We start from the raw sequence: 68,000 nt of genomic DNA, 5'->3' as shown, positions 1-68,000 counted from the left end.
CTTATGTTCAAAAATGGTGTTAGTCATGGACAGACTGCGACACGCACAGAAGTCCAATAACTGAAAGGTATCAGGCACCACTCACGCCCTTCCAGGTCACGCTGTCATAGCCCACGTGAGCCTTGAAATCCCCCTGCAGGACTATAGAGTGCCCAGTCCAGGGCATAGTCCAGCGTCCGTACTAGGGTCTCCAAAAACGGCAGGTACTCTGAACTGCTGTTCAGCCCATAAGCACAGACAACATTCAGGACCCGTTCTCCAGGGTGCAAACCCTCTTAAGGCTTTGGGTTCCAGAGACGATGCTATGTTTCGAGGTGAGGCTGACTATATCTAGTCAATAGTGCTCAACCTCTTCCACAAGCTATGGCTCCTTCCCCGCCAGAGAGGTGACATGCCGTGTCCCAAGAGCCAGCTTCCATAACCGAGGATCAGACTGCCAAGGGCCCTGCCTTAGTCTGCTGTCCAATCCACATTGCACCAGACCCTTCATGCTCCTCCTGTAGGTGGTGGGCCCACAGGGAGGTGAGTCCATGTCTCCAGTTTGGGCTGGGCCTTTATCAGCTTTATTCAAATTCAACAATTCAATTACAGTTTAACAATATTATAAAGCAAACAAAGCGAACATCTTATGCATGTATACCCTGATCAGGCATAACATTATGACCACCTTCGTAATCATGTGTAGGTCTCCCTTGTGCCTCCAAAACAATTGTTTTCAAAACTCAAAACCATGACACTTCACCTGTCAGTGGTTGTAATGTTGTGGCTAATCGGTATACATACATACATGGATAAATATAAAAGCCTTCTTATATAAAAATTTACACCTCACAGGAGAAATCGTCTTAGATATATCTACAACTCAAACATGTCTAAAACAAGAGTCTCAAACAAGTGTCTGTGGAGTATCTTTGAAAGTATGTCAGTAAGGAGCTACTGCACCTGCCTGTGACAGTGATGCAGTCCTTCCAGATGTGCTGAATGACTTCTATACCTGGTTTGAGGCGCAGAACGACGTGACAGCGAGGAAGAGCACATCTTCTCCCAGCGACCAGGTACTTTGTCTCACCACAGCTGATATGTGAGGAAAACTCTACGCCCACAGAAGGCTGCTGTCCACACATGTCCTCACACACACACATCTGACTAAAACATCTTCAAATTGTACAAAATTCAGGCTTGCCAATTTCTCAGCTTTTGGAATGAGTCACATGCTTTCAGCCTCCAACCCAAACAAATCTCTCAACAAATAAGTGGAAACCTCAATGATATTCCTCATGAAAAAAACTAAATAAAATGAAAAAAAAAAAAAAGAAGAAATACATGTTTAAAAAGTTCACACAGCACAAAGTCTGAACAGCAGATATTTATTGAATACTTGCACAGTCACACAGCTGCAGGTTGTCACAACCTTTGTCTTGGACTTAAAGTGGGTCCGGCTTGAAAAAAAGCCCAATCTGTTCACTAAAGTCAGAAATATTATTTGCTTTTTATCCTACTCAGCGGGATACTGGTAGTAGTGACATTAATGGACACGTGAATGTGTTCCATAACTGTATTTAATGCATGACATTTTTAATCATCCAGACTATGGCAACAGGTATACATTTCACAGTAATATACATTTCTGTTTTTACATCTAAAAATTAAAGTATCACTGCACAGGAATTTTCAGTGTTTGTTATTCTCAGGGTAATGAAGATTTTGTCGGTAGAGTTTTAGACTTAGATTTTGACTGATTCAGGCTTACTCTGCATGAAAGAGTATTGAATCATTATAGTAAAAAAAAAGGGGGGGGGGGGGGGGGCGGGGGTCATGTAGTCAGACAATTGAAGCAGTGTTCTTTGCTGTTCACCGGATAAGCTAGCAAAAAAAAAGGAAGGCTTTTGATTGGGTGGGGCAATCTAATCTTCTAACTGTATGTAATTATGGAAATAAATAAACACCTACATAAAAAGACACAGTTTCAACAAGAACTAAGTCAAATGACTTTCTGACATGCTTTAAAGCTTACCTGACTTCCTATTGGGCCATTGCTTCATCTGGAAAACTAAATTTAATTAAGCACAGCTCATCCAATAGAAATACACTCACATGATGTGTACCTCAGTGCCACCTGCTGGCCATTTCTGGTATACATTTAACATGCAAGTTCACTGGGCTGACAATCACAGCTACCACTGTATTACTATAAATATAATTGTATAAAACGTTTGAACAATACTGGTACGGTACCTATCGATTATTTTGTACGTATAGTTGGAAAGAAGGTTTCAACAGTAATTGTGGCACTCTTGATTCTTCAGGAATCAAGAGTATTGTCTGCAGGCCAATCTCAACTGCAGTAGTTTGACTTCTTCCAGTCAGTATTTTTTGTGTGGAGCGGAACATGGATTTAAAAAATATTTTATTTTATGTTTATTCACTGATAACTTATTTTTAAAGTCTGAAAAACAAATTATCACTGACACACACAGTCATGTAATCTCTTTTACAGAGGCACAGTTTCTCCTCCTCTCCTCTGGCGGCATTTAAGGGGAGGTTTGATGACAATGTAGAAGTGAAGCACCCCTGACACACATGGCTCAACCAAAAGATAGCTGCTGCTGCACTCAAATGTCAAGTAACAACAATAGACTTGACACAAACATGGAGGGCAGACCTGCTGATGTCTGCAAGGAGGTGCAGCGCTCCTTTAACGTATTGTGTTTAAGTTGTCATCTGTGATGGCCTCAGTGACGTTCTGTGAGGAGATTTCCTTGTGCTTCACTGGTGCCTCACAGCGAGAAGGTCCCGGGTCGAATCCATGGGCCGACGGGGTCCTTTCTGTGTGGCGTTTGCATGTTCTCCCTGTGTCTACGTGGGTTCTCTCCGGGTACTCCGGCTTCCTCCCACCATCCAAAGACATGCTAGTTAGGTTAACTGGTGATTCTAAATTGGCCGTAGGTGTGCATGTGAGTGTGAATGGTTGTCTGTCTCTCTGTGTTAGCCCTGCGATAGACTGGCGACCTGTCCAGGGTGTACCCCGCCTCTCGCCCGATGACAGCTGGGATAGGCTCCAGCAGACCCCCGTGACCCTTAACAGGACTAAACGGGTACAGAAGATGAATGAATGAATGAATGAACATTCAAAAAAATGAACGCAATCGATGACTAAATGTCGTAGCATAAACCACAAATTACACTTGATGAAGATAGTATTTCTGTCACTGCTATACCCAGTTAAGTGTGACAAGAACTTAACTATACAATAAATGTATAGTTTATATCTCACCATCATTTGTTTTATTTCCATTTTCTTATTTTTACCCATTTCTAATTCCACATTTTCATATTGCTTTGCCTTTGCACAGGTATGTTCTTTTTTTCTCTCTCTCTCTTTTGCATGATAATAAAAACAAGCACGCGTTTGTCTTCCCGAGAGTAGATTGTGGCCTCAGACTTGAAATGGTGTTTGATATGGGTTGATAATGCCTCAAACCTGTGAAGACAATATTTAGTTTCCTTTAAGAACTGTGCCACTCACTGTCACCAGAGGGCAGACTTGGCTGAGGTTTGGGATAAAGGAGAGAAGCCTCTGGATGTTTTTGGACTGTGCTATGAGTTCACCAAATTACAAAATTGTAACTTATACTGGAAAGAATTAAGTGTTTGTGAACATTGACTTGGGATGTAAGTGATGTTTCACTTGTCTACAGTTGCAGCAGTGATCTGTAAATGTGTGAAACTGAAATATGAAAGCAGACGGATTGAAGTGATTACATGCAAAAGTGGACAGGTGATGTCCACCTGCAGGATTAGATCAGTAGGTTTTCAGGTGAATAAGGATATCATAAAAACAAAGAAGACTGGTCAGTCACAAAATGACCTGCACCTGCTGCAGAGCTACAGCAGATATAGGAAAGTAGGTACAGGGAAGGTGGGAGAGGCCTCAAAAAGAGGTAAGCAAAACAATGAATGAATTAGGTGCTTCTGGGGCTTGTGACATAAAATAAACGTTTACTGTACTCCAGTTGCAGTTATCTGCAATACTAACTATAAAATATACATAAAGTGAACCTCATGCAAGGAACTAGAGTTACTGGACAGGGTGATATAGAGCCATATAGTCACAACAGAGTCAAAAGAGAGCAGCAACGTTAAATCAACAGTACTCACATGCTAAATTTGGGCTGCTCTGAAATGATGGGGCTTTTTCTTGTTTGGGTAAAGCGAAAGTTCTTGTCTGTTTTCACTTGTAAGATTCGTTTTCTTTTTGAATCGATAAAAAGTTCTGAGACGTGGGTAGCATTTCATAGGTGTGAAGAAAAGGTTAACTCCGCCGTGAGGAAAATGTGTACATGAAAGGGAAAGGTATGCATCATCTGCAGAATAACGTGCACGAATGGGTGGTAACGATCTAGAATTGGTTTTGAACTTTATCAAGTAATAATCTGTGGAGGATTTAACGTTGACTTGTTTGCCATCGCTGTCCTTTAACCAAATCAATGAATGGATGATCTTGCCAGGATCACATGAGGTTTCAACTTGCATCAATGATGAAGTAATATGACAGTAGCAGTGTTGATTTAGTTGATTAGTTGATTAGTCTTCAGACCAAAATACTTATTAATCTTAGTCATATTTTAGTCATTTTTATCTTTCATAGTTTTCGTCTAGTTTTAGTCAATGAAAAGTTATTGCATTAATTCATTTTGGCAGCTATTTCATACACTGATAGGTCACAACATTAAAACCACTGACACAAGAAGTAAATAACATTGCCCATCTTGTGACAATACATTGTTCTGCTGGGAAACTTTTGGACCTGGCATTCATATGGATGTTACTCAGACATGTACCACCCACCTCGACCAGACCAGGCACCCCCACCCCATAGCAATGACACTCCTTGATGGCAGCAGCCATCCCCAGCAGGATGCAACCTGACACAGGTACACACACAAAAACACTTTAGGAACAACTAAAAAAACATGAAGAACAGCACAAGGTGTTGACCTGGCCTCCAAATTCACTAGATCCCAAACTGATCAAGCATCTGTGGGATGATCCACAGAGGCCCCTCTCCTCAACCCATAGGATCCAAAGGCCCCCACTAACAACATTCTGTTGCCAGATACCACAGAAGGCCCATGTCCATTCTCTGATGAGTTACAACTGATTTGGAGGCACAAGGGAGACCTACACAATATTAGGAAGGTGGTCATAATGTTATGCCTGAATGGTGTATTTGAAGGAAAAGAAATCCAGAACCTAATCCCTTATGAGATTTACTTGCTGAAGACAAAACTAAATGCAGAAACAAACAAAACAACCAGAAGGGGCCATCAGGACCTGCAAAGCCTTCTCTGCTGGCCTAAACTTGGCCAAGACTTACATTTTAATATTTTCCCACTCATCTTATTAAATTATTCCCAATAGTTTATTCTTTTCATTTTATGGCTTGTCTGTCTCTCAGCTGTGGTGCATCTTACATTAGAGCTTTTATCCGATCATATTTCATTTGTTGCCAGAGTCAAAGAAATCTGCCTGGACCTTCACAATTAAAACTGAAGGCAGCTGAAGCTTGAAATACATTGTAATGATGCTGTCCCTTTAACCAATCATATTTCAAGTTTGTATTCTTAGGCTTTATCAGCGTTTTCACGTCCTCTGATTGGAGGGTCAGAGAGCTGCTCCGTTTAAGCTAAGCTAGTGGTTCATGTTCATTTGTTGTGAGCTGCACAAGCAAATCATCGTCCCCGTTAATGTTTTGATAGTTATTTTTGGAAGGAGGAGAGGCCATCAACTTGGTTGCAGATCTTCTTAGAAAGACATTTTCACGGCGGACTTTGAAGGAAAACCTGGATATTGTGAGGAAAGGCCGCCCAACCCTAGAGCTAGCTAGCCTGACCCAGCCAGGGAAAGGGTGTTTCCGCCACTTTCAGGTCAGCAACTGTGAAACTCTAAATTGTTTCTTAAGTTCTGGGGAGTAAAATGAATTATATTTATATCTTGAATGTATATTTTTGCCATTTTATTTGGTCGACATTGATACTTCAGTGAGAGGAGACTTTGTGAATAGTTCTAAGTGAGATTCTTGCTTTAATAATGGAATTCGCTATATGAGATATATGAGAGTTTTATTGCGTATCCGTATGATGTTGATGGTTTCTATAGCAGTGGCGTCATTAACGATCATATTAAGTCGCTTCTTGAATAAGGATGGAGGACATTGAAGGCCTTGGTAACAGACAACAACTGCAGTAAAGGTCTGGTAAAATATCACAGAGGAGGAAACACATTCCTTGGCGATGTCCATGGGTTACAAACTTCAGCCAGGCATTGCAAAGGATATGGCAGTAGCAGTGTATTTATGCACACCCATTTCTCCAAATCTCACTGCAGCAGGAAACATCTCAATATAAAACCATAATCTACCATTCTTTTGGTTGTTACACAACAGCTCTTCCTGAGAAACCCAGAAAAGAAAGTTTTTATTTCAGTGATCTTGGCTGGAAAAACCTGACAAGATCATTGGCGTGTTCCATCAGGGTTTGAGTCTTTCCTACGACTGACATCACAGCGATCAGTCACTCATGTCTTCACTCTTGAGTCCATGCAAGCACGCTCTGAAGAGGAAATAACAAATGCCTAGGTGCATCGAATGATGAGGGGGGAAATGCTCTCAGAACAAATTACTTGAATTTCCCTTCTGAAACTTTTCGTTGCTCTTTTGTGATGTCAAGCAGAAAACACAATCTATGCTAATTTTACACCTACGGGTCAACGACACTGCTGTATGAGATTATCAAGATTACACACCAACAACAGCTATCCAGAAAACATTGGTTTCCAACCCAAATGAGATTTAACGGTTAATTTGATTAATACACCCACGATGTGCAGCTAATAGTTGTTAGTTTCAGCTTTAATCAGAAATCTACCTCACTGCACAAATGATGCAATGATGAAACTAATAATATCTGTGAAGATTCTCAGTCATCCAGCTCATGGTTTGTGTAAATATAAGAAAAAAAGGCAACTGGACTTGTTTGAGTTTTCTTGAAGACATTTCATCCGAGTGGCTTCTTTAGTTCTAAATGACTGGTGGTGGAGGTTTTCATTTTGGACATCTGTGCCCACCTGACACTCACACGACCAGAGTGTAGGGTTAATAACTTGATACCCACAGAACTGGAGGATTTTGTCCTATTATTTTCTTCTCAGCGAAACTCTAATGATCCAATAATAGCCAGAAACTCAAGGTGTGAACTTTTTTTGGCAACAGATGTGAAGACCAAGCGGCTGATAATTGGTGTCTCAGTCCACCTCCCTTGCTCAAAGAGGTGTTTTTCCAGTTTTACATACATGGCCTGTCTTTTCTCCTCTGTCTTCTGTGGGTGAAATGTGGACGTCACTGTCCTGGTTTGAAGAACTGGCTCTTTAGTCTTCTGTAAAACTCACATGCCTTTGTTTTGTGCATTTAAAGTGAGTAAAATTGTGGACAAAAGAAGAGCATGCAGCATTTTACAATGTGAGAAAAATAAAAATTAAAAATTGGAAACTTGCAGAACCAAAAAAACTTGACTGTAGAAGGCAAGTTAGTAGGGGGGATGTGTTAAGGTTGGGCCATTTATTAATCACCAGAGCCATTAAATGCAACGTTATGTAGTGCATCATGTAAATCAGATGCACATAATATATTCCGCATTACCACATATCAAAATAAATGACCGTGTCCCAGTTTGCTTTTCCAGAAAATCTCAGTCTTTTATTTCGAAAGAATTAACTCCTGTATTGAACCCAACTTCAAACCTACATGACTGGTCATTATGAAACTAACTAACCACTGCACTGGCTTGTACAGTACTGGTAAATACCGTGCTCGTTTAGAAGATGCAAAAGCTCAGCCTGCTCTGTTGTAGAAACTCAAGGTCGGGTTTGTTTATAAGAAACCTCAATACAGTTGAGGTGGGTGTTAAGTTGTGCAAAGTGCAGACACATTATTTGCTTATCACACTGATGGAGTTGCAGCAGAAAACATGCACGCAAGCAGAAAACAAGTGAAGTATATTGACCTCAAAGAAGTGGGCGGCAGCAGCTCAGTCATTTGTATCGAATGTATGCAGGCCCTTCACTGCTAAAATGCTGAATTGATGCAAATATTTCTGTTGTTTCCGTCGAATGGAAAGTGTTGCAAAAATTAAAACACCACGTTTATTTAAAAAATGGTTTTAACTTTTTTCTTCACTGTGCAACATTGGACAGCATTCAAAAGGCATTCAGACTTTATGTTGAAGATTTCATTTTAAATGGGTCAGTCTACACACAATAAAACCACAATGGCAATGCGAAAAAGTGCATTCACAATGTTAATTCAATGCTTTGCAGAAGACCCTGTAATAGTTGCATACCTGGATTAAAAACATTCCATCTAATTCTTACCAGCAGGTCAACTTCCCTCAAATGGGATGTCTGTTAACTGCCAAGTCTTCATGTCTCCCCAATTCTGTGTAGGGAATTTTATGTCTGGGCTTTGTCTGGGGCCGACACTCGACCCAAATTTACCCGAGCATTGTCCTGGTTGTTTGTTTCAGATTAGCAATGTCCCGATTCCAGTTGCCTCAGACGAGTGTAGCCAATGCTGTGGCTGTCAGTAAACATTTTAATCGTCAAACAGTAGAATGTAGCATCATGCTAGAGTCTCTGATCAAGCAGAGGCCAGCTCAGAGAAGATCTGGGGCAAACATTACCGTTGGTGGTCATGTCGCTACCGCCTGCAGAAGGTCAGTGATAAGCACCTCCAAAGCATGATACTGCCGCCTCCATGTTTAACCACAGATATGGTATTAACTAGGTGATGAGCCACAGATGATGCTCACCAGACAAGCCGCTTAAGAGTTCTACGGTACATAAATCATCACGGCACATCGTACGCTTACACACACTTACAACACTGATTTCACACTGACAGCGACTGTGTCTGTGGTCCTGTATGCAGCACACACACACGGTGGGGATTTAGGTGATTCACCTGGGTAAAGCCCCCGCCGGTGCACTTAAACCGGACCCGTACTGAAACCTCAGCAACTGCCTCACCAGAAAACACTTAAACTGCACTATTTCGGCTTGACCTTCACAACCAGGTGGTTAACTAACTGAAGCATTTACTATATGGCAAAATGACACGAATCTAAAAAAAACAAAAACACAAAGACACAAGTGGAACCAGCAGATTTATTCAAGCTGACAATTCAGCACCTTTTGACAACAAAACCACAGATACATTTTAGAAGATGCACTGCTAAAACAAAAAGTATCTTCTGTTGCTTACATCAGAGGTTCTACATTCATGAACAAAGAACTTTTACACACAAAAATTAAGTTCAGGACTGTGACATTCACAATCTGTCTAATATACTGTGTGGATTTCAAGAGGAATATTTTGGCAGTTAGATTTCAAAATGTACTTTTGCTATCCTACCAACAAGCTTTTCGGAGCAGAGAAGAACGGTCAGTTTGTGTTTGGTGGCTGTCATTGCGGCCACCTATTTCAAAAACCACAGTCAAAACTGACTAGCTGGTTATTTTCCTCTCTGAGTCACAAGCAGCATCCGGGTGGATGTCAACCTGTGTGTTTTCCACTGACATTTGGGTGAGTTTAACGACTAATATACGTTATTAACCCACAACGATACATGAGAACTACATCAATACTGTCTGGCATGTCTGTGAAAAACATCAACAAGTGCATGCAAAAAGAGAACTTCAGAAATCATGCGGGGGGGGGAATGCAGTGAGATAGTGTCAGATAGTTGTTATATGTGTAAAACTGGTGTAATGGTGTCAATGGAAAATGACACACCAGCAAATATACAGTACCGTTGAGCTGACAGATAAGTGATCTGCAACTACGCATAACATTTACATCCCTAAACTGGTTTTATTCCACTAATGAACAACAGAGAGCTTGTTGAGATTTAAAATGCCCTTGCCAAAAAAAAAAAAAAAAATACAAAGATGTCACTACTATCAAATATAAAATTTAATCTGGAGATGAAAGGTGAAGCAGAGGCTGAGACTTTTACTTTAAATTAACATCATGGAGCTTTAAAGACTAATATGGTTGTTTGAATCTTCATTAGTGTAGCTATTAATTTAGAGACCTAGTCCATTAGTTTCCACTGAAACACAATTGTCACATTTTCAATAAGGGCGTAGTAGGTTTTAGTAACCAGGGAGGGGGACTAATTTCTGTGGCAGATTAGGGCAAATTTACAGCAGCTTCTGGAAATACAGAAAATGTTCAGTACTGTCCCAGTATTCATCTTAATTTGGATTTACACCAATCAGCCACAACATTAAAACCACTGACAGGAGAAGTAAATAACATTAATAATCTTGTGACAATTCAATGTTCTGCTGGCAAACTTTTGGTCCTGGCATTCATGTGGATGTTACTTAGACATGTACCACCCACCTAGACCAGACCAGGCACCCCCACCCCATAGCAATGACACTCCTTGATGGCAGCAGCCATCCCCAGCAGGATGCAGTCTGACACAGACACACACAAAAATGCTTATCAAAAAAACATGAAGAACAGCACAAGGTGTTGACCTGGCCTCCAAATTCACTAGATCCCAAACTGATCAAGTATCTGTGGGATGCACTGGAACAAGCCTGATCCACAGAGGCCCCTCCCCTCAACCCATAGGACCCAAAAGCCCCCCACTAACAACATTATGTTGCCAGACACCACAGGACACCCTCAGAAGGCCCATGTCCATTCTCTGATGAGTCACAATTGTTTTGGAGGCACAAGAGAAACCTACACATATTAGGAAGGTGGTCATAATGTTATGCCTGATTGGTGTATAGCACAACATGTCAGTTTTGCAACATGGTAGCTTACTCATCGATTGGTATTCGTTTGTACAGTGACAAAAAACTATAGCTTTGACCTACGGCACAGAAGAGTTACACATGTTATACTCTTGCATATTTTTGGACAAGAAGTTATTGTTATAAGAATCTGTTAGTTGTTGATTTGGGGACTTTTTTTAGTTAAAAATATATATAAATCACACCTGTTAGGCTTTTAAGGAGCCAAATTGCCCTGATGTGAGTAAAGGGCAAATAAAAACTAAAAAAAATACAGTAACATTGTGTGTTCTGGCTTGTGGTTTGCCACAGCAGCTGTCTTCATTTCAATCTCACGACCACCACACAGATAACAACACCTGCCCACTTGCAACTCGTGCACAGCAGTGACTCTTCGCCTGCAGACATGTTTGCTTGTGATATGTTACAGCTTACAGCGTGGGAGGATTATCAAAAAACAAAGCTTAAACAAAGGCCGACTGGTTTTGCTTGAGGTTTCTTGAAGACCACTCGCTCGAAGCGGCTTATTCAGTTCCCAGTGACTGGGGGTTTAGGTCGCCAGTTGTCTTTGGTTCAGCTCTAGTTTTAAATAGACCATGACTTGCTTAAGTGAGAATTGTCACAAGAACTCAGAAAGGTTTCTGAAACTGTACAAAATGCAGAATTTGTTGCACATACAAGAAATATATTTTTAGGATATATACATAAGTCAAACCTTTACTCAAACCATGAAAGATGAGCAGGTTTACATTTAGTCACATTTTTCTCTTTTCTGTGAGATAGCTGACAGCAGCATACTCTGTATCACTGGGATTTAACTCCACCACTGCTGCCGGAGGTCTTTTGGGGAAGTCCAGGATGCTGTAGACCAAGGGCGGTGCAGGCAGGGGTGCAGGTGCATGGCTGGAGTCCTCGATTGTTTCCTGTTGAGACGATTGAATGGGTCAAGCTGAAGAATTTTTTATGTTGCTTTATATGTGCTTTACACATTCTGTACACCATGAAAGGTGGCAATACGTTCTTACCTGCACTGTTATGTTTGAACCTTGTTGTGGTTGTTGTTTGTCTGTATAAGAAGCAAAATAGTTGAAATGAGTTAGCAAAATAAATCAGCTATGTGTGGAAAAATGAGCCAAAGATAAACTTATCAAATATTTGTTTGACAAGCCATTCACCACATCTGTTACCAATATATGTGTGATTTGTACTGTTTGTGTATATACTGCATAGTTTTCCTACTGAAGGGTAAACCTACTGAAGATAACATTTAACTCATGAGCCCGACAAAGGATGTTTCGTATTTTTTTCCCTCTGACTGCAGAGAAGTGTTTGTCCATCAGCTCCTTGTTTTGACATCAAGGTCAAAACATTACTATTAAAAAATTCGGTCCTCGCCTTCATCACTTAGTTTCCTGATCCAAGAGACAAAAAATTTCTGATAAGCACTCTGAACACTACTAGCCACAGTAGCTAGACAGTTCACGGCTATCTGGTTAGCATAGCAGAGCATTTAGCAGATTTTGTGTACAGATTAGTCAAAAGAGATTTAATAGTGAGCTTTCAGTGTATTGTATGGGACTTTAGTTACTGTCAGCCATAGTGTAGCTCTCCCTGTTCCCCTCTGCTTCCATACTTAATGCTAAGCTAACTACCTCACAACTCCAGCTCTGTTTACATGTGACATAAATATTATTATTCTTAGCTAAAATCAAAATACTCTACCAGGGCAGTCCATAGCAGCGCAAATACAGCATCTTGAATTACACATACGTTTGAGCCTGTTTTTCTCTACTTGAAATACTTGGTTTCTTTTAGGTTTCATACCACAATTAACCACTTGGACAAGCTTAAAGCAGGTAGCGTTCTTTATCTTCTTCAGCAAGTTGCATAATCAGTCAGTTTACTGAGAAACGCGTCGTCCTGGACAACGGTTGGACCAGGTAGCATGGCATGATGCAGAAGCGCACAGTCAGCAAAAGCTTGCATTTGTATACAAGTACGGGAAATGATTAAATGTGGTTTCTGAGGTCACAGGGGCTGTCGAATATTTCAAAGTGGCAGCGTTCCTACTCAAAGTAGGCCAGAGGGGGTTTGCCTCTGAAGTGAAAGCACACTCATAATAGTGAACAAATAATGCAAGCGATTTTTTTCCACCCATCACTCTGTGATAGTAGGCAACTACATTTGCATGCACAGAAGGAGGACTTCTTTTCAAAAGATGTGAATCATCGCATGTACCAAAAGGATGTGAAACTGCAATCTGGTTTGCATTTTTGAGCATCTCACCACACAATTGCAAATTTTTTCCACAGAGCGATTTTTTCTTCTCACCCGTGACTTTGTTTGCTTGAAAAAAAAAAAAAAAAAATGTAAAAAAAGGGCTACAGACTAAAGCCCAAACAGACAATTAAATTCATCTGATACTACTTTACACCCTAGAAATGAGCCTCAGATCCTACATGACAAGCGATCAGAGGTCTGGTTAAGTCAGCGTCATGAGTCATACCAGATACAGAGATGAACATTGTTTTGGACTATAAGTTTCCTTACCTTTGGTTTTGATCAGACAGTAGATCAAGACTGGAAGTATGGCAGCACACAGCATTAGAGGTGAAACCACAAGGACAGTGATGATGTGGAAGGAACTGGAATTTCCACTGGTTTGAGGTGTTGCCGGGTTAGTCGTTGGAGGAACTGTAGGAGTTAAAAGAAAATTATGAAAATATTTATTGCAGAGAAAAAAAAAATCTCACCCAAGATACTGAATTAATGGGTATCCCAGTGGAAACTGAGGTGTATGACTACTTTGTTCTTGTACAATTGCAAAGGAAATTGAAATTGAAATTACTAAAAAAAAAACAACAGTGGCATAAATGTAAAGAGAAGAAGATCTGAGTAATCAATATATCATTTAATACGCTACATTTTTCATGAAGAGTTTTTGTCAACAAATCAACACACAGTTATCAGTGATTTATTCACTTCTGATTTGAAAGCTCATTCTTGCCTACTAATGACGATGAAGTGGTCCCAAAGATATATTTCACAACACAGCCATGCTAACATGATAACATGGATGGCAAAATCTCTCTAATAGTAAAAGATTCTACCATACTTTACCATCACAACTACTGAATAACATGAACTTTTGAGAGGATAAATATCATTGATGGTGATGATCTTCACTCAACCTGCAGATTTTCCCCCAGTTTTGCCCCCAGGTTTGCACCTTATCATCTATTTAAGAATTATTAGGGGGTTGTCATGCCTCATGCTTCTGAATTCTTGTGCAAACTGTACAAATCACTTTGGTGATCTTCTGATTTTTAATCTAGCTTCATCATGAGGTCAAACATTTAATTTGTCCAATATTTTGTCTTCCCTGCAAAGCTCATTTGTGCTTTGCGTATATCTTGGAAAATGTTGGCATGCTATATATCAGCATGTTTGCGATGTTAGCACTTAGCTAACCTAAGTAGCTTGCAGACCGTTGTAGACACTTGTTAGCAAATGTTGCGCAAACAGAACGAAGGTCTTTTCATTATGGTTTTTATGTTTATAAATGGAGTTCTCTCCTTTTTTGGAGGGCTTTTATTACGTTTTGTGACTATATATTATGCTTTTATGTTTGTTGCAGCAAACCAGCGAGCCTGCACTTTTACACAGCATGTATTTTATCTAAAGATATACCCTTTTTTTTATTAAAAACAACAAATACGTGAAAGAGGCTTTTATCCATACTACCAATCTTAAATAGCCACGTCACCCAAAATAACAATATGGCTAATATGGCTAATTAACAACCAAATCTATATGACACCAAGCAATAACCTATAAGGTGAAATAAGTGACGTCTATAAATAGCCTTATGCCACTGAAAGATGTTGGGAATGATCTGTTAAGTCATTTTAGGAATTGAAAAGGAGACAAAGAACACATGCCTACTCTCTCTGTTCACACACAGGAAGTAAAGATGGTGGGCGATGAGTAAGTAACTGTGTAAACTGGAGTAAGTGAGTAAAAGGCTGAACAAATAAAATTAATTCTTCTTAGGCTTCACACTCACAGGTGAAGATTAGTGTCATTTCCTATATGTGTCGCCTATAATAATAAAATCTGACCTTACCTGTGGCGCTTCTATTCTCTCTGCGAACGATCAGCTGCATCGTATGGCTTTTTTTTATAACTCCTGATGGTGAAATAAAGGTGACCCAGTAAATTTTACTGTGGTTACTATTGAGATTTGTGATGTGGTAAAATACTGAAGAATTCTCTTTGTAAATGTCAATGCAGGCTTTGCAGCTTCTCTCATCAGCTATCTTTGTTTCGCCTGTTGTGTAAACTGAAAAGTGATTGCCGTCTGTGATGCTGCTATTAAATGTAAATAGAAGAGAGATGTTGCTGCCGAGGATTCCGGTGACCTCCGCATGGCTGGGGCCTGTATGGAGACAAAATCAAGAGAGATGCATGAGTTGGAGGAGAAAAGAAGAGAAAGTACAATACACAGAAGAAATACAAAGGGATTTATTCAAAATAGACATGATAATGACTGTCACACTTCACATACTGTATATTTGATTTAAAGTTTTAGATTTCTTAAAACCTTTACTTAATACTAGAGTAAATATTATCTTAGCCACAACTCCAAGAGAATATATACAGCTCTCTGACTTTGTATCATGAACCAACATTTTAGTGAAAGCTAGCTGGAAGGATAGCATCCGTACAAACACAGGCTAAGGCTAGATTTAAAGTTCTTTTTAACCTAGCTGTTAGTTGTAGCCGAAAATCCACATTCGTTGAACAACATCTTGGCAAATCACTGGTATCCAACATGTTTATATAAGGGAATCTAGTAGGTAAATTCAGTCACAATAGAAATGAACAGTTTAGCTAATTTTTTGATGAAGCTCACGTAACTAGCATTATCTTAGCCATGTCATCTTAACCTTTGACTTTTGGAGATATTATCCGATTTCGTTCTATAACACATGTTTGAGATGAAATAAAATGATTGTAAAATGCAATAAACATGGTAACTGTAATAATTTAGCCATGTTAGTAGTAGGTTAACTAGTAGCCTAGGCTGTAGCTGTCATTGCTCTTAAATAAACAAACACTGAAGAAACCGGTACATTAGCTTCCTTAATAATCTGCATAAAATCCTCTTTAATATTATTTTTTTCTAGTTAATTGATTGTCCAGTGAGAAATTCTCAGCTTCACTGTGTACTGAACAGTCAGAGTATGTGTCTCTTTTTACATGAGGACGTGTGTCTCTTGACCTGTGCATTATTCGTTACACTGAATTCTCCTTCATACATTTGTTCGGCCACAATAGGAGTCAGGATTTGTTTCAAGTAAAAACAAATTTGAGGACTTCCTGTAAATTATTTTCCTTTGCATGACCAGCATTGATCTTTTAAACAGCCGAATATTGTAAACTGGTTTCTGTTACCTGACTACACATACAGTGTCTCAGTGAGCTTCTTTAACGTGACTGTGCTCTTAAGTATATCTTAAGTGTGCAGTTTTATGCAGATGATGTGATGCTTTATGTACATCTGTGTATACGTGACATTTATCAAGCATAACGTTATAATATCCGTGTACAGTGAGAAAACAAAAACTAACACCACAGCCAACCTGAGAAAACATCGCCTCAGAGACACAGTTACTGAGAAATAAAGCAGTGTAACCACGTGAAGCTCTTTTACACCATTCAAGTTCAAGTAATTTAAATGAAACCAACGTGTCATTAGAGCGCTGTAAAAACAAGTTCAAACTGCTTGTTATGAAACACAACCAACAAACGTGTCAAGAAGTATTTAACCACGTCCTTCTAGTGGGTGAAAACTCACAAAACCTCACAAATAAAAAACATTGGTTATGAAGAAGACAGCTTACCGTTGAATACCATGTTGGCTGTGACGATCAGAACCAGCCTGAGGTCGAGAGGCTTTGTAACGATGTTGTCAACCATGTTAGGCCTAGCGTAACGGCCCTCGTGTCTTTGACCTTATTTTTTTTGTTTTTTTGTCAGTTGCCTTGGAGTTTTTGGTTTTGACCTTCTAGTCGAGAAGCAGTTTGTGTGCCTGACGGGAGGAAACTGCAGACAGGAACTTGCATGAGCTCCGATTTATCTACCTACAGCATCACAAGCACCTCCTGTAACGAAAGACTTCAAAGGGGTTCATGGACATGTGGTGTAGACTGTGAGGAGCTCAGCTGAGGAGGTTGTCACTCACAAAGTGTGTGCAAAGTCTGGAACAGCAAGTAGTTGGTATCAGATTCTGAGGAAAAATGTACAAAACACAGAAAACAAAGAAAGCTCTCCTTGCAACAAACAGTAAACACTTAGAGGTTTGCCTTTAATACAGTAAGTAAAACTGTTTATTTTAGCCAGTCTACTGTACTTTATTAGTCAAAGCTATACCATTGTTTTTTAAAGATTTAGTTCTGATGAATTACACAAAAACCCTGCTGCATATTTTCCGAGTATTTCAATGTAGACATGTAAATATTTTTTCTTTTGCCTTCCTCAAGAGATATGAATCTCTTCTTGCACCTTTTTTTGCAAGAGGAACAGAATTTAGTGGTGCTAAGTCTGAACAGGTTTTAAAAAAACATTAAGAGAAAAACCAGCAGCAAATTGTCTGACAGATAATTCACAAACGTCACTTTGTTTGATTGAAACTACATAATCAGTGTCATCATTTATAGTCAGCGTTGTCCTTTTTTCAATTTCTCATGAATTTTGTATCAACCGTGTGACATTTTAATTAGGAGAAAAATCCTTCAAGCAAATGTCACACCCTTCATAGTTTGTAAAGTATGAGCTGATATAGATTGACGGACTGACACGGTTTACTATGAGCGGATGGAAATAAAGCCCTGAGAGCTTTAACCAGAGGTTTGTGCGGGTTGTTGTTTTTCAGACAGTCGACTTGCTTTTTACCAGAATGGGTAGATACACATCCTCAAACCTCATTCTGAAAGCAGGTGCTGATGCAGGTGGTGCAGGTGGCCCTATGCTCAGCCATCTTCACCCTCTTTACCCAGGACTACAGCCCCACTCACTTCTCTAAGGGTGCCGGTGATACCAGTTTGACTCATATTTGACAATAAGGGGGTTCAACATCTGGTCCAGCAGTGTTTGGTCAATTAACTTGACCTGAACACCAGATAAAATGAAGGAGATCCTTGTGGAATTTAGGAAGTCGATGTCTCTCATTCTGTGAAGAAAGCCCAACGGAGGCCCTTTTTTGCAGAAAGCTCAAACAGACCAAACTACAGTTTCATCTGCAGCAGAAGCACTTCTACAGAAGCACCACTTCTACAGAAGCCACCACAGTGTCCTTTGTCACTGTACTACAGAGAACAGGAAGGACTTGGCCCAGGTGGTAAAAACAGGAGAGAGGATAGATCCAGACATTGTGAATGCTAGCTAGCAGCATCAGAAGAAGAATCAACCCACCCAGGTGGGCAACACTCTGTTTTAGGGCTGCAGCTATCGATTCTTTTTGTAATCGATTAATCTAGCACTTTATCGATCGATTAATCGATTAATCGATTAATCGGATATTTTTTTTACGTTTTTAAACAACCAAAACAAATGATGCATAACGAAAATTATGTGGCTGTAAAATGATCAAGCATTTGCCTTTTATTTCTCAAAAAAACAGAGAACTCCAACTCCAACATTTGGCTCCAAAACTAAGCCCATGTATTGCAATTTACCCATTAAAAGTGCCAGTGCCAACAATTACATAACAATACAGTTAAGCGAACTTACTGTAAAACAAAAAGCAATTTAATTTATTAATATGCACAACAAGTTTCATGCTGTAATCTATCCCTGACATCAAAGTAAATATCAGTTTTATGTAGATTTCTACACCTGCAGCATTTACCATTAGGCTACTAACAAATAATACATAATTTCTGGGGTAACCTAGCAACCTGTGTGTTTGTTTGTGAACGCGTGCTGTGCGTGAGGAAGAGTGAGAGAGATGAGGGTGCAGAGAATTTAGTAACGTCAATGATTCTGATAAACTCAGGCCGGTCGCGTTCGCCTCGCGGCCGCTCAATTTATGATAATAGGGGAGTATATGGGAGTATTTGGCCGCTATTCGCGAGAATTTAGTAACGTCAATGATTCTGATAAGCTCAGGCCGGTCGCGTTCGCCTCGCGGCCGCTCAATTTGTGATCCGCTGCGTAAATCCTTCGGCCGGCCCGGTCGTCCCGATTGCCACTCCGCCCCTGAAGCTAAACATCATATCTAGTCAAACCGCATCATGACATCGCTACATACAGTATGCGATTAAAATCAGCGAACATTAATTAATTACAGGTTTAGGTTACGTTACCTTGTTTCAGCGACGCTTGGTGAAACAGCATGTGGATGTTTTCTGTTTAGATGCTGGATCATTGAGCTTGTACTGCTGTGGTACGCCAGGTCTACTTTGCAGTATATATACTGCACTTTGTTCTCTTCCTTTTTTAGAATGTAATGATCCCAAACTTTAGACACTTTTTGCCGTTTATGGGCATCTTTACTCTCCGCCATCGCGCCAACTAAATTCAAAATGTATCGCGCTGGTGGTGTGCTTGCATAGGTGCTTCCAAAACAACGGTCCGTGTGGAACAATCAGATCCCTGCGCGTATAGTGCGCGTCATAGGAATTTAACGAGGCTTCGAGGCAGAGTTTTTGCCTCGACCAATTTTTGTAATCGAGTTAATCGAGTAACTCGACGAATCGTTTCAGCCCTACTCTGTTTGTCCACTTGCCATCAGGGAAAAGATACAGGCCCATCAGAGCACAAACTAACAGACTAGAGAACAGCTTCTTCTCCCTCACCCTCATGTGAAGTTAAATCTCTGCATTAACTTTTATATTGTTGCTATGGGCTGTGTAAACTGTTTTCTTCTTCTTTGGTCTACAGAATTTTCCACATTATAAACACTTAGCTAAAATTAATAAATGATAATTTCATACAGAATGTTTTTGACACTGCTATGCTAATGGCTACGCTAATGGCTACAGTGCATGTGGAAGAATCTACATCAGATACGATATACACACACACGCACACAGAAACACACTAACCACAGCAGAGGAAGATGGGAGCTTTGAAGTCACAATCTCTTGTCTTTAAGATAAAATAGTGTGAACTGCATGGGGGGATTTCGTAGGTTGGAAATGTAGTTTCGGTGGTTCTCGAAGTTGGTCAGTTCCTTGCGGCTCCTGCTGTCAATCTTCACACATTTTCACCACATAAACTGAGAGTAACAGACGAAGACCCTGTGGCTCATGCTGAAGGCTCGATGACTCAGCTCTAGGGGGCTCAACTTTTCAATGATGTAATGCGTCTTCTGTCAGTCAAAGCCATCTTGGATGACTGCAACCATTGGACAAATTCTCAGAGCGACTGACTATTTATATAGCTTCTCTATTAAAGTTACAAACAGTAATTTTGTTGGTCAGTAATTTTATGCTGCATCACAATAAAAGCCAGTCTCACAAGTTCAGCAGACAAACTTAAAAAACTGCTAAAAAAAGACATATTTTTTGTGAATGCTACATGCTAACATGCTAAGAAACCTCATAGAGAAACACACAGATTAAAATCCAGTTTTCCCCAGAAGAACTAGAACTTCTAGGAGACAACTTCTTCTCCTTTTGAATCAGACAGTTTGGTTCATGAATTCATTGCATCGTCAGGCTGAGTTTTATTTATCCTTCTTTTCTTTGGCCATTGACCTCACTCGTCCATTTTTTGGAACGGCCACATAGTTCTCATCGGCTAAACCGTTTGATTCATCTCTTATTCTTGCAGTTTGATGACATCATGTTATCCAAAGTCGGTTAACAATCTGGATAGACTTATTTACTGCAATATACACCTATTAGGCATAACATTATGACCACCTTCCTAATAATGTGTAGCTCTCCCTTGTGCCTCCAAAACAGTTCAGAGAATGGACATGGGCCTTCTGAGGGTGTCCTGTGGTGTCTGGCAACAGAATGTTGTTAGTGGGGGCCTTTGGGTCCTATGGGTTGAGGGGAGGGGTCTCTGTGGATCATCCCACAGATACTTGATCAGTTTGGGATCTAGTGAATTTGGAGGCCAGGTCGACACCTTGTGCTGTTTTTCATGTTTTTTTTCAGTTGTTCCTAAACCGTTTTTGTGTGTGTGTCTGTGCCAGGCTGCATCCTGCTGGGGATGGCTGCTGCCATCAAGGAGTGTCATTGCTATGGGGTGGGGGTGCCTGGTCTGGTCTAGGTGGGTGCTACATGTCTAAGTAACATCCACGTGAATGCCAGGTCCAAAAGTTTCCCAGCAGAACATTGAATTGTCACAAGATGGTCAGTGTTATATACTTAACCTGTCAGTGGTTTTAATGTTGTGGCTGGTTGGTGTAAAAATGTGTATACCTGAAAAGACAAACCAACAGATTCCTGTGAAAAAGTATTTTTTTTCTAGTCTCACTGTTGTATTTCTACGCCCTCTGGTGGACTGAATAGTACCATGAAAATTAACTGACATGAAAACACAGCCTTTTTTTTTGCCCCTCTCATTCTCAAACACAAACACACAGATGTGCATTCAGAGAGACAGACTGGTGCCGATTGCTCACTTCCAAGTTGCATTATATCCTGCTACAGCTTTTCCGTTTACTTATTGGCGCAACTCTTACATCATTGTATGTCATATTGTTGTTTTGGTTCCTATCATCAGAATGAGAATGAGAACAATTTATTAATCCTTCAAGAAAACTGCTTTGTTGCTGTTGCAAGGTGTCAGAGTCAAATACAAATAGAATAAAAAGCAATATAAAAATGTATATAAAATAAAAACAAGATGTAAGATGCATAAAAACCAAACATTGCACAAGCATTCACAATCTGACAGAAGTAAAATGTTTACAAATAAATTATAATAGAGTCTGAAGTGTTAAGAGTGTTAAGAGTGAGCAACATTCAGTGGGAAGGGCCATAAAGTTTGATGGCCACAGGCAGGAATGACCTCTCGTGGCATTCTGTGGAGCATTTCAATAGGATGAGTCTCTTACTGAAGGTAGTCCTTAGACTGGCCAGCGTGTTGTGGAGCGGGTGGGAGGAGTTGTCCAGGATGGTCTTCAACATCCTCCTTTCTGACACTGTGTTCAAATAGTCCAGCTCCAGGCCTACAACATCACTGGCTTTGCAGATCAGATTGTTAAGTCTATTAGCGTCCGCCACTCTCAACTTGCTGAGAGTGGAGCTGAGAGCTGGAGTGCACTGGCCACCACAGACTCATAAAACATTCTCAGCATTGTCCGGCAGATGCTGAAGGACCTCAGTCTCCTCAGAAAGTAAAGTGAACTCTGGCCCTTCTTGTAGAGCACCTAAGTGTTCTTTGACCAGTCCAGTTTATTGTCAGTGTGCACTCCCAGATATTGCAATGCCCAACAATGACCACATGGGCTCACTGAAGCCTTTTTTTTCCCTCATGTCCACAACCAGCTCCTTTGTCTTTGTCACATTCAGCTGCAGGAAGTTGTCCTCGCACAACGTTTCCCACCACAGTCCTGGACTCTGCCTCCTCACCATCGCTCATACATCCTACTACTGCAGAGTCATCCACAAACGTCTGAAGGTGGCAGGACTCCGTCTGGTAGTTGAAGTCCATGATGTAGATGGTGAAGAGGAAGTCAAAGAATGTGACCCTCACAGTGCACGCCGGTTTTTCCATGTGAGCATATGCACAGTTGAGCAGGAAGATGATGGCGTCCTCAACTTCAAGTCGTGGCTGGTAGGCAAACTGGAGGAGGTCCAGTTGGGTGTCAATCATGTCTCACAGCTGTACCAGAACAAGTCGCTTGAAGGTCTTCATGATATGGGAGGTCAGGGCCACCGGTCTGTAGTCATTGGGGCTGCTGGGACGTGGTGTTTTTGGCACTGGCACGAGGCAGGATGTCTTCCACAGCACAGGTACCCTCTGGAGATTTAGACTCATTAAAGACCTGAAGCCAGCTGAGTGGCCCAGGCCCTAAGCACCCTGGGGCAGGTGCCATCCGGGCCTGCCTTCACTGCATGGAGTCTCCTCTGCTGTCTCCTCAACCACCATCCCACTGTAAATGTTCCTGTTGTTGTATATACATGCTGATGTCCTTTTTATGTAAAGTGTCTTTGAGTATCTTGAAAAGCGCTTTTAAATAAAATGTATTATTATTATTATTATTATACAGTGTATATATTTTGTATTTATGCATAGTGCGTGCAGCAACACCAAGGCAAACTCCTTGTATGTACAAACATACTTGGCAATAAAGTCTGATTTTGATTCTGTTTCTGACCTGGTCAGCTGTGAAGCAGGTCGTCGTGGTTGTCTTTTGTGGGGAGTTGCTGCTATGCTTTTGGAGAGGGCAGGTAGTGGAGGTAACGGCGGCGGGAGCAGGGCCATCAATAGCGGCAGGCAGGAGAGCTGCGATGAGGGACAAGGGTATGGTGATGCCATGGTTGGTGTTGATGTGCAGCGTATAAAGGGGTTTGTGGGGGGATGAGTGGGATCTGCTGTGTCAAATCTGTTGAAAAACAGGTTTAGCTCATTGGCCCTTTCCACACCTCCCTCTGCTCCACTGTCAGCCAGTAAGGTGTTCTGCATACCTCTCCAGACCTCCCTCACACTGTTCTGCTGGAGTTTCCCCTCCAGCTTCCTCCTGTACTTCTCCTTGGCCTCTTTGATCTTTACTTTCAGGTCCCTCTGAATCGTTTCAGCTTCTCATGTTACCAGTTTGAAAAGCCCTCTTCTTGGCATTCAGTATGTCCTTAATGTTACCCATGGCTTGTTAGAGTAACAATAGACAGCCTTTGTCGGGACAATGGAGTCCACAAAGAAGTTTATATAAAATGTTATATACCAGGTTATGGTCTGACCTGCCCAGGGGCCCGTAGTAAGAGTCATGCAATTTTGTGTTACATTGCTTGAGTTGAATTATTGTGACTGCACAATTTCCGATACTTGTTAATCTAACCGTTCATTCAACTAAATTACTGTCTTTGTATTTGCAGCAAGCACACAGCAGACAAGGTTTCAGTGTCGGTGTAATATAGTCAGTGAGGAATAAATCAAGGCCTCACAGTGGCTCAGCTGAAGGCTGCAGCCATTATCAGGTTGTCAGGGGAAGCATCTTCAGTTCACACCGTGTGTGTATATCTGGCATAGCTGAGACATTTACTCATGTGGAAGCCTTCTTTTTTGTTCAAGGTTCGCCTGTTTTGTATGTGTGTTGTTGCAATTAGGGCTGACTGATGATGTGTGCTCGAGCTGTTATTATCCTCTGATCGACATCAACATAAATCTGCATAGTGTTAACTCATGAATCGTCTGATGTGGCCATTTCTTTTTCAGCTTCAGTTAAGCAGTCCCCTCATTTTCTTTTCTTCTCCTCCCATGCAGCACTTCAGACTTAAACGATGCCTCACCTCACGATTCCAGTCTGAGCCCTCTCTCTCTTGTTACCGACGCCTTCGGTATCCGTGGGTGAGATTTTGGATGTGAGTGAGACTCAATTTACAAGCCACAGAAAACGTCTACGCTAAGTCTCCGTGGATTTATGTGTTAAGATATCTTAATTTACTATAATGCAAAAACAATAGGTAACTTAATAATTTACCACGTCACTCCACAGTCTATTGATGACACAACAACAGATAATTTACAGTGCTAACTTGCACTTCTTTGCAGTTACAAGTACAAGTTAATTCATTCACATGGGTGGTTCAGCAGAGCAGACAAAACAAAGCATGATGTAATGTCCAAAATCTGACTTGGCTGCCATTTGCTGAGGAATAACAACGGAAAAAAAAGAAAAAAAGCTAAGCATCATCTCACACAGCAGAGATGGGAGGAAGGGTATAGACTGATGGGAAGAGAAGAGCAGGAAAGCCCTTATCGCCATGGTAACTGAGAAAACGACTCAGCTATTAAATGCTGCTTTAACAAAACAATTACCAAGCAGTCAAGAATGGAAACCTCCACCACAGCCACTATACACCACCTGCCGCACACTGAGCTCCCAGCACACAAACAAACAAACATACCCACCCTCACACTCACATGCACTATTTCTCTGCTCTTTTGGTTCGGCAGGTGGGCTGGCTGGCGTGCCACAAAGGCAGTCAGCTATGGTACATCCCTACATTTTCACACAACGGCTGCACAGAACCCCAACATTCACCCTTGTGAGTTGTCACTTGTATTATTCCATACACTATCGTCATGATTCCCGGGGGAGACAAACTACAGAATAAATAGTTGACTGGTGGTGTACAGGAGCAGCTCGTTGTCTTTTTGTCCAAGCTCTCACCTTTCTCTTACTGTCATTCCCAGCAGCAGGAGGCAGCTGTGTTCTAAGGACAAGCTCTAAGTCCCTCTGAACACTACCCAATCAACACCAGAGAGTCAGAGATTTCCCTCTGGAGCTGGTAGAAACCAAATCCAGAGCTTAAAGAGGGTGACTCACATTCATCACGACCCCTAATGGGGGATAATGTTGATCTGCCATCAATAACAAGCAAGCATAGCATGATGTCTATTACATTTAGGGTAGTTAAAGATGTCAGGTTCACTCAGTAATCAGGTAATCAGGCAGCACAGCTCTATCCAACAAGTGCTGTGTCATTGCAATCACGCGGAGGAAGACAAGAGAGAGAGGGCAAGAGAGATAACTGGATGGCCATTGCTGCTGTACTTGGGTCGAGCCCATGTCCTAGCAACCAGCCAAACCATCAGCAGCTCCTTAGCAACCTGGAAGACATTGGTATCATCGCAGCACTCACTGGTTGCCATTGGAGATGCAGGCATTCCTAGAAACCGAGCAGAGGTGCAAATAGTGACAATGTACCCCAACCTTCCTCGGAAACACGCGCGCGCATGCGACTTGCAGATCGGATGCTCGCGGGGTATCGTATCACACGCACTTGAAAACACACACCCGTACCCGCTCGCGCATGAACCCAGTCCTTCCTTCGGTTCACACGTGCGCACAGACCAGAGCAGTCGCTCAGTCACACACACACACACACGCACGCTCTCTGCTTGTCCCCGCGCGCGCACAGCTCGTTTCTTTGGGGAAATTCACTTTCGCTGAAACGTTTCCTTGTCCACAGACAGATAATGAATACTTGCCGGGCAGCGTGTCCACACTTGCGCGCACGCACAAACAGACAAACAGCGAGCCACGTCTTGTGTGTGGCAGCCGTCACGCTTTTCAGCGGAGGTATTCCCCAGCCTCATCACGACCAAGCAGCCTGCCAGTGATTCTGCTTCTTGATTTGTTTTCACAGCCTAGTAGATCTAGTTACGGCTAGAAAAGTTTCATTATGGCGTTTTGGTTTTTACGCAAATAAACAACTAGAAATATAATAATAATAATAATAATAATAATAATAATAATAATAATAATAATAATAATAAACACGTGACAGCCTACTGACCAAACATCGTTTTGTGAAAATAAGAAAAAGATTTTGCAGTTTTGCAAGCCACTCCTCAATCATAAAATCAACTCATCCCCGATCCTCACCCAGCCTTTCCTGGCCGGCAAGCACCCCCCCTTCCACCGACTCCCCCTTTCCCTCCCCCCTTTCTAACCAGTCACATGGAGGTTAGCGGTGACCCGTCGCTCCCTCGGTTCTGTAGCAGTCGCTCTCCGGTGCGCCTTGCAGACGGACTAGAAGCAAAACGCGCAGCATCTGCCGAGGCGCTTCACTTGTTTTAATTGCAACTGCGCTTAATTCTCTCCGTTCAGACGGTAAATCTCCCTGGTATCTCCGCTGGTGAACGAGTGTCAGTGGAAAGGGTTATTTTTAGTCGCCCGCAGCAGCGATGAGTCGCTGGGAGCCGGCTTCAAGACCGAGCGGTGCTGCGCTGTGGTAAACTGGGTGTTCAGCGAGAATGAAGTCTCGACGAGATAAACTGAAGATCCCCTCTCTGACTCTGGAGTAAGTTCTGCTTTTTTTTTTCTGTTTTTGTTTTTTTGTTTTTTTTTTCCATCGTCTGCTGTAGCTGTAAAACCGCAAGCTGCTCTGTGAAACTGGTTCCTTTTAAAGTTGTATTTAGAGTGAAATTATCGCATTTATGTGCTTGTGTAGAGTTGAATGTGCTCCAGGGTCAACACCTTTGACTTTTTTAAAAAAAATTTTTTAACAAGATGGCTGTAGTTCAACCACATCTATCTGCTGACACTATAACTGCGACAATAATATAATATAATACGACCATCTGAGCCTGAAAGTAATGTAAATAATCCCTCATGTTTTCCCCCAGGGCTGAAGTCATTCTCTCTGTCTAGTTAACAGCTTCACTTTGTGTGTTGAAGACACAAGGTGCAAAACTGGCAGCTGCCCTGTGTGCCTATTAATCTTTAAACTTGACACAGTGAAATCCAGCTTTCCAGCCTTGAACTGGAACAGTGTTTGCACAATTCGTGTCTGGTTAAACTCGTAAAACCAAACTACGGAAACAACAGGGAACTTGTGAAGATGGGGAGGTTGTATAATTATTTTCCAAGTTTTGGGCTGTTCAAATATCAGCGAGATTATATTTCTTGTATTTACTCAGCTTTGTTACAGAGCAGAGTTGGGGAGGGGGGGGTGCTGCCCACTCGATGCAGATCCATAAGGCGTAGGAGCTCCCTGCTCACATCCTCGTTCTCTGATCCATCTATCTGCCTCCTCCCTGGACCATCTCATCTGAGCGTGCGCTCTTTTCATTTCATTTTCATTTTTAGGCACTCACTCTTGCTTCTGTTCCCGCGCAGAGATACAGAGGAGGTCTCACGCTTGGCAAGTGGGGAGGGGTTCAGTGTCTTAATGATGGCTGGATGGAAGCATCCGCCGAAATAGGCACTGAAACAAATCACTACCAGTATTTCAGAAATGACAAGTGTGGGATGACACATTTATGTGCACTCTGACTCATGTGTTTCAGAGATGTGTGCCAAGCAAATATTGCTTTCTAGAAGTATTTGCCTGTGTATGCCCGTTTTGAGCATACATAATAAGGATTTTGTGTCATTCTTATTCTTATTATTAAATCTCATAGGCTGCAAATGAGAATGTATGACTAAAATATCTTTGAATAAGTTTATACTGTAATTCCGAGCACTAAATTTGCTTTTGCAGAAAAGACAGTCCAGCTACCATCTTGTTATTAAAGGGTACAGCTGCCTCTGCTCTTAATGTCAGAGTCTCCCTGAACACCTAGAAAAATCTGAAGTTCAGTGTCATCAATGATTCAGTCTGAGATCTTTAACTCAGCTTACACCCTGGACAGGAGTGTGCACATATATATATATATACATATATATATAGTGCAGATTAAATGGAAGTGTGTTACGGAAATGCTGGACGTTTACTCGCTAAAGCACCACTGAGGGCTCTGATTTAGGAGCCTAAGGAGAAAATGTTTCAAAATGAAATAAAAGGTCTTGCATGTGCTGTATAATTATGAGTCAACACTACAGAATGCGGCGTCTTTGTACACGGAGTTGTTGTTCCTGCTATGCTCCCTGCATTACTATGACAACACGTTCATTAGTGCTGTGGTAGCCAGCGCTGTGTTTAGCACTGAGAAGCTTCTGCAGCACTGAGACAATAGCAGCTTTGTGGAGTTCGTAAGGCAGAGCTTGCATCTGAGCGGGGAAATCAATAGAAAAAAAAGCTTGCACTGGGTCAGCATCGGTGAGATGTAGACTTAAAGGTTGGCTGAGCATGAGGAGTATGCATATTTTGATGCAAAAAAAAAATGTGCACTAGAAGTGTGAAATATTGGACTGCATTCGTTTAAATTAGTTTTGTGTCAGGATTTTGTGTACTGGATCACAAGAACCACCGAAGTGTATTGTTCTCGAGGATTGCAGGAACTGTCCGACACTCTTTAACATCGGTTGCGTTAGATGTACTTAATGTGGGCACTTAATGTGTGTTGACATGCAGCTGCTCACTTCCTGTTTTGTAAGAGCACGCATGAGATTACAAGCTGCCAAATCAGATGCATCCAGTGATGCATGCTGTAACAAACAATGCGAACGGACAGGCGTCAACCGGCAGGCTGGGCATCGGCCTCGAACCCTACCCACAGCTCTGACGCTGACAGATGACAGACGCTTTCGTGCCTAGTTGCTGAGTCAGCACACTAATCCATGCGACCATGTCTTGCCTTACAGTTTATCACCCACATGCCAGAGCCCCACCCTCCTGAGCCCATGCAGCCCCTGCAGCCCCTGCAGCCCTTTACAAACCCTTCATCCCTGGAGGTAAGACAGCCAGGTCACACACAGGCTCTTTCTGTGGATTCTGTGTCGCAGGCTTCAAATGCTGTTCCCAAGTCTCACATACTTTCTCCTGCATGTTTTAGAACACTGTTTAGCCATTTCAGAAAAGGAAAATGTACAATCATGATACAATTATGTCTTTGGTCAGAGCCAAAGACAGATTTATTTTCTACTAACTTCTACAGACACAAGCAAGGAAGATGTCACACTATTTGCACTGTCCTAAAGATGCATTAGAGTGACGTGAATCTTAGCATCCTCAGAAGCTTTTGTCAATTCTTGGCTTCTGAAATAAAAGGGAACATAAAACAATGTCACCGCAGTCCCTTTGGTGGCTGCTATCATGTCACACAGCACTTATTTGAACACGCAGGTTCCTGAAAAGGATTGAGCAATAAAGACAAGGTCTCTAGGACCACTGCTACTCTAATCAAGCTTTTGTTAATCATTTGAGGATGTGTTCTAAAAACTTGCAACACATTCACATCATTGAGGTGTGTGACATGACCTTAAATATCAAATCGTTATAGATTGGATTTGTGTGACATCAAAAACCATAGAACCAAAGTCCACATATTCAACAGTAACAGTACGACTAAGAGCTAGAATAGCTTTGGGGGTAAAAAGGAAATGTGCAATAAGTCAGAGTTGTTTTTTGTATATTAAGGTGCTTCTGTTTCACCAGTGAAGACCCATCATTTATTAGTTGTCTCTAAGTCTTATGTGGGTTGCTTGGCAACGGTGCTGGGTGCTGTGGAGGAAGGCAACACTGCAAACAGAGGCGGATGCATCCAGCATGTTTCTGGATGTGTTAGGAGTGCTAGGCTGTCACGCCACAAACTGTACAGGAATTAATCTCATTTGCTCATTTGAAAAATGACCAAATTTTAGTGGGAATGCACGGGATTCTTTTTCACACAAGCGTAATCTGATTCCACAATACTTTTTCACACCATTGTGTGGTGGCTCTTCACACCCTTCTTGCATTTGAACCCTCACTTATTGTCACCATCTAGAAACATGTTCATTCTCTTGCATCAGATTCTATATCTGTATGCAAGTAAGTTCCTTTTCCGACACTAACCCTTTGACTGTAACGCACTCAATGTGTAGCATCTTGGGTTGAAGCATGATTTCAACTAAAACTACTGCATTTTAGTCATTGAATTCTGACAGGAGCGTATTTTGAATATAGTTAAACCCAGCAAGATATTATAAAAACAATATGAACTGCTGACAGAATGCCAAAGTTAAGTACACAACGTGTAGATTCATTAAATCAAACCCTGAAAGATGACCTGAGTGGCACTGTTTAGAGTCACCTGTGTTGTCTAAACAACATTGGATCAAAGCGCTCTGACATGACATCTTATTTACCGCAAGCACAAAGAATTGTAAGTATGACACTAGTCCAGAGAAATACTTCTGTCGTTACACTTTGTATTTGTAGCAAGTGAGTTATTTATATGCAGTGGAATGTACCACTTCTTAAAAGTTTGTCTTGAACCTCCCTCTACCTGACTCCTTATGGTATAACCCAACAACATCTTTATGGTGCGTTCAAGTTCTGTAGGAAATTCTGGCGAGTGACGAACGAAGATGTGTTTCAGAGCTCAATGTTGTTGCTCTTACTAGATTATGCCCAAATAGTCTGCAGGTTTAAGGCACAACTAAGATGCTGTAAAGCAAGTGATTGTTAAAAAATAACGACAACAAAAAAAGTTCAATCAAAAAAGGAAGTGAACATGTAAAACTCACACAATCTGGGTACAAACCTTGTGTGAAAACTAATGTTTTATGGCCACTTTAAATGAGTTAAAACGAAATCTTCATGTTGTGCATGCACTTCATGCTAACATCAAATTATTACTTGTGACCTAATCCAATAGAAATACTACTCTTTAAAAACACTACTGTAATAGGCAGGAGAAAATGAGGAAGAAAAATATACCATTAGAGGTATTCACTGTTCATTTACTTACTATTAGTTATTAGTCCCAAACTGAGACACGTGTTACTACATGATATCCTGCAGGTATCCAATCACATCTGCTATCTACTATTTTTAAATGTTATGTTGACGACTGCAGTTTTCTTAGCGTACCCTCACAGTGGGGCATACTGTAGCAATAATTCATGGTTCAACCTCGCTGAAAGCCAGAATCGGTATGGGCTCATGAAACAAACGTACCCGATAAACATTTAAGATAAAAACTAGAGAAAAGGTTTCTTCAAATAAAGTATGTTCACCTTTTAGTAGGTTCAGTGCCCTTTTGCATTGTAGGAGTCGGTGTGGTTTGGTATTTCACTCCTACACTCTTTAGCAGTCTCGGATTGTTTTGCTCATTCTTGCCGTAATGCTGTCTGTTACTGTCTTTAGCTGCAGTTAAAGCAACTTATGGCTCTCCCACTGCTGCTGACAAACATGAGGGGTAGTGGTTAGGCACTAAATAACTATAGTGAAAGGAATATTTGCTTATTATATTCATGGAGTCATTGTGCATATTGTTCTATCGTGTTAGTTTAGCATCTATATCCATCTTTTATCCAAGTAATGCTGCTTTAGCCTATTTTTAGCAAGAATTTATCATTTGGTCATGAAAAACTGAGGAAACGCTGTATTCTGGGATAATTGTGACTTCCTGATCACTCAGTATTTTGTGTACTATTTTGTGTAATAGGTTTTCAACCTGATTGAAGCCATTAATTAAAGATTACAGCTTAACCGTTCACATGAACGCTAAATAAAATGATCTAATATGTGTGTTTACAGTCCCCAAAAGGTGCTAATATTGTCCTTTTAATGGTGTATCAAAGGTAGTCAGTCACCTTTGAATCAGAGTGATCAGACCTGCCTAGTCTGATTGAAGTGGTAACATGAGGCAGGTTAATTCTGATCTAGCCCAAGTGCCTTGCACTGTTAAGCTTTTAAGAGAGCATAAAGGGGGAGTGCTATTGAACCTTATTCTGTGACGAAAGTGTCTGTGATTATTATGGAAACATACACCGATCAGCCACAACATTAACACCACTGACAGGACATGTAAATAACATTGACCATCTTGTGACAATCCAATGTTCTGCTGGGAAACTATTGGACCAGTCATTCATGTGGATGTTACTTAGACATGTAGCACTCACCTAGGCCAGACCAGGCACCCCCACCCCATAGCAATGACACTCCTTGATGGCAGCAGCCATCCCCAGCAGGATGCAGCCTGACACAGGCACACACACAAAAACGGTTTAGGAACAACTAAAAAAAACATGAAGAACAACAAAAGGTGTTGACCTGGCCTCCAAATTCACTAGATCCCAAACTAATCAAGTAATTTTGGGATGCACTGGAACAAGCCTGATCCAGAGAGGCACCGCCCCTCATAATATTAGACAGGTGGTCATAATATTATGCCTTATAGGTGTAGGTTAAACCTGTGTGTTTTAAAAATTGTACAGCAAAACTTTAGAACAGGCATCATTTGAATGAACCTCAAATCTAAATTTACAGATTAGCAATCACAACACAAGTCCTTCATGAAGCAAAATCCCCAATTTGCGTCTTCCAGTTTTCGAATGTGAGGATTTGCCACTTTTTTATTGATATATCATTGTAAAATGAATATCTTTCACTCCATTTGTTGACATGTCACATGTGGAGAATAGTCACACCCATTAATTTGAGCAGACGTTTGAGACAGTGCGTAAAAGCGAAGGTAACAAGCAGCACTTGAACGCAACATCAGGCTCCGGTTTCCTCACACGGAGATACACGCATCCAGCGGCGACTGCTTGGCCAAACTAAAGTCTACCGCTGCTGCCGATGAGTGAACGGCATTACACACCTGACAAGCCGGCCATGGAGGCGATGAACCGGGGAAAGGGCTTCAGTTCAGACCGGAGGATGTAACGGCAGCTCCGGAGCCGTTGAGACTGCACGAGGCAGACTGAATACAAAAGGAACCGCCGAGAAGGAGAGACGATGGCGGGGAGAGCAGCAGGAGGAGCAGCGGGCGTCACATCGACCTCAGCGTCGGTTTTCTGAGTCCACTACAAACTTTGACACGGGGTTGTGTAAGAAAATCCTCCAGCATGTCGGATCCGAGTCACTGGTCTGCGGTGTCGAGCCAGAACAAGTCCCATTTTGTTCCGGGAGCGTTGCTGAAGCGTTCAAAAAGGTAGTTATCAGGAGTTTGGGATACGGAGGATGGAACTAATTTAAAAGGTTATTTAGGCGTTTGTTTTGTCAAAATTTCTTCTTAAATGATGTTAATGCTCATAACCTGTGTTCGCTTAACCTCGCACACGTCTCATTTTGTGTTATTCAGACGTAAAACAGCCCCCAGCATGAGCTAGCTCCTCTCAAAGCCGATTCCTCTTAATCCCGTGTTTGTTCAGCATGAGTTGGTGTTTATAGGACCGTTTTTATGCGGAAAATGTCAGAAATAAATGCGGTTTAGAGACTACATTTGCTGTAAAATGAACACCTTTGAAGGCAGGAGCTCGAATATCAGCCACAGGGTTTTAGTTGTCTTTGTTGAAAGTGAATGCAACGCTGCAGCAGGTCTGGAGGCACACTGTGGCTGAGTGGATGAAGCCAAGCTGCAGCTGGAACATAAAACTGGGCAATATCACAACCGGTGGAAGTTAAAGAAAGAAAGACAGAAAGGCACATTATACGAAGGCAAATATCACTGCACATCTCTGTCTACACTGGTTGGCTTTGGAGAGGAATGATGACGAACGGCTGGAGGTCACATTTAATTTCATAGCGTGTTTACTGTTGGGTAACTTGGGATAAAACCCTGCAGCTGTTAACTGTCTGGCTGTCAAGCAGGATCAAGAGCTGACTGGGGATTATTTTGATTTCCATTATTTATCTGTCAGTCATCCTTTTGATTAACGGTCGAAAAAATGACATCCACCACTATCTTAAGTGTTGTCTTGTCAACACCTAAAGATAATCAGTCTGCAATCTTTAATCTATTCAAATTATCCCATAAAATGCTAAATAATAAATATTTTAAGTCTGCAACCGGCAGTTATTTTATTAACTCGACTGTCAGTTATTATTATAGTAGTGAATAGTGAAAAATAAGAAGTCTGATGTCTTAAATCAGCGTTTGGTTCAGCATTTATGACATCAATCTTAAAAACTAAAATTTCATACACAGCTAATCGACTGACAGTTTTTTTTTAATCCCATTAATAATTGATTGATCAATCGACTGATCAATCCAAATGTGATGCCCGAGCAAAAAGTATGCGTATTTGAGTGATGTTTGACAAAGCCTGCCCCTTCAGATGATCGTTTAGCCCTCCCATCCTCCCTTTGCACACAACCAAAAACACACTAACACACACGCATTCAACACCCTTCGGCCTCAAGTCTGTTGACAAGAAACACTTTGTATTTTATCTCTCATCAGCATTGCCCTCCCTCTTCGTCCGACATGGCCACGCTGTTGTGTCACGCATTTGCTCTTAAGATCCGAGTTGTAGTTACATAAACATTTCTCAAGGCAGAGCCACTCTGAAGGTGGAAATAATCTCCCCGGTTGAGTTAATTCTCAGTGGGCAGAAGCAGAGAAATTGCCTTTCTTTACCGCAGGCATCATATGCTTCGTCTGTACTAGACCATATCATGTGTGTTTTTTTTTGTGCGAAAGATGAATTTTGTTGTCTTTGCATTGTGGTTGATGGTGTCGCCCTGTCTGAATGCATTGCTCCTCAAGCTCAGGGTGGCTCCGTATGTGCTGAGTCGACTGCGTGTCTTGTTATGGATATGCAGTAATAGATTCTCTGTTGGTGCAGCGTATGAAATAATCTGCAGTACTGCCAGTGTGAAATGGTACAAACATTGAGTGGTCCATAGTATAGCTGTATGTTATCACTGAAACTATTGGGGCCATGTTGCCTGTGGTGTAGACAGAGTTTTTGACTTGTTATATTGTAGTTGATTGACAGCATTATAATTGCATCTGTTTAGATTTTCAATGTGTTTCCAGCGCAGTATTTGTCATAGAATAATAGAAATAGACATTTAGACATCTTTACACATGGCAATTTGGTGTATCAGGCAATGGCAGACCTGTTTAGTTAAGGATCACCATGCACACCCTTGTTTATCTGCTATGTTTAAGTAAGCGAAACCCTGCAGTCTCTAACTGAATTGTCTATTGGAATCCATCTCAAAGCCCCATGTATAGCAGTGAATAATAGTTATTTTAAATTCTAACATTTTAAATGAAGCAAACCCCACTCACTTTCTCCTTTTGTTAAATTACTACACCATTCAAGTCCTAAAAGTTAGAATTAAACTGAAAAAACTTTTCGTCTCTGAAATCTTAAGTAGAAGTACTTGAAATTATAACTATTTTATAGGAATATTTATTTTGTACGTAGTTAAATATGCACAAAACAGATGTGTTTTGGTGTCGTGCTGTGTTCTACAACAGTTGGACCTCAAAGGATAACACCCTGCTACTTCACAGGTCAAGTGTCTTCTTAATCTGCTGGGTGGCACACTGTCATGAAGCCTGCTGCTTTATACATACACACACACCTAACCTGAAGCACTGCATGAGTCAAACCTTTCATTGTAGGTAAATAAATAAAGGGCTAAAGCGATTACACCCACTTTAAATTAATTCACCAGGCTATTTTCTTGATAAATTTACTCATCATTCGTCTGAACCGTTAATGGCGATAAAAGGAAAAGCCAGTTATTCATGGTGTTTTCCCTCTATGACGTTCTGTACATGCTAAACTCAAACATGTAGCAGCATAGGACTGCAGCGGCAGCAACTTGCTGGAAACGTAATACAGTAGTCCCTCGTTTATCGCGGGAGTTACGTTCTAAAAATAACCCGCGATAGGCGAAATCCGCGAAGTAGTCAGCTTTATTTTTTACAATGATTATAAATGTTTTAAGGTTGCAAAACCCCTCACTACACACTTTATACACTTTTCTCAATAACTTGCAAACATACTGCACTTCAGTCACACTGCCAGCGATCAAAGACACTGTATATGAAAATTTGGCAAGCTGAACGCATTCTGTAGGCCTACAAGAGACACCGTACGGAGGAGATTGATTGACAATGGTCTACAGTCCCTTAGCCAATCAGGACGCAGAAGACGACACGCGGGCTCTCCCTTAGCCAATCAGGACGCAGAAAACAACGCGCTGTAAAAAAAAAATAATAGAGAGCCGAAGTCCCGCCCCTTCCGATTGCCTCCATGGGACCTATCTTTCGAAAAAATATGAACGGCAGTCTATGGCGAAAGATAAATTATTTTCTGGTCCCGATCGACTTGTGCCTTGGATTATACATATATTGTTTTTCAGAATAAAAAATGATTTTACATGTCAAGAATGTCACAGTTTGTCGCAAGATAGTTAAGTAAAACACTATGGAAAATATGTAATTAAACAAACTACAAGTCCAAGTCGCTTACCTTACGTCACATGCTGGCGCGTACAGAACCGACCAAAACGCCCTTCGTGTAACTACAGCTCTTGACATGACCCGATTTATAATGATTGTCACCTCGTTTGATGCTTCTGCCTTCGTCCTGGAAGAAGACGGTAAAGCTCAACAAGGAGACAGCCATAGTTCTCAAGTGACGTACATTGTTCGAGACGAGAGATGTAGTTCACTAAGCGATCTCATACAAAACCTAATGTTGTTCAGCTTATTTACGTCAAATAATTTATCTCTTGACGTGAAAAATTATCTTTTAAATTCACACACATATGTGAAATTCATGCCACAATTCGAACGGGACCAAAAAAATAATTATGATCTCTCCATTAACTCCCGTTCATATTTTTTCGAAAGATAGGTCCCATGGACCGGAAGTAGAAGGGCGGGACTTCGGCTCTCTATAATAATAAAAAAAAAAAAACATGCAAAATTGCACTACAAAAATTCGCGAAACTGCGAGGCCGCGAAAGGTGAACCGCGTTATAGCGAGGGACTACTGTAATGAGGAAAAACGCAGTGCTGAGTTTAAAAACTGTGCAGTGATGAATGGATATCACAGACACATTGCAACCACTTTGTCAACATGGGTTACTTATGGGGCTGGGTTCAAAAAAATTGATTTTCAGATTCAAATCCATCTCGAATTGAAAGAGCCAACATTGATTCCTAAAATCCTTGGATTGAATTTTTTTTAAAAATACATGCCGTTTCTTGCAACTTCTAGTTAGAAATCTCGATGCAGTCTCGCAGGACTGGTGTCATGTGACAAATCTCGACAGAGAAAACCACGTGCAAGGTGTGCCTATTAAAGGTAAAATGCTGTGGAAATGACAAAAATCTCTGGAACCAGTGACATTAGTTTTAGGTTTGAGTGTAATTGTTCCTTAACTGAAATGTCTTTCAGTTTGGTTTGATTAGGTATCAGTTAACTGAATCACACAGTTACCCAGCCCTATATGTTAACATAGCTGACAAGCATAATTTTTTCATATCAGACCAATGGTAGGCTGTTTACATGTTACAAATACTATTAGATCACTTCAAATTCGTCATCATGAGTGACTGCACAAGACCACAAACACACATGTGGATTTGAAATATGAAATTTAAGAAACCAAGTCTTACAACACATATGCAAAGTACCAAAGAAATACTTTCATATAAATTGAAATGCTGTGAATGATGTTTGTTGAGCGTGGCACGTTATTGACCTCTGTCTTTTTTTTTTCCTGTTTGTGCTCCAGCTGTCGCAGCAGCAACAGGAAGAGCCTCGGTGTCGGGACGCCCTCGCCCACGCTGTCCCGGCCGCTCTCCCCCCTCTCGCTCCACACTGGTAAGACCCCTGTTTGCTAACATCAGCGCAGTGTCCTTCAGCAACGTATTGTCAAGTAGATAAAAGCGCAGACGGTATCTTATTTACATATTAACTCACGAGCTTTTAGGTGAAGGAGAAAATGACCGGCCTCCAGAGTTTCACATTCCTGCTTCGAAACCGTACGAACTACAGCGTGGTGTCTGTTTGGCTGTCACATTCAAGTGTCACATGTGCTGTGTAGATTCATGTCCACACCCGTGCAGACTGTTATGTTGTACTTGGCGAGATGTGAGAAATGTTAGTGGCAGGGAGTGGTCAATCCCCGCAATTCTGCTCTTTTGCATTTCCATGTTGTGGATAATGGACAAAGATGCTGCTTAAAAATTGGGCACTGCTGTGGTATGGAAACATTAAATGACATTTTTGCAGTTTGTACAGAACACATCCATTGCTACTTTTACGTGGGCTGTGTCTCTTTGTTGAGCTTTGAGTCTGTTGGAAACAGAAAAAGAAGAGGGTTTCCCCTTCCTTTATTGACAACACTGAACTTAATGAATAGAAGACTACTAAGGTGGACACACCTTTTCTGCCCACATTAATTCTTCACTACCTCAGTGTTTCTGTCTCTCCTGGGAACTTGTAACGTCACTTTTGTGGAGCAAACATGCACAGAACGAATGCATCAACCCCTACCAGAGAGAAACGATCTGATAAGGTGTTGAGATGCTTATTAGGTGCTAATATTTTCCCATTACACCACCCCTCTCAATCCGATAGCGTCTTAGCATGCATGTAAACGCAGCAAGTGTGTTGGGCATGCTGCCCAAGTATCAGCTCTTGACGTTAATGTTTGTAAGCCGCAGGGCACCTTGTTCTTGCACATGGTCCCTAATACACGACTAAGCTTCTTCAACTCGTAACTTGTAAGCTGCACCATAGCCAGCATCTGGTTGACTCTCTGGAGGTCAGCTGGAGGACACTTGATATTAAACGATAGCCATTAAATAAATTCTTGACTCACATAAATGACTGCATAATGTAAGCTCAGTCATTAGTTACGGCACATTTGGATTGATATATAATATTTACTGTGCAAACTAACACAATGGAAAACAACTAGAAAGTCTCAGCGTTGTTTCAGTGCAGAAGTGTGTGGCGTTAATTGGCCAAAAATGTGTCAGCACACACAAACAGTTCCCAGTCTGTTCCAGAGCTGGATGAACTGCGGTTAGTGAGTTATCGTTAATGCTGAAGATTAATGTGAAATCAGGAAGAAAGATGAATTTCTTTTCGTCATTCAGCAAGACAGGCGCTTGCTTTTGCTCCACGACTTCATCTCTTTGCTTTATCTATCTACATAAATGCAAACAGTGTGAATATAATTGAGGGCCAGGAGATTTTTAAATGGCTGCTGTCATCCTCTTGTTTTCTAAATTTGTGGTGCACACAGTGCGCAGCTACTTAATGTCATGAAGCAGCTGCACTCTATGAAAAGAGTTTTGCTCAAGAGCTCCTCATCGCAGCAGTATGTGGAAGCCCTCTATTATGAACTCAATCATGCCAAGGATGATCAAATCACAGAGTGCAATCCGGCTCTAATTGGCTACTCAACCACTTGCATGTAAACAAACCGCGGCCTGTCGTGTACCCAAATCCCCAGACTCGAGCAAAGTCGAGCAGGATGAGGTTTCCCCCTGAACTGAGAGTGTTGGTAGACTGGTGATGTAAGTTTGGATATTATTAGGTCTTTGGTTAATGCTGCTGGGTTTTGCAGTAATTGAGGGTTCCTCTATAGACGTGAGGTCATCCTTTTTTGGGGTTAAAAAGAAAATCCTCTTGTTAACGTGCCCTTGTGGTCTCCTCTGTTATACTTTTACGGGTTTGTTATTACAGTTGTGACTTGCACCGGTGGTAATTTTGTCATTCCTCTTTCAGCCGCGAGCAGCCCTCTAGACAGCCCTCGAAATGTGTCGACCAGCACCTGCCTCAACTTTCCATTTGCGCGGAGGTATGTCAGTCCTTCTTTGTGACTTATTGTTTCCTTTGGAGTGATGTGTTGGTTTTGTCACATCTAAAGTATCTGAAGGATGGGCATTGATTGGAATTCCTGATGAATGAACCCACATTATACATTACACATATACACCAGTTCAATTTTTATGTCTGGTTATATACCCACACTTGTCAACTGTACGATTTCCAAGTTCAACGCGAAGTAATCCTACAGGTTTTAACTGTAACATAGGAAGGTGGGATTTGACAAAGGGTGGGAGCCCTCAAAGAGTCAATTAGTTACTATTTATGGAAGAAATAAATAAATAAACAGAATAAAAAGACCCAAATAAATAAAAATTCACGATTAATATATTTGCTGGATTTGCTGGCCCTTGTGTTACTTACTAAATGCTTGCTGACACACAACACACACAGCAACTTTGTAAGTAATTCACTGGAAATAATATAATTAGATAGTGACCATATTTTCCCCTAAAATATTTATTTCAGTTTTCCCTATAAATAAAATAAATTAGAAAATGCTTTTGGCCAGTGTTACTATAAAAATTCTGACTGTTTAAATTCATTTTAATAGATTCTTCTTATGTAAAATAACAAAACCCTGAAATTCAATAAGAAGGTGAAAAGTGATTCTACAAAAGATTTACATTACCTTTATATAACTATTAAAGAAACTACAGTCGGTTATGAGTATTTTCAGAAAGTGAGCCAAAATGAACTAAATAATAATAATAATAATAATAAATGTAATGTGAGATCACACTCTGAGGGATCCCTGAGAGATTCAGTACGTGTGCAGGACCAGGAGCAGACAGACTGTAAGACAGAAGGAAGCTGAAGAGAAACAGCAGCAAGGTGACTGAGGCTGACTCAGCCTGGAGTGTTCACACCCCCCATCCCCCACCCCTTCCAGGTCTTCTTACAGCCTACTCATCCCCTGCAGGATGAGTGCAGTCAGATAGAGGGTACCCCCAAAGCCCACTCACGCATCGTTCAACCTGGTTCCCATGGCAACACGCCTGTCTTCCTCCAGGCGTGTGTGAGGCGTCAACTTAAAGACACCCAAGACCAGTCATTAAAAACTCATGAGCAGTTCAGTGAACACACAGTCCTCAAATATTTCGATTTTATGAGTTGGTGTATAATAAGTTTAACTTCTAAATGTTCATGTAATTAACACAGCGTTGCCTTACTAATTATCAGTCTTGAAATGTATGTTCTACAGCCAAAACTGTAGCATATGATCTTGTGACATGCTGATGAAATAAAGTACTTTCTCTGTACTTAATTTATTTTGAAAACTATTTTGAGCCATAAGATGAATTAGTGAATCTGATCATTAATCTTAAATGTCTGCTTTTCAAATTCAAGTTAAAAATGTGAGTTTTTATTATGATTCTTCTGTTGCATTTCATGAAAACATAATAAACAGACCTAACCATAAGATCATTATTATATTTACTGAAGTTGTTAATATGCAATTTTGCATTTTGCATTATTTTATTACTCAAAGTATTTAGTCATTACAAATGCATGTTCTGAATTTCACGTGTCTGTGGAAGCTTTCATTCAAGCTGTGTAAATATTTCATCGTTTCCTCTGCTTGCCGTCAACACGCAGACAAAATGCACTCTACAACACTGTTGTTGAGTTGTTGTTGTCGTTGTTGCTGTTGCCCAATCCAGTCTGCACACGTTAAAAGAAAACAAGATCATTTCACGGGCCACGCTTTGAAGCCAAGAGTTCTTTCTGTTATGTAAAATAAACCCTCAAATTAATTTGGTTTGCTATCTGCTCCGTGTATCTGGGCAAATGAAATCTGGCAAGGGAGGCAGCATTGTCAGTACTAATCCCTCAGCTGAATGCCAGAGGTCACTGGATCACTTGCGCAAGACTCCTAAAACTCACCAAAACTCTCTTTACTTTTCTCTTTGCCTCTGCTGCTGTCGTGATCTCAGTCACTTGGCTCGCGCTGACAGGTAGCTTCCTTTTAAATTCTTGCAACTCGTCTTTTGTTGTTTTAAAGTTTTTGTTTTTTGTCTTGTTTTTCACAAAATGGTTAGACAAGAAAGGGCTGCTGTGAACCAAGAGATGAGAAAGAGAATCCTGTCATGTATGATTTGGAAAAAAAGGACATTAATTTCATGCTCTTGTGGTTACTAGACTCCTCCGCTCTGTGTTATGTAATGAATTTCACATTTTAAATGCTAACTAATGCCTATGCTGCTGTGGCTTATGTAACATGCGTGTTCGTTTCTCCCAGAGCTGAGGGCCGGCGATGGTCCCTGGCGTCCCTCCCCTCATCAGGCTATGGAACCAATCCGCCGAGCTCCACTGTCTCCGTAAGTCACCCCAAAGCATGGCACCATCCTCCCCATCGATACATGGCGGCCAGCAAATTCTAACACCTCACTCATCCCAAATAGCACATTCGTTTATGCAATAAGGGACGGCGAATGCCAAGACCGAGATGACAAACTGCTAATTGTTTTCCTCCGTCGTCTGCTTCAATGAGTCATTTTCCCAGTCTCTGGAACTCGGTGTTAGATGTAATACACTCAGTCTGTGTGTATTGCATGTAAATGAGGAGATCAAGTAAAAAGCATGTGTGTACTGTCCCTGTTGGTTATTAGATTTAATACTTTACGTGGCATAATATATGACGGCCTTTAAAACCAAACGTCACGTTAACCGTAAAGTTTTATTTGAAAAGATAATTTTCAGATCTATACATTTTGTAGTCTGAAAATATATAGAATACAAAAAAAGTCACAGATTTTTTTTGCATGAGTTGCGTTCAGAACGACGAAGAGAAGCGACACTGAAATGAACAAGCTGCAGTGGTGATAGAGTGAGTTACGTCTGTGGTGAAAGTCTGCCATTTGGAGCTTTTACAAGGAAGTTTACTGGGCACAGGCTCAGAGGTCAGCGGGGACAATGGGGCTCTTCAGTGGCCCTCACTGCCCTCTTTGTACTGAGCCATTAAAAAGAGACTCCACAGATGCTGTCCCTCTGGCCCACTTCTGTTCATGACACATGGGCCGCAGACTCAAACAGATTGCTGTACACTGCGTCCTGGCGAGTTTGCTCAGCGCCTCCTCAGACATGGAAATTAACTTATTTGTGTAAACAATGATGCCTCCCTCTGTGGATGTTATCGGTGGTTGCACCATTAGCTGAAAAGGCTGGTGTTCAGTTTGTTTTACACTCTTTTGGCTACTGTGCTAAATCCTCCACAGGTTTTTATTTTTGGCACAGGTTTGTTAGAAAATGAGTTGATAATGGCCAAATGCTGGTGTACAGGTACAGTGAGGAATAATTTAACATGAATAAATCTTTACCTCATTATGACATATTTTTAACAAATGTGAACATCGGTTTGAAAATGGGTAGGTTCCTGATTTGATAGGCGCCATCTTGGAGATTTTATTGCTGCTCTTTATTGTCTTCGTCCATCTGCCTGGCTTCAACCTCGGCTTTGCCAAACTTGTCTGAACACGTGTTTGTGGTTTTTGGAACGGTCCCTCTTTAACAGACTGATGCTACTCAAAAGGCAGTAGCAACTTCCTCCTTGCGAACATAGACCGCTGTGGAGCTGTGATCTTGACTTTGACAAACACAAATTGACACTTTTAAATCCTCGTAGGGTCTCAGTCTATCGTCCACTTGTCAAAAATGCTCAGTCAGTTCAGGAAGCTCTTAGTGTTTTCTAGTGTCGCAGTGAAATGTTGGATGTTTTTTTCCTGGCTCTTTTGCTAGGCTTTTTCAGCTCAAACTAATTTAAAACTAGCAAGCATAATTCAAATTTCCCTACACAAGATGTGATACAATATATAAACATTTTCATTTAACGTCCTTCAGAATTTGCCTGAACGTCTGTCATTACGAGAATTTCTTGTTCATTGTCAGAGCAACTTTCCTTGGTTGATGGTTGCAGCTCGTGTTTAGCCAAGTCACCACTGAACGAATTGTGACGATTTAAAGCTGATGGGTCCGTCTTTGTGCATGTAGTCCTCCTCGTCCTCCCAGGAACGTCTCCACCAGCTTCCGTACCAGCCGACGCAAGATGAGCTGCACTTCCTCTTCAAACACTTCCGCAGCACAGACAGCATGGCCGACGAGGATGGACGGCCCTCACCGGTCATGCGACCTCGGTCCCGAAGCCTCAGGTTAGCTCATCCTGATTTCATCGAGCTACGTTCCCTCCTTCTGTAATTCTACATGTTAATTTTAGCGACAGTGCACATACAAAGTAATTATGTATCCCAAATTTTGTCATTTGAATACCAAAACATTTTCTCAAAGGTTGATCTTCAGTTTGTGTTTATTTTTGATGCTAGTTAATATCTAAGGGAAACGAAAAAAGAGCATGATATCAACTTATTGAGTGAAAAAACTTGTACTGACATGGATGAAAATCTCTTGAATCGGCATAAACTTTCTGTGTTTTTCCTTCCATATTTTCTTAATGATATCCATATCCATGGTAAAACGAATATGACACAGAATTAAATTTCACTTGTAAAAAAAACTTTAAATGTCATTTCATATGTCCCTCTGAGATGGGAGAAATGGTGTGTTTAGTATTGTTTCTTGGCCCTTTATCAAGTTAATTAAATTAATATTTTATGCAGATTAAATTCAGTAATCCTTCCGAGGGGATTAATTTCCTCGTTGTTTTGCGAAACAATATTTCAGATTAACTATGTGCAGCGGCTGCATGTTGTGCATTGCGCATGAAGTCCTTGGTATCATTGCTTATTTGTAATCCATCAGATGTCAAGATGTCTTTACACCAGTATGGCCAAGACAAATTGACAAGCAAATACGCCTCAAGTGCCTCTGATTGATTGCACATGCGTGTCGGCTGCCGGGCATGGGGAGATCTGACTGCAGAGCTGTGTGATTTTGACAACTTTTGTCTGTTGGCTCCTCTCTGTGCTGTTTGTGCGATGCCTGGGTGCTCTGTGTTCTGGCACCATGGTGTGCAGCGCGTGGGCGTGCTAGCTAACAGAGCGCCTCGGGGATCTAGCTGCTGAACTATAGTCGAGGGCGGGTTGGTTTAGGAGGGTTGGTGGGGGCTGGCCAATGCAGAGAACCACAGTAAGCTGCTGCAGTTCGTGTTGGGCGGCAGCCATCCAGTAAAACAGAGGTATCTTTCATGACAAAAAAAAAAATAAAAAAATGGCTTAGGGAGTCTGTTTGCATGTGATAGGTTTTCCCTCCATCTGTTCTCTTTGAAGCTTCATCGAGCAAGATTTTTCTGTAAAAATACACCCGTCTCATCGGCCTAAATACTGGAGTGGCGTTGCACTAAATGACTAATTGATTGATGTCGGTGATTCACACAGTTTGGCCAGAAGACACCAATGCTGTCGGTACACAAACATCAAAACCTGACGGTGAAATCCGCCTTGATTGGAGCTTTAGCAGCTTAAGAGCTGTAGAAATCGAATGCTGGCTCACAGTATTACTTTCTGCAGGATGAGATCAAAAATAGTAGAAATGTTGACCTCAAAATAAAAGCGATAACTCCGGTGGCCTCAGTGCCACAACCTTTTTCACAGCCCATCCTAGTTTAATGACTCAGAAAAGACATGGATTGAGTGCTGTATTGACATATGACGCAGCATTGGTCAGTCAATACATACTGATTTGTTGTTCTGTTTCTGCTGTAGCCCTGGGCGATCAAGCGTCTCCTTCGATAATGAGATCGTCATGATGAACCATGTTTACAGAGAACGTTTTCCAAAGGTATGTACCCAAACACATCATCACACATGATCAGTTTTTGTCACCCACGCCTATCTCCACCCAAACAAAACCAAGACAAAAACATGACAGTTACTTCAAACTTTGTCGATATGCTTTTTGTTATGACAGAGAGTGGCATAGAAACTGTGCCAGAAAAGCCACAAGTCTCAACAGGTGGCATAAAAATGTTGAATCACTGGTAATGATCATTGACCACATGTATCCACCCACAGGAACATTACCGACACTTGGCACCACACTGAGTAAAAATAATTAATACTAGTTTTTTTACAATGTGTTAACTGTGTGTTTGTGTGCTCGTCCTCCTTACAGGCCACAGCCCAGATGGAGGAGCGCTTGTTGGAGATTGTCACCCATTGCTCTCCAGACAGCTCCCTCCCGCTGGCTGACGGCGTCCTGGGTTTCATCCAGCACCAGTTGGTCGAGCTGGTCAGAGACTGTCTGGACAAGTCCCAGAAAGGCCTGGTTACTTCCCGCTACTTTGCTGAGCTGCAGGAGAAGCTGGAAAAGCTGCTTCACGAGGTGAGCAGGCAGCCAGCTGGTTTGACACCTGCTGGATTGATGTAGGAATGACGGGACCCATATATTTACTTGGTATACTTAATACAGTGGTTTTAAGCAACAGCCGATGAGCTGATTCTGAACTCTTTAACTGGCCACTCTAACTGGATGTGACGAAGATATGGGATTGATCGAGCTAGGGTGAAATGTGCAATCAGGCACGCCACGAGCCTGAGGCGCACACAATAGATCTGGTAGTGGAAATTCTCAGCAATGGTGAGAGCCACTTTTGTCAGCGGGGCTCATGTGTGTTGTGATAAAATATTAGTTTCTATAGCAACCCCTTCCCTTGTTTCTCTGCATGCTGTTAGACAGAAGGCATGGCCGACTCGCTGTACCTCCAGCTGAACTGATAAGTCTGTTCCCATAGAGCAGAAAAAATGCTGTCTAAGGCACACACAAGACTTGCTTCATGTGCCAAGGCCATTTTGGCATTTTCAGGTGAAAAATGACTTTTCATGCATTTGAAATTTCTATGATTCTTTGTCATTTCAAATATGTAGGGATACATGATATTGTTGTTATTGCCTGATAACTTTCTTAAGAAATATCCTCTGTCGTCCAATGAATCTGGTTTAAAGTGACAGATTTTGCTCTTTTGCGAACAAAAAGTGACAAAAACTAAGTTATATGAGACTATTTTTATTAATAAGTCTGCCTATAATCATTATCTACATGCTTGTTATTTGATACGAATACGAATTGTTACTACAAACAAATAACACTGTTTGCAGTAACAAGTTAAGAGAAGACATCTATGAGAGTTGTTCAGCAGAAACCAGATTCCTCCAGCTGCCTCATCGCTGACCAAGCATGTGAGAGTTATGTGTTTTCTATTGTAGGGCACATGGCTGTTGAGGAATTGGCCTTGTGAATGCTGCTAACAAGACTGTCTTTCTTCTTCCATGTGGTGATGTTCACATAGCACTTTTGGTGTTGCATGGCCAGAGGGTAAAGCAGCGATCCACATAAACTCGCACCCAGATAACAAGATAACTGAACATGCCTGTGACTTGGACGTAAGCGCGTACCAGTATGTGCAGCCCTGATACTCCAGTCACCCAGAAGAAAGACAGTAGATGACTCATTAGGCCCCACCCACACACCCAGTGATTATTCCCATCATTCCTCTTGGTTTAAACTGATGTCATCTCTCATGCAATTCTGTCAGGCTGCGTCTGTTTTCATATTTCTCCGAATGTTGTGTTCATCTGCTCAGAAAACACTGTTCTATGTATTTAAACTTCCTGTTTCAGTACAGTGCGTTTGCCCGAGTCTGTTTCAGGGGTGGAGGAAGTGGCACTAGGGGTGACAAACTGTGCCTGACCCTTTTATTACTTCATTTTCACTGACGCAACACAGCTAACCGGAACATTTTGACACGGTTCTTTAGTTTTAAATGAAAAATAAAAATGATGACCTTAGATAGAGAAATGATTCATACCTTCCCGTAATTTGTCCCATGTCTCGAAACATGGCAACATTAAAATCATTTTCTCCTTTTTGCTTAAAAATTACAAAATGAATTAGAACCTGCATTTTTATTTATTTTTATTTAAATATTCTTCCACAAGAGACTGACACACCGGTTGTAATAGCACCTTATTTGTACAATAATAATTAACTTTGTTCAGCATCCCCAATCCTCTGTTGCTTTTTTCCTGATATTAATGTATGAGTTTTGCTGAGTCTGTGTAAAGGTGCTGTTTTAAAAAAAACTTGACACATTTTTGTTCCCTGCTCCCCCACTGTTTTCCAGGCCTATGAGCGCTCTGAAAGCGAGGAGGTGACCATCATCATCCAGATGGTGCGGAAGATCCTCATCATAATCTCTCGGCCGGCTCGCCTCCTTGAATGTCTGGTAAGCCGTGGAGGAGAAAATCTCTTCCTGATTGAGGAGATGAGATTACTTTGACTGAAATTGAGTAGAAGTCAGGTTACTTTAAAGGTCTCTTCAGTTAAGGTCTGAAATGAGATACTGACCTTTATTATTTCTCAGAAAGTGGATGTGTGTTACTGGAACATGAAACTGGTGATCTTCAAACAAACACTAAATGGCTCTACTTCAGTAAATAAAATGACATTAAGTTCTGTCTAGCGTCAGACACTTCACATTAATTACAATTGCTTGCTGTTTACAGGAGTTTGACCCGGAAGAGTTTTACCATTTGCTTGAAGCAGCAGAGGGTCATGCAAAAGTTGGCCAAGGAATCAAGACGGACATCCCACGGTACATCATCAGCCAGCTGGGTCTGACGCGTGACCCGTTTCAAGGTAAAGATTATCCAGTAAAGCCTTACACTCCATTCACATACACACCTCCAGGGCTGAAACATGTATAGAGGTACCAGTACTGCACTACGGCTACTTGAGGTTAGCTTGTCTATCTTTATATGTAGTCATATTGATACCGTAGACTGTATAAATATAGACACGTCTCGCCACTTCTTTGCATTGGCCGAACTGAAGCTGTTTTACCTGAGGATACAGGTAGCCCCATTTTGCGACTTTGGAGCCAGAGTCTGTGCAGTATGGTCCGAGAGTGGATCCACGTGGAGCCGCGGTATCGATGACCCGACCGCACTTCTGCCAGGCTTGCTGACGTTTTCGTTTAATTAATACTGCGCTCTGCTCGACCTCCACCACTTACAAAGAAATGTTGGATTAAAAAAAAATAAATTACACCTCGGAGTGGTTGGCATAGCAACTGGTAGTTGCCATTATGTTACATCCAGTTTCTTTAGCGTCAAAAAAAGAACCTAAAACGAAACTTATCCAAAAAATTGACACTTGTTCGTATATTAACATTATATTAATTACCTAAAATGACAGAAACCATCCTTGGAAAAAAAAAAAAAAAAAAAGAAAGCGTTAGTGTTTTAGTTTGGCCCAAGTCCCACCCACTAACATGGAAGGGGTGGAGCTTATGACCTATACTGCAGCCGGTCACCAGGGGGCACTCTTGCTATGGCTTCACTTTTTGAGGAGCCGTTCCGCCGTCCATCTTTATACAGTCTATGATTGATACACAGAGTCCCGGTTTCTTGCAGCTCGGATGTAATGTTCCTAATTCTACCAATCTGTGTAGAATCATCAACATAAATGCAACACACATGTACAACTTGAATATGTTGAGCAGTGTTTGTTAGTGTTGCCTTGACAATAAGACCACAGACTTCTGTTCTTCAGCATCTGTAATATTTTTGTCAACTCTGGCTGCAGATTTCGTAAACAGGATGGCTCAAGAGCAGTATCTAACAGAAAGTTCATGCTCCCATATGAGGATTTGATTGCATATCTGCATTAATTTACATTTTAGCTGTAACTCCTTCACACTTTCAGCAAACAAGATGCCAGATTGTAGAAACCAATGTGTTGTTAATAAATATATTTGCTAATTATTGGGATAATTGGCTTAATTACAATGAAACATTTATTTTTCATGTGAGCATGATAACAATGATACATGGTAGAAACTTAGATCACATGTATACACCATGTGGAATAGATGATCTGATGAGGTTTTGGTGTGCCTCATTACATAAATCTACATATTGATTATGTTGGCATTAATAATTACTGTTATGTTGTCAGGGTGGAACTATCCAAGTGCCTCTTGTTGTTTGTTTATACCTCACTTCGGATATAAAAAGGCATACAACTTTTTGCAGAGTTTATAACCAGATAGAGATGTCTTTTTTTAAGTAGCACTTTGTGCATATGCTGCTTAATGTTGTTGGTGTTTTGTGGTGATACATCAGAGAATATACGGCATTAAAAACACATCTGTATTAGTTCAGATGGTTCAGTCCTGTACACTTTTTGAATTTTCTCAAAGTTTATGTGCCCCATAACTAGACTATAGACATCAGTCGTGTACAATTAAACATTTACCTCATATAATAAGACACAAATTAAACATCAACTCTGTCTCTTTATTTCTAGACATGGTACAGCTTGAACAATACGAAGCTAGTCCTTCGGTGTCAGTGGAACCAGATGCTCAAGTGGAGGTAAACTTTCACTGCTGTCATCGCAGACTACCTCTGACTGCACACAGGCTTAAGATAACAGTTTTTAAGAGTAGTTGAGGATTGTGTTAAATATGTCTTCAGAGGATCCAGATTGATGTTTTTGTGTGGTTACCAGAAACATACTGACATTTTTTGTATGAAAGGGAACCATACATATATTAAATCTGTGTTATTTTTGTGAAGAGGTGTTTAAGCTGAAAGTAAATCTCTAAATTGCTCTGAAAGCTGTGACAGCAAATGAAGCGTTAAATTTGTTAGCAGCTTAACAAACGGTGAATTCAAGTCAGTTTGTTTATGTAACTCTAAATCACAGATATATGTAAAGGCAGTTGGCAGGAATATAAAACATACTGCCAACATTAATCATTTTGGTTCTACTGTGTTTCATTTTTAACTTGTCCATAAACGGCTACAAGCATCACATTTTGCTTCATGTGTGTAGAATAAAGCCCCACAGACGCTGACTCCAACTCGAAGGAAACCTCTTGAAAGCGATTTTGAGACCATCAAACTCATCAGTAACGGAGCTTACGGGTAAGAAAAAAGTCTTAAGTGTTCATGTGTTTTCTTTTTATTGCCAGTAGTTCTTGTTTTTATTAAAGTGTTGCAAAAAGTCGATTAGTTAAAAAGATGACCCAAAGCACCTTTTGGTTCCTTGCTGGGGAAATGGCTTTCAAATTAGTGAACAGTGTGTTTCAGGATGTCTTGTCAGTCAGAACTGAAAACAGAACAGTTCACACAGCACTTTAGTTACCCGCATTATGATCACAGACTGGATATCGCTTAAATGGAGCATTTAATAAACATCTGCTGCAGTTTACACAGAAGAAAGAAACGACGTGACTTTCCGCATCGCCCATATCATTGTGAAGTTATCGGAATGAGCACACAGATCACTTCCCTTAAAATCAAACATATACTCTTAATACCCTTTTCTCAACATAAATAGCATGCTCTGCTTAATACTCTCTAGCTAGGTAACAAAACAGAAAAAAATGGACTACTGTACCTAGTAAAGTTGACGCAGAGGCTATGGTAACAACACACCTCCCCAGAAATGTAACTACGCGCTGCGGATCAATAAAGATGGAACACATGGGGGAAAGATTAACTGAAGAGGGTCTGGAGATACAAATGTTTGTATGACTCGTCTTTGGCAAAATTGTAAAAATCACAAATTTCACAGACAGTTAAGCGAAAGCTTCAGTTGCCATTGTTGAAACTGAAACAGGAAGTTGAAACAAAAATGAACCCGACCTGCAAACAAGACACAGGGGCGACTAGCATTTGGGTGGTGTTTTTACAGATCAAGCCAGACTGACGAGCGTATAAAAATGTCTCGCACCGGCGTAGGCTACGTGCGTAGGTTATGGTGTCTATGTCCCGCAGAGGTATAAACTCTGTTTAACAAGTACCCAATGAAAAATTAGACAAAGATCTCTTGAGGACTTTTTACTATTAAGTGTAAAGTTAATCTGATGTGGGTCGTGTGGTTTTTGACAGCGCCGTGTATCTGGTACGCCACAAGGAGACCCGTCAACGGTTTGCAATGAAAAAGATAAATCGCCAGAACCTGGTGCTGAGGAACCAGATCCAGCAGGCATTTGTGGAGCGGGACATTCTAACCTTTGCTGAGAACCCCTTTGTTGTTTCCATGTTCTGCTCTTTTGAAACACGACGTCACCTCTGCATGGTCATGGAGTATGTAGAAGGTAGGCTATGACTAATAAGGCTTTATATTTCTACCAGCTAAAACTGATGAGTCACGTCAAATTTTCACTGACCAGTAATACATACCTAGTTTGTGTTGCTTGGACAGTTAGTCTGCTAAGAATAATGTTGAACAAAAATCATTGCAGCGTCCGTGGATTTAAAGTTCTCTACTCTGTTCAGGTGGAGATTGTGCCAACTTGCTCAAGAACATGGGCCCGCTGCCTGTGGAGATGACAAGGATGTACTTTGCTGAAACAGTCCTGGCTCTGGAGTACCTTCACAACTATGGCATCGTGCATCGGGATCTCAAACCTGACAAGTGAGAACATAAACCAACTCCCACTTCACTCCTGTGTAACATTTCTGATGTGACCTGCACCGTCTGTACTGTTTGAAATTTCTGGCATCTCCTTTGGAAATGTAAGTCTGATTCAGTGCTCTAAAGTACTAAAAAGACATGCCCTGCTCTTTAATAGGGCACTTCCAGATTTCTACTTCAGTCCTCCTCCTTTTATTTATCTGTCTGGTCAGAATTTGGTGAAAGAATATACAATGCAAAAGCATAATGCACTGACTATAGTGTTTTCTCTTTGTGTCTTTCCTCTCAATAGTTTGTTGATTACATCCATGGGCCACATCAAGCTGACAGACTTTGGTCTGTCTAAGATTGGCCTAATGAACATGACCACCAACCTTTACGAGGGTCACATGGAGAAAGACACAAGAGAATTTATTGACAAACAGGTGAGACAATTTCAGGTGTTGCTAGAAGAAAATCATCTGTCTACATACAGCTAAACTCGAGCAGAAGTGACGATGGAAGACGGTTGTTCTCTTTGTCCAAACTGATCTGTTGTGGATTTACTTGTGTAGGTGTGTGGCACTCCAGAGTACATTGCCCCAGAGGTGATTCTCAGACAGGGCTACGGGAAGCCGGTGGACTGGTGGGCGATGGGGATCATCCTCTATGAATTCCTGGTCGGCTGTGTTCCGTTTTTTGGAGACACTCCTGAAGAGCTTTTCGGACAAGTTGTCAGCGGTGAGTGCTGTCAGAAGATGATGACAGTGATAAGCCACAATATTATGACCACTGTCAGGAGAAGTAAATAACATTGACCATCTTGTGACAATACAATGAGAAACTTTTGGACCTGGCATTCATGTGGATGTTACTTAGACATGTAGCACCCACCTAGACCAGACCAGGCACCCCCACCCCATAGCAATGACACTCCTTGATGGCAGCAGCCATCCCCAGCAGGATGCAGCCTGACACAGACACACACACAAAAACGCTTTAGGAACAACTCAAAAAAACATGAAGAACAGCACAAGGTGTTGACCTGGCCTCCAAATTCACTAGATCCCAAACTGACACCCTCAGAAGGCCCATGTCCATTCTCTGATGAGTTACAACTGTTTTAGCAGCAAAAAAGAGACCTATACGATAGTAGGAATATGGTCATAATGTTATGCCTGATCGCTGTATAAAGAATGGCATTTTTCTGAGATAAAAATATTACATTAGTCAAGAATGAGATATTACTGCCACCTTACTCAAAGTTGTGATGTACATTCGTATTAAAATGTTTCTATGTAAAGAAGTAACCCACATATAACTTTTAAATAGATTAGTAGTTTCCTTTTCTTAGACAAGTGTACTGTTGGAATAGAGTAGTGAAAGAAGAGAATGTGCCTCCACAGCTGCTGCCATAGCTACAAATAGCAGTATAAGTAGTTGTGCTCTCAGAAAAGGTTGTAAATGTTGTCCTTGCTCATTTGTGACACACTACATGGATTCACGTCTAATTTGGAAAAAAGTGAAAACATAATTAAATGTAAAAAGACATTAATGTAATAATTGACCATTTTAAATTCAGTATATTAATCCAAGCACCATCAACACTCTGACCTAAAAAATTTTTATGATTGTAATCTTGATGTTGATTTTATATTTAATTTGCTGCTTGTATTTGTCATCCTCTGATTGGCCTGTATTTATGTTATTATCAGATGAAATCATTTGGCCCGATGGAGATGACGCCTTACCTGCTGATGCCCAGGACCTGATCACCCGCCTGCTGAGGCAGAGCCCTTTAGACCGACTGGGGACAGGTACCGCTGATTAATAACTGAGTTTGATACGGATCGATGCAGAAACATTACTTTGTTCCCTCTAAGTAAAGTAATACAAATTGATTTTTACATCAAGAAGGAAATCGAATCTCTTTAACAAGATTATGCAAAAGCTGAAGTGAAAAATGACATCCTGTAAGTCAAATTAACATTTAGAAGTAAAGAAATATGGGGAAATATAGTGGAGATAAAAGTAGGAATATAGTTTATTTTTGACTGTGAAAACTGTGTGGTTGTAGGTGGAGCCTCAGAGGTGAAGCAGCACTCCTTCTTCCTGGGTTTGGACTGGAACGGACTCCTCCGACAGAAGGCTGAGTTCATCCCTCAGCTGGAGGCAGAGGATGACACCAGCTACTTTGACAGTAAGTTCCAGCTGTGTGTAACACCTTGACTTCAGGCTCCACAGATGAATTAGAGCAAAATATAAAGGAGTGGGAGAAGTCAAGAGTGGCAGTTGCAGACAAAACCTCTGTATTCTACGTCTTATCTGGATCTTCTGTTTGAGATTACTATTGAACTGTCTTTTCTTTTTTTTTTTCTTTTTTTGTCAGCCCGTTCTGAACGTTACCATCATTTGGCATCTGATGAAGATGAGGAAACGAATGATGAAGAGTCTTCCCTGGAAATCAGACAGTTTGCATCCTGGTCACATCGCTTTAGCAAGGTAAAGACTGCTCTGTTGGAAGACGACACATCTGGATGGTTTAAGTGGTCAGCACTTTGGACATTGGTTGCCAGGCAGTGTTACTGTGCTACACATTATTATTTACCTTATTAATAAGGCTGCTGATTTCTAAGACACCTCTGTATTCAACACACATTAAGCACCTTGTGGAATGAGGAAGTAACATGGTTGGATGACCTTTTGTGAGGCTGCCGGAACAATTCTTAAACAAATCTTTATTTTCACCTTTTGTCCTCGAAGGTTTACAGCAGCACAGAACATCTGGCAACGCCGTCCAATCTGAGCTTCTCTTCAGACCGCAGCCACAGTGAGGAGAAGGAGGACCGCGGGGACGTGGGGGGACTCAGTGTCTCCCAGTGCATAGCAGATGGCAGTGTGGACAACAAGCATTCTAGACGCATGGCCAGGTAATGTAAAATTTATCACACCGTATGTTGTCAGCTCCTCTTTTTTTGCAATGTAAAATGCTACTTAAAGACTTCGAAGTTTGAAGTTCACAATGCCTTGGAGCTCTTCTGGCTGTATTGGACCTGTTGGACTCTTGCACCAGCTGATTTACATGTCCTACTGGTCTCTGACTGTTTGTAGCCTTCGACCTCGCGCCTCCTCCAGCTCCTCCCAGTCTGAGCGGAGCACCAGTCCTCTGGTGATGAGCAGCACTCACAGTCTGGAGACGATGCCCCGCTTCGCCCTGTCCACTGACGATGAAGGTAAATCACGAGATGTACAGATGTCTCCACCAAAGGCACTAACAGTGAGCATGTTAACACGTCATTTACCTTTTAAACTGTGCCGTTCGCAGCTGAGGTGGTGGTGTCAAACCTTCGGAGGATAAGGATTCGCAGCAACAGTACGGGGGGCAAACACTCATCGCCCAAAGAGCCAGCGGGGCCTCGCCGCTTTGGTAACCAGCTAGAGACGCCAGACAGACAGAGGCTTCCATCTGGAGGAAAGGTCCCCAAGTCGGCGTCTGTCTCAGCTCTGTCACTTATCATCACTACAGGTACAGAAGGTCACTTTAGACGGCAGAAGATAATTCAAAAACTTTTGAGATGCCACCTTTTAAACTGAACCAAAATACAGAATAGGAACCTGCCATCACTTCAATTTTAATACAATACAATTCTGAATTTGTTTGTCTGTAACTGCATGAATACTGAATTTCAATTTAAAAATTTACTAAAACGGTCCTGCTTTTGTTTCAGATGACTCTCCCAGCGGCCTCCAGCCTAGTCCTATCTCCCCGCGTTCGCTTTCTTCCAACCCCTCCTCTCGTGACTCATCCCCTAACCGGGACCTGTCATTCAGCCCCAGCAGCCTGAGGCCACCGATCATTATCCACACCTCAGGGAAGAAATACGGCTTCACCCTTCAGGCCATCCGGGTTTACATGGGTGACAGCGACGTGTACACCGTGCATCACATGGTGTCGGTGGGTGTAACAATAAGCCTTAAGAATTACACGCAAACACAACTGAGAGTGTTTCAAATATCGTGTGTGCTTTATTTTGATGATCCCAAAGAAGAGGAGGACAATATAAAAAGGTGGTTATGTAATGCTCAACTAATCTCCTCTCTTCACTGTTGTAACAGAGTGTGGAGGAGGGCAGCCCAGCTCACCAGGCTGGTCTCTGCACCGGAGACCTCATCACCCACGTGAATGGAGAGTCCGTTCAGGGCCTGGTCCACCCAGAGATGATAGAGCTGCTACTGAAGGTACAAAAGACTGATCTGAAAGCTTCTCAGTTAATTTGTGGTTAAGTGGCTTGTTATTTTATTTTTTATCTTGACACGAAACATTTATTTATTTATTTTTTTAATTCTCATAAAATGTGCAGAGCGGCAACAAGGTGGCTCTTCAGACCATAGCGCTTGAGAACACCTCAATCAAAGTCGGCCCAGCTCGAAAGACCAAACACAAAGGCAAGATGGCTCGTCGCAGCAAGAAGAGCAAGAAGAGGGACAATTATGACAGGTGAAGACCCGAGTTTTGGCTTTGACTTTCTTGCAGTCGCTGCAGCTCTGCAGTGTTACTCATCCTTTGTTTACTTAGTGAGTCTGGTAGCTGGTGCATGTTGTCAGTCCTCTGTCTCCCTCTAGTGTTCAACTGGGACTTGTTCATGTGTAAGGTTATAATTTTAAATGTTTATGTTGAAGTGTCAAAAAATATTACAAAATTCTATCATCATCTTGTTTTGGCCCTCTCCCAGGCGACGGAGCATTTTGAAGAAATTGTCCAAGCAGAGCACAGTGATGCACAGCAGTCGCAGCTTCTCCTCAGGTCTCCATCACTCAGTTTCCTCCAGTGAGAGTCTTCCAGGCTCCCCGACACACAGCCTCTCTCCTGGCCCTTCCACCCCCTGCCGAAGCCCTGCACCTGACCATCAGGGCTGTGGTAAGTTATCACCTCACGGTTATAAATGTTCTTAAGTGATTCTGATGGGTGAAATACAGTAGAACTGTCGGTAAAGATTTTGCCGTTGCAATATGAGTGTTACTCACATGTCATACAATCAATTGTCTGGCTAAATATTTTTCCAGCTGTTAACCTTTAAAATGCTGCACATTTTTTTTTATCTTTGCTTCCCAGAAAATAACTCCCCACAGAGCACATCTCCCTGCTCCAGCTCTCCCAGTTCTCCTGCCGCCCACATCCGGCCCAGCTCGCTCCACGGCCTGGGGTCCAAACTCAGCACACAGCGGTACACCAAGGCAGGCCGCCGGAAGTCGACCAGTAACATCCCCCCCTCGCCCCTGGCCTGCAACTCCTCTTCATCCTCCAACCAGCCACTTTCCCCACAGCGCTCGCCCTCCCCGCTGCCTGGCTTCACCAAAACCCTTCACACTTACCACGGCAAGACCTTATCACCCCCCACGATTGTTAGACATGTTGTCCGACCCCGCAGTGCCGAGCCGCCTCGATCTCCTTTACTGAAGAGGGTTCAGTCAGCTGAGAAGCTTTCTGGAGTCTATCATGCTGACAAGAAGTCGTACACCCCCCGCAGGCACACGCTGGAAGTGCCATTTTACGGTGAGGCTGACCTGCTGGGTGACTCTGAGGTAGAGGGCGCCTGTGGGGCATCTTATATTGGGATAGACCATGGCAGACTGGGGAGCTATTTGAGCAGTCAAAGGATTGAACGGTCAGAACAGCTGGTTGTGATGCGGAAACTCAACCTATCAGAGCGCCGTGACTCCTTTAAGAAGCAGGAGGCAGTGCAGGAGGTGAGCTTTGACGAGCCAGAGGAGAAAACCAGCACCACTGTGACAGGGACCACCACCACAGCTCCAGGAGCCCAAACACAACCTCTAGCACAGCAGCACAGAACGGCCTGGGTGCTCACTCGGCCCCAGAGCAGCCAGGAGGTGGAGCTGGAAGTCCCAGCGGTGAGGAGGTTCACACTGGTGCCCCAAATCGCTGTGCAGGGCTCAACGGAGAGCGAAGAGCAGGACGAGTGGGAGCCATGTTCAGATGGAGAAGATACTTATGAGAATCCTGAGTTGGAGGACAGCGCGACTCAGCAGCAACACACAAGACGTCATCTCGCCGACAGCAGCTGCAGTCAAGCCGCAGAAACCACTTACACTGGTCCTAAAGTTGCACCAGCATCAGAGAAAACTGAGTGCAAAGAGGAAACCCTGCAAAAAGGGCACCTGAGAAAGTAACGGGTCAACGCTGCACCCGTTTCATGTTCCTAACTTTTCTTTCAAGTCAGTCTGACCCAGACAAACTGCAGCTTGTAAAGTCATTTACAAACGTGTCTGGTGCAAAGAGTGGGAGAGGATTTTACTTGAATTTTGTATTGTGAATATTTGCCTTCAGGCATCACAGACTCTTTGACCTTATTTATTACATTTGTAAAGTACGATGAGTCTGTAACTGGGATAGAGGGAAGTTCTCACTGGTTGAACAGCCAAGGCTCAACATTTTTGTATCCATGAAATGTGGTTTTATGTCTTTTGAATGGATTTTTTTTCTAAAAACGTCTATTTTTTAAATAAACTGTTGTGGTACTGAGTAGTAGAGATGACGCTGGGCATAACAGGACCAAAACGAGGGAGAAGTCATTTTAGAATCAGAAGTAACGTCCCCCCCACCCCACCACCTTCTTTTAAGATTTGAATAGTGCAGTTTCTCTAGAACCGCTGCTGCTGCCAAGAACGACCATTGGTTCACACTGAGCAACATGACTGATTTATTTTCTGACTGTTTGTTAGCCAGGGTCTGTGGTTTTGTCAATTTCTAACTGCATTACAGTTTTATTAATGCATTGCTCCAGAGCTTTAAGAGCTCCACATCCTCAAAGGGGGGGGGTTATTGTAGATGTCACCAAAACCTAAATAAATCTGTCAGAACTCAGAATAGTCATATTGAGAGGAAAAAGAAAACATGGACCGTGTTCCTTGCAGTGTGAATTCATGGTCATAGCACTGCTTTTCATTCACGTGGCAACGAGTCAGTACAGGGTAATTTTGCAAGACACAACCCAGCTGTGACTTCAAATACAATCTCTTATGGAGACACAATAGAGCTGCCTCGGAGGGTTTAATGTGCCATGATGTCAGTGCAGTGTCCTCTAAGCCATATCTTTGAAGACAGAAATGTTGTCATTTCAGCTCATGATGACAGTGACTTTTTATCTGTAGTATTGTGAGCTTAACAACACCAGTATGAAGCTCTGGATGTTGCGTACTCCGTTTTTTGTCTCCTGCTTACTACTTTCTGAGATCTGATCTGAACACTGATACCGTTTGGCTTTGCACTGGACTTGTTTCGACTCAAAGCGACGCTGAGCAGGCAGAGTGGGGTTTTCTCCAGAGCCCAGAGGGAATCACGGGGTTGTTTTTTTGCTCAGTATGTACAGTGCAAAAATTGTATTTTGAAAGCGTTGCACCCTTCTGTGTTTTTTTCCCTCCAGAAAACGTAGCATTCGTCTTCTTTTTTTTTTCACCAGCATGAGACAGACCTGATCGGCCCGCTCCTACTTAATTTCCTGTGTAGTGATGTTTACATCCAAGGGGAAAAGTGCACTATGTATTTTGACATAAATTTTGTAACTTAATGTGAATGTTAAACTGAGAACAGCAGAGGGATACATTTACAGTGAATCTAAACCCAGGGCTTCTTTAAACAAATGTCTTTTTTTGTCTTTGTATTGTACAAATCTCGATGTATATTTTGGTAACGAGGCTGTGTATAATCCCAGATGAGTTGAAGGATGTGATATGCACAATGATGACAATTTGCTGCACCAGAGTTTTTAGGGATGTTGACTTGGGGGTGTGGGGTTATAACAGTTTGTTGGGATTCAGAGCAGTATTTCACATCCACACAGACTGGATGTATGTTACATTTTTTTTCCACTACAGAGTTGGATATTGTCTTGTCAGTGGTTGTTGCTGGCTTTTGCAATGTCCTCTGTTTATAAAGCTCCAGAATTGTTGATGTGTTCCTCAAACCCTTCTTCCTCCTTTTGAAAAATCTCGTGATGACAACCTTACAGGATGCTGTCGTTGTGTTCGTGAACCGAATGGACAGATCGCTGAACGGCTGAGTTATTTCTGCAGTCTGACAGAATTGTTTACAATGAACAAACATGCTATGTACTGTACAAACATTTTATAACCTGTGGCTGTAAATGATGAAACTCTCCTCTTTGATACCATGGAAGAAAATTAGACTCATAGACGTTGCGTATCTGTTTTTAAGAAAGTGTTCTTGAAGAGTAATTTAGCACCAAACTGAGAAGTATTGTTGAGATATACATGCACGTACAGTGATTTGCAAGAGTGGCAGCTTTAAGTAGCCTGTTTTCGTGAGGTCATACAAAGGAGAAGCTTTAATTGATTGAAATAAGGGGTTTTCTTCAGTGTATATACACTTAACCAAGTTAGTAATGGAGCAATTTATGTGCATATTTGCATGAAAATGTATCTTACACAGAAGCAGGGTGGGAAATGAAATATAAAATATTTTGGATACAAGTCTGATAAACCAAAATAGCCAATTTAACATCAGACACATTTGTCAGTGTACAATCTTTACACTCACCTGTGTAAAAAAAAAAAATATATATATATATATATATATATATGAAAAAGGGACTAATGAATTATTTTTAATGACCTCATCTCTTTTGTGAATGTAAACATACCTTGCTGATCATCTCCACCAGTTTGAAGTCGCAGCCACCAGAGGTCTGCAGATACTAGGTCAGCTGGTGCTCAATGTACTCTTGAAGAACCAGCTGGCGGGTCAAACTGTTGTACACGTGCATGTGTTCTCCTGTGGACTCTTCTGTTCGGTGCATGCTGCATGACACAAGCACACAGCTGTAATACTTGACTGCATGGTATACCGGCGGTGTCGCCCTGTACTGTGTGTTTTTGTGCAACAAATAAACTTTGTATTTCTCTTTGACTCTTCTTTAGCTGGGCTCCACTGATGTTTGACTTTTATGAATACTGTGATTGTTTCTCATTGAGAATTTTAAGTCGTGCATTTTTTTTCATAGGGGTCAGGTGTCTGAAAATAAAAAGATAATCTTGTATTAAGATAGATAAAACATAAAAGATACACATTGCGTTAGATTTTTGTTAAGTCATTTGTAAGTTTTTTTAATTTAAAAACGCCTTTACAGTAACATGGCAAGGTTTTAAAAACAAAAAAATGTTACTAATTGATACATTTGGCTTAACTAAGATAAGATTAAACACCATTTATTTATTTATCTGAGGATATTTTTCTTTCCCTGAATGCTACTGAGCAGGTGAAAATGAAAATAATGCCACACAAGGTACATATACTGTATAATATAATAAAATAATAGTATTACGGTACATACACAGATAAGGCATAACATCATGACCACCTTCTTAATATTGTTGAGGTCTCCCTTGCGCCTCCGAAACAGTTATTACTCATCAGAGAATGGACATGGGTCTTCAGCCCTTTTTTGTGTGTGTGAAACAATTTTTCAACTATTTGACTCGAACCTGAATTGAATTAGATGCATATTTTTGAGTGAACGCATGGAAAACATCATCTTCTGTAACTGCCCGTCCTATGAGGGGTCACATGGGAGCCTATTCCAGCTGTTTATTTTTAATACAAAATAACATGATCAAAATAAAATAAATATCTTTCTTAAACAGAAACCTGTCCTGATTAACTTAAAACTGTATAAATTAATATAAAACAATAGAATGCAGAACATTCCTCTTGTAATAGTGCAATAAGAAAAGTGCAAACAGAAAGTGTGAGGAAAGGTTGTTGCCTTTTTGTCTTCCGGTATCTTCTTAGCAAGCAACAGTGCCTGGAGACGGTATGGGAATAAGTTTCCTGTAAATTTTCATATAAAGCGCCCTGGTATTTATTAATTCCATTGACATTTTACACACTATTTTTGATTCTCACGGTAATACGGGACAAAGCTGAAACGGGACGCCTATTTTTGTTTCTAAATACGGGACAATTTTGCAATTTTGGGACAGTTGGCAACCCTATTAGTGGGGGCCTTTGGGTCTTACGGGTTGAGGGGAGGGTTGACTCAGTGGATCATCCCACAGTGAATTTGGAGGCCAGGTCAACACCTTGTGCTGTTCTTCATGTTTTGTTTTTTTGAGTTGTTCCTAAACCGTTTGTGTGTGTGTGCTGGGGATGGCTGCTGCCATCAAGGAGTGTCATGGGGTGGGGATGCCTGGTCTGGTCTAGGTAGGTGGTACATGTCCAAAAGTTTCCCAGCAGAACACTGAATTGTCACAAGATGGTCAATGTTATTCACTTAGTTAGTCACTGTATGTGCACACATACTTGGTCATTAAAGCTGATTCTGATTCTGATTCTGATTCTGATTCTCCTGTCAGTGGTTTTAACGTTGTGGCTGATCGGGCTATAATCCTCATGCAGTTCCTCCTCCTGACCTCCAGGTGCCAGTGAAGTGCTGAGGAACCCACCAACAGAACAGAAGGAGATCCGTGTCCTTCACAACAGCAAACATGGCTACAGCTACAAAAATTATACAGAGGCTGCGGAATTTTTTAGCCGGGGTAAGCAACAACACCACGGTCAGACTTTTAAACTGTGACAGAATTTGTGAATATGACACAAATTCTTTACGGACGATTTCCTCTAATAAATTCACCAACATGACACGTTTACCCGGCTAGCCAATCGAGCTAGCAGGGAAGCTGTGAGCTAATGTTACGGTCTGTACATTTGAAGGAGATTTCAAGTTTGTTTTGGGGAATTTGCTATAATCGGTTGTGTTTTTTATTTTGTTTTTTATTTATTTTCAGCATGACCTACAAGCCAAGCTGCAGTTGCGATATGAAGAGATTGCAAAAAGGTAAGACGGAAAGCAACGACTGTCAGCAACAGTTTATACTGATTGCAAGTAAACCTGCACATCTTAATAATGACACAACACAAGGCGGTATTTTTCTTGTAGGAGAAAAACACTGTTTTAAGTTGGTTCAACGCTCAGTTTTCTGTTATTTTAAAAGGTATGAGTTTTGCTTTAGTGTATTTCATCATGTAAGTTGTATCCAGACCATTCACAATATCCAAAAGCTCCAGTTGTACAAGATGTGTTTGTTTGTTTATTTGTTTTTTAAACTCAAAAGCACTGTCCTGCTGTTATATTTCAAACTAATATCTTATCCAAACCTTGTTAAGTCCCACAAAAGTACAAAACATAAGTGCAGTCTAGGGCAGGTCCTGGCATTTACAAAAATACCAAAATATATTAAGCTAAATATTGGTGAAATCTATTTTTAAAGACGTCTAGAATAGTTGACACATAAACAAAGTAAACTAAATTAAATTAATAATAAATAATGGTACAAAATTTTACGTTTGAATCAGAAAATAGAGAAAGTAGGCATCAACTGCAAAAATGCAAAAGAGTCAAAGTTTTTGTTTGAGTGTTTCTCTCTCGTATAGATTTAATGAAGCCGATTAGTCTGTATTGGGAGAACGAAAGGAGAGACAAATGTATATTAATCACTGTATTGAAAGACTGTACCATCATGAATCCTGCTTCAAGGCTTACTTGTACCCAGGATAGCTTCCCAGTACTTAATTAGCATGTTATCTATCTATAAATCAAGAAGCGTCTGTGTGTCTGTCTGTCTGTCTGTGGCACGCATATCTCGCGAACCGTTGGCCCGATTGATTTGAAACTGGGCAGGTGTCTCGCTACGGGCACGAAGATGTGCACTGCTAAGTTTGACGTTGTTTGTATAAGAAATGTAAAATATATCGGTAAAATAGGTTTTCTCCGCTCTAATATTTCCACTAATCCTCATACACAGCACCTGTAGGCTCCCACTATAGGAATACATACTTCCGACGGGCACTGCACTAGTGTTATTAAATATCCCAGCAAATGTGCAAAATCTGTATGCACCGTTTGTTTACAATGCTTTTCCCAACAGGACACAGCCACCACCCAAACTCCCAGTAGGCCCGAGCCACAAGTTTGCCAACAATTACTATTATTCCAGAGATGGACGCAGGGAGTCGGTACCCGCCACAGTGGTGATGTCATCACAGAAGGCCCTTACTGCTGGCAGGTAAATTGATTCATAATCAATGAATTTTCACCATGTTGAACTTCATCTATCTGATGACCCTTCCCATAGATAGTACAGATTTCATAAAATAATGAGACACCACAAGAGTCAGTTTCTCCCTAGTAAGAGAAATGTTTTATCTTTAATTTATGCGAATCTTGTTTGTTTGATTTCTTTCTAGTCAAGTTGCTGAAGCCCCAAAGCAGCCAGTGACGCCAGGTGGTGTATATAAACTGCCACCACTCTCCACAGACCAGCCGTACCTGTGAGCAGCAGGACAAACCTCTTCGTCTTCAACATCACTTCTCTATCCAAGCCAGCTGCAAGGGCCGTTGGTTGTACCTGTACAATAGAAAGCGTGAATAAAATATGGTATATTTACATTCTGGTTGTCCAGCTCATTATTTTAATCATATTGTGCACTGTTAGTGTGAAACAGGTGATAGTTTGTAACTCTTTCTCCACACATGAGACAGTCTGGCCGGACATTGCATTTAATTAACTGACAGACTGCAAATACCACAGTTAGTCCCTTCTGGGTGTTGTGCATCATACATATAATTGAAATGTGCTTGTAGTTAAACACACCTACACCCAAATCTCTTATGAAGTTAAAGAAAATGCTAAACAAAAAGTTGAAGGTTGGACGAAGGTTGAGGGTTTATTAGGTCTATGTAGTGGTATTGTTTTTAGACAGTCACAAGTTGTGTTTACAATCATGCTATGTTTTGCACCTCTTAATATTCAAATAGCCGAGTTTTGTTTTGCCCTAGTAGGCAAGACTTCAATCTAACATTATACACGCAGATGATTTGTTTTTGACTCAGCAGTGCAACAGCACTCGTTTATCAATATCAACAAACCTCCAAAGTATTAAAATGTATGGCACAGATTTTGGATTGCAGTAGATTGCACATGTGTGTCTAATAATGTGTATGAGGGAGGCCAAGTCAGCAAACATGACTGGAAATACTGTGCAGACATTTAAGTAGGCTACACCGCCACATTATTAAGACTTTTAAAGGTGAGCATTTTTTTTTTTTTTTTTACAGAATACGTTTGTTACGTGCACTCAATATAATGTTGAATATTTAGCATTAAACCCGATAAAAATAAAGAAGTTTAAGGTAGCGTGTTTATGTATTGAGTAGGTTTACCGTTAATCTGGTCTCACTGTGTTAAAATTATGAATATAAATAAATGTAGTTCGTATTTAACGCACGCCAGATGGTTCATTTCACAAAGGCATATTAAGGAGGGAATGTTGGCAACAAACCGAACTAAATAGGTGAGGCGCCACTGTGACATCTTCTATTATCAAAGAGGAGACTGACAGAGCGGACTCTTGCGTCATCTTTCCGCGTCACGTTTCATTCGCCGCCGTGGAGGACATCGAGCATGGGACACCTTGGACGTTTATTTCTTCTCATCGCGCCTCTGGTCTGCTTTCATCTTCGAGGTAGGATGTGAGAACCACACGTAGGCGCGCACATTTTGAATAAATGTTTGCACGGACTGAAAGTTTGCAGCCGAGCGCACCCCTTGTCACTTTGAATGAAGTGTGTTTACAGTGGAAAATACAGCAGGTTTGGTCTGTCACTCGTGTTTTTACGGTTAAAATGTTGCCTGACAAATATGAAACGTTATGGGAAGTCAGGCTAAAGGAATTATAACATATTTTGCATATTTTGACCGAATGAATGTCCAAGTCTGTCGATACAAAGTCAAAGAATCTACACTAAAAATTATGTCAGTGTCATTTTATTCATAAAGCACATTTAAAAACAACGAATGACGACCATTGTGTTGTACAGAGTAGTCCAAGCATGTAATGTGTATATATATATATATATATATATATATATATATATATATATATAAAACATATGAATACACAGTCGACACTAAAAGAGGAGGGGAAAAAAATTAAAATACGAGAAAAACTCACAACACAAAACACACAAAAAAGCAATTCCTAAAATGCTAAAAACAAACAACAAAAAAAAATAGAATAAAAATACGTTTTAAGGATGGATTTAAAAGCAGGCAGTGTGTGGGTCTGCCTAATATACAGAGGTAACCTTAGATAATTTGTGGGCTGCAACCATAGACTGTATATAAGGCAGGCTGCCGCTGCCAAACCACGTGAGCTCACCTGAGCTTCCAGACAAACAGAAGGCAGTGGTCTGCACCCCTGGGTGACCTTTAGCGGGACGTGTGGTTGTCATGGTGGTTAGAAAGATATGTTAGCGCTAGAACGTCACTGACTTTTAGGTAAACGCTAAAAACTTGAATTTGAGTTTCGTAATATTGCATATTTAAGTTGTATAAAAAATAATTGCGCAATGCCACTTGACGTCTTCTCTACGCTGCATTATTGCATGTTTGCAAATTATAGGGAATAAAAAGTCAAATTGTTAGTGATGGTGAGATGAACCACTTGAGCCAATTGGTTCGAGAAAGGGTTCGTCTCTCGAAGCTTCATGTGCACACGAAACCACCTACTGGCCAGGTGTATTCACAGGCAGCTGTAGCTCTGAACCACATAATGTGTGATGCATTGAATTGTTGTGTCTGTAATGGCTCTTGGGAATGACTATGAATTGCAAAAAAATGTATGACCAAATAATTTCTCTACTTAAATTATTACATGTGTATGATAAAATATTTTTTGAATGTTTTCTGTGTGGTGGTAATATCATATGATATGGCATTTTGTGTAATGTTTTTCTGTCACTTTAGGCAAATGCTATGGGCTTAAGCAGGCAGAGGAAAGTGAAAGTGCTTGTGGAACTAGGAAGAGGGCACTGAATATGTCTCTTCCTAGCTGGCTCCATCCTCTTACCTATCTTTCTCTCCTCACGCTCCTTAATCTTCAAACCATATCTCTCTCTCTAAACTCTCCAAACTATCTAAACTCCATCCAAACTCTGAACTGAGTGCAACTCTCTATCAAAAAGCCCCGAGGGGTTTATAGTGCTGTCAGTCAATGGTCAAACCCATTGACTGTATATAGGTCAAACCTCGCGGGCAAAATCCGAACCACTTCCTGAAGCAGTCACGTGGTAGGCTACAGCCGGGCAGCGAGGCTTCGGACGTCATTATTTTCGGCCCCTCCCCTAAATGAAGCAAGCCTCGATACGCGCTTCGCGGAAACGCCCCCTCCATTACTCGACACAAGCTTCGAAGCCTCGGCACGTCTGGTAACATCACTACAAATTGTAAATTCAGTTTATTTTTAATGTTGCCCAATGAGCTATTTTTAGCAGTTTGTAAGTGATAAAGGGGACGCGCTCAGTTTGAAACTATGCTCACCAATGCATTCTTTCTTTTTAAGAATGTTCCAAACAGTTGATTTGGCACACCTAATGTTTTTGCCATCTCTCTGATGGGTTTGTTTTTGATTTTTCAGCCTAATGATGGCTTGCTTCACTGATACTGACAGCTCTTTGGATCGCATATTAAGAGTTGACAGCAACAGATTCCAAATGCAAATAGCACACTTGAAATG

The 68,000-nt window shown here is 41.3% G+C and overlaps 2 protein-coding genes across 3 annotated transcripts; both read left to right on the top strand.

The window, feature by feature from the left end:
• The first annotated feature begins 26,739 nt into the window (after positions 1 to 26,739).
• On the top strand, positions 26,740 to 61,339 carry LOC311490866 (microtubule-associated serine/threonine-protein kinase 3-like). Of its 2 annotated transcripts, XM_084548608.1 has the most exons (27): positions 26,740 to 26,858; positions 29,084 to 29,173; positions 37,923 to 38,011; positions 39,929 to 40,001; positions 42,273 to 42,351; positions 44,021 to 44,178; positions 45,688 to 45,763; positions 46,097 to 46,306; positions 48,105 to 48,206; positions 48,487 to 48,619; positions 50,291 to 50,358; positions 50,822 to 50,913; positions 51,883 to 52,091; positions 52,273 to 52,411; positions 52,704 to 52,836; positions 52,966 to 53,131; positions 54,106 to 54,207; positions 54,468 to 54,590; positions 54,780 to 54,892; positions 55,154 to 55,320; positions 55,502 to 55,623; positions 55,716 to 55,916; positions 56,119 to 56,345; positions 56,507 to 56,629; positions 56,752 to 56,888; positions 57,124 to 57,308; positions 57,504 to 61,339. In XM_084548608.1, exons 1-27 carry the CDS (start codon positions 26,812 to 26,814, stop codon positions 58,577 to 58,579), a joined length of 4,440 nt encoding a protein of 1,479 aa, XP_084404734.1. In that variant the 5' UTR covers positions 26,740 to 26,811; the 3' UTR covers positions 58,580 to 61,339. The 2 variants fall into 2 exon arrangements, with proteins under 2 accessions (XP_084404734.1, XP_084404735.1); XM_084548609.1 differs by lacking the exons at positions 26,740 to 26,858; positions 29,084 to 29,173 and adding an exon at positions 32,581 to 33,366.
• A 1,364-nt stretch (positions 61,340 to 62,703) lies between these two features.
• ndufa7 (NADH:ubiquinone oxidoreductase subunit A7) lies at positions 62,704 to 64,872 on the top strand. The gene is made up of 4 exons (XM_084548620.1): positions 62,704 to 62,962; positions 63,212 to 63,261; positions 64,352 to 64,489; positions 64,671 to 64,872. The coding sequence occupies exons 1-4, from the start codon at positions 62,912 to 62,914 to the stop codon at positions 64,756 to 64,758; spliced, it is 327 nt and encodes a 108-aa protein (XP_084404746.1). The 5' UTR covers positions 62,704 to 62,911; the 3' UTR covers positions 64,759 to 64,872.
• The last annotated feature ends 3,128 nt before the right edge of the window (positions 64,873 to 68,000 follow it).

Source organism: Chelon labrosus (assembly GCF_963514085.1).
Source record: "Chelon labrosus genome assembly, chromosome: 7".
Classification (NCBI taxonomy): domain Eukaryota; kingdom Metazoa; phylum Chordata; class Actinopteri; order Mugiliformes; family Mugilidae; genus Chelon; species Chelon labrosus.
This window is presented reverse-complemented; position numbering and strand designations above follow the sequence as displayed.

Coding starts and splice junctions, on each gene's coding strand:
- LOC311490866 (XM_084548608.1), top strand. CDS start 26,812: ATGAAGTCTCGACGAGATAAACTGAAGATCCCCTCTCTGACTCTGGA. Junction 26,859..29,083: donor ATCCCCTCTCTGACTCTGGA/GTAAGTTCTGCT, acceptor CTTGCCTTACAG/TTTATCACCCACATGCCAGA. Junction 54,208..54,467: donor TTTAGACCGACTGGGGACAG/GTACCGCTGATT, acceptor GTGTGGTTGTAG/GTGGAGCCTCAGAGGTGAAG.
- ndufa7 (XM_084548620.1), top strand. CDS start 62,912: ATGGCTACAGCTACAAAAATTATACAGAGGCTGCGGAATTTTTTAGCC. Junction 62,963..63,211: donor TGCGGAATTTTTTAGCCGGG/GTAAGCAACAAC, acceptor ATTTATTTTCAG/CATGACCTACAAGCCAAGCT. Junction 64,490..64,670: donor AAGGCCCTTACTGCTGGCAG/GTAAATTGATTC, acceptor ATTTCTTTCTAG/TCAAGTTGCTGAAGCCCCAA.